This window comes from Alnus glutinosa, chromosome 4, assembly GCF_958979055.1.
Source record: "Alnus glutinosa chromosome 4, dhAlnGlut1.1, whole genome shotgun sequence".
Taxonomy (NCBI): domain Eukaryota; kingdom Viridiplantae; phylum Streptophyta; class Magnoliopsida; order Fagales; family Betulaceae; genus Alnus; species Alnus glutinosa.
In genome coordinates, this window is record NC_084889.1 from 14,017,018 (window position 1) to 14,089,106 (window position 72,089).

Below are 72,089 nucleotides of genomic sequence, written 5' to 3' on the forward strand. Positions count from 1 at the left end.
TGGGCCACCGGGTTAGGGTTTCGACCCATAAGGAAATGCGGGTCGGGATGGATAGGGTATCGGGTCGGGTTTAAAACCCACAAGCACAACCCGATATCTCAAGGAACTGACCCATTCGGGTCAGCCCAATCCAAGTGCTGACCCATTGGGTCAGCCCAAGAGACCCTATTCAATTAATGAAAAGAAAAAAGGGGGCCCATTTTCAATGGGTTTGACCCAGCCCTATAAAGAGATCCACTAGCACAATGCCACAACCCATCAAGTTCTTTTTAAAAGGGGAATTTAGGCCTTATGGTGTTTAGAACTTGGGTTCACCAAGTGTAAAGGGCCTTGGCCACCTACTAAACCATTGTGCCATGTTTTTTATTATGTCCTCATATTGCAGTTTTATTCCACTTATTATTTATAGTGTTGTATTTTAAGATTATTGTTTCTTTAATACATATATTGAGGAATATATTTTAATTGTTGAATTTATATTGTTATATATAAATTGTTTGATGCCTAGAGACCTAAGAATAATTAACAATACCATATACGCTGGTGTGTTTACAGTAATATCCAAGAATGCAATGTCTAGAAAAGTTCTGGCAATGAAAGTCTTGGGATTTAAGTGTGTGCAAGTGACCCCCCTCACTTTCCTGGGAACTCACCTGGTTGCACCTTGGAAAATGCTGTTTACCCCATTTAGGTATTGATTTGTTATATTCCTGGGGCTATTAAGGGGGCATCTATAAAGTTGTTAGATGTTAATGAAGTCGCAATTATCATATTGATTTTGGGGAGCCACAGCATCCCAAATTTGGATGATAATTGCATCAAGATTACACACACGTAATTATCATTATGATTTTGGGGAGCCACAGCATCCCGGTTTTTTAATGATAATTACATCAGGATTACACATAAGAACATCATAAAGAATTTTGTTAGATGTTCATAAACTGCAGAGTGATTATTATGATTTTGGGAGAGCCACAGCATCTCGATTTCATAATAATTGCATAAAGATCATACACGTGAACTTCATATAGAAAAATTAACATCGTCTTGTAATTAATTCATAAATTTAATTACTTATCCCCACAGGGAAGTTTTTATTTTTATGACTTAATTAGAATAAGATAACAAATTTAGTATTGAAAGTAAAATTTCTCTCGATTGCCCACAGGTACAGAGAATTTTATTTTTCAATATTTAAATTTATTAGTCTTATTGATAAAGAGTAAATTTCATGCATGATGCAACTTTTGCCCATAGGTAGGTTGAAATTTACTATTTAAATTGGCATTGGCTAATTTAAAATAAAGTTAACATTGTCTTGTAATTAATTCATAAATTTAATTACTTATCCCCGCAGGGAAGTTTTTATTTTTATGACTTAATTAGAATAAGATAACAAATTTAGTATTAAAAGTAAAATTTCTTTCGGTTGCCCACAGGTACGGAGAATTTTATTTTTTAGTATTTAAATTTGCTTTAGTCTTATTAATAAAGAGTAAATTTCATGCGCGGTGCAACCTTTGCCCACAGGTAGGTTGAAATTTACTATTTATTATTTAAATTGGCATTGGCCAATTTAAAATAAAGTTACTTCATAGCATTAAAGTATTTTTATTTTTGTGATTGCAGCTATTCCTGTTACTCTACCTTTTGTTGGTTTTATATTCCAATACATTATGATAATGTTTTTCTGACTGGAAAAGGATAAATATACTTTTTCATTTGGGTGTTTCTAATTCCATTATGGGAATGAAGGATATTGTAGTTTAGCTTAAATCCCTAAAGATTGAGATTTTTTGAGTCATTGTTGGTCATTTTATTTTTGAATTCTCTCTTCTAAGTGTAGAATTTTCATCTTGTAACACACGTAAGGATAAATGGTTAGTAAACAAACTTCTAACCATGTGTGTTCAAGGATATGAGAGAATCCATAAAAATGTTTACATGATTACTCATGTTGAGGGAAAGACCGATAAGTGCAATCATGCCCAACAATTAAAGCATGAGAATAAGGTGCCAATAAAGTATTATGGCAATCAAGATAATTATTTCTCATGAAATAAGGAAAATTAAGGGCATATAAAGAAAGATTGCATGAAGTAAAAGAAATGACTTAAAATAAAGATAATCTCATATATCCAGTATGCCGTGAATCTCTTTTAGTGACTCATTCAAATATGTTGTGGATTGATTATGGTTTAACAATCCACGTTGTCAACACAAATGCAGAGTCTTTTTAAAATTAACCTATAGATCCCAACAAGCTCAAATTATAAACACAACAAAACTCTTTCCCAAACAAACCCATATATTTATGATATTACATTGCACGATCATTCCAAAATGACAAACACCTGCAAAAGAGATAAGATTTAAGATTTGTCGAATTAGCCATAGAAAATGATTTCATACTTAAGTCAGTCAATATAATTTTTAAACAGATATGATACATTGATACTTTAAGACACAACTCTTGATCACCTTATCCATGTGGTAAGCTGGTTCCTTAGTTAACTTAAGTTTTTTTTTTTTTTTAAAAGTAAAAAAAAAAAAAGTTGTTACATAGACAAAGGTGTATTTTTTTTTTAAAAAAATTGCCACATAGGCAAATGTGTGATCAAACTGATGATGATATGGGTGATACTATGGGTCATGCGTGTGGACGTTATTCCAAATGTTTGAAATCTATGACAAGAAAAAGAGCTAGCATTATTTAGGTGGTGGTCCAGGGTCCAGGGTCCAGGGTCCAGGCTGTCCAGATTATACATTAAAGAAAGCGCGTGAGTCAAGCCTAAACTTTCTCGCTTTCACACTTTAGATTAATAAATGATCTTAGATATATGTCAATTGTCATGCATCTTTCAGTTTTTCTTTCGAGTAATGATTGAATACCACTTAAAGATATAACTTTTCACCACTTTGCCAATGTGGCAAGGTGGTCTCCTACTACTTTTTAAATTTTTTTTATTTTTTAAAAATAAATTAAGGTAGGGGACCACCTTGCCACATAGGCAAGGTAGTGAAAAATTATATCTTTGGGTGGTATTCAATCATTACTCAATTTTTTAATGTGCATACTTTTCCAAATGATTTGGGATGGAATCATGCGAGAATTGCGGTGCAGTCTTTCAATTGCAAGTGAGTTGGCGGTTGCGGCCGATAGCGATGTTGATAAAGCAATTGGGTTTGTAGGCACTGGCATTAGAGCAAGGGATCATAAAGGATAACTAGGAAAAAAAAAAAAAAAGATCATAAAGGATTTGTATAGGTGAATAGCTTAAATATGCATGTTTTTTTAGATTAAAAATAAGCATTGTTACACTGAAATTTCGTATTTTTTGTATTTTAAAATTAATTATAAAATAATGTGTAATTATTAATTTTGAGTTTAGAATGTTTATTAATATAAGAATATATATTTTTTAGGAACCGGGAGTATTGAAAACAATGAAAAAAAAAAGGACAGTTGTTTTTTCGAAGAGTCTAACGTGAAGATCAGGACCATTTGAAAATTCCTCACCCTTCTTTTCCCTTAGGAATTATTTTTGAATAATTGGAAAATAGGATTAATGTGATATAAAGTTGAACTAATTTACATAAAAAAGTGAAAAAAAAAATAAAAAAATTGTATTATAGTGAGTTTTTTATTTAAATAATAATAAAAAAGTATTGATTTGATATAAAAAATAAAAAAAGTTAAAGAATGTTTTGAAATTAACGTCTTTTTTTTTCTTTTTTTTTTTTTTTTTAAGTAAAAAAAAGAAAAGCATGAGAAAGAAAGGAAAACAATAAAGGTGGACCCATGACTTGGAGGACAATGCTATGTGCTAGCCTACTGCGTGAGACGTGAAGAGAGTTGTGGCCCACAACTTGTGGGTGAAGACCAATTGAAGCAGGCTTTAAAAGTTTAGTTAAAACAAAAGCATCTTTTGTGCCCTTTTTGTTAATTAGCTCCGATCCTATCCTTTTGTCATCTACAATTTGAAAGCAGGAAGGGTTATCGGTTATCATTTCTCTCCTCAATCTCATGCTCTCTGGAATCTACTGCCTTGGTTTGGATAAAAAGAAAAACAAAAGGTGGAACCAGATGTTCAACATTTTTCTCAACTGATCTTTGTTCTTATTTTTCTGGAGAGTTTATATTTATTTTGCTAGCTTGATGTTTAGGACTTTGGTGATGGAATATATTTTCATAGTCATGCGTAGCTAAATCTCTAGTTATGGTTAGGGATGAAACTTTTAATGAGATTATGGTATCTATTCTCAAACTCTTCTATGGTTTTTACTGTATAATCTTTTTAATTGATTGCATTATTTGTTTTAGAAAATAGTTTTTGTTCTGTAAAATTCATTGATTCATTGTACCTTACATATAGTCAAAAACGAGGGGGAGAGAGAGAGAGAGAAGAAACAAAACATTCACCTTATCGATACAATGTTCTAATACAGATACTACACAAACTTTTCTTGATCACATTTATGGCTGCCTTTGCCAAACCTAACCTTGTGCACGGCTCAAAAGAAAAGGGAAAAAGAGAAACAAGGGATATTTACAGGTCCTTGGATGGACTAACACATCTTTTAAGACTTCACATCCATATATCACATGCTAAAACTTACCCTATTAATTACCTAAAAATTTATCAACCCTAGCATTTGTCCCTCGTGACAAAAACTTCATGCAGATTGGTGGCTTAACCCCAGCCAGAGAAAGAATAGAAGCAGGCAAAGTCCATATCCCATCCCCACATATCAAACCAGAAGCCACTGCAGGCCCAAAAGCATCTGCCTTGGCCTTGTTTATCTTCTCCCACACGAACAATATCAAGCTCCCAAGACACATGTCAATGGCGAAATATGATCCTAAATAGAAAGGTATTGCCATCGCCATTGGAAGTGGAATGAACCGCCCCCATCTCTTATCCACTGAATCTTTAATCAAATTTATCAGAACGGCCGCAGCGAAAAACCCAAAACAAAGCTTAAGGCAATTATCTGGTAGACTTGAGAAGCCCTCCACCCCCAACAAAGCCATGTTCCGGTACACAACAGCATTAGGGGCAGGATATTGGCTTCCAGGCACCCCAAGCTCAAAGGCCTTGTAAAAGAGCCAAAAGACACAAGGGGAAATCACACAACCCATTGCTGTGCCAATTACTTGGCTCACAAACATGGACCGGGGTGAAGCTAGAGTTAAGTAGCCAGTCTTGAAATCCTGCATGAGATCAGAGGCTGTTGATACAATGTTCATCATAACCCCACAAGCTGCAAGGCCTGCAAGAACTCCACCATGAGAGGCACCGGCCCATGCTCCAATTGTAAAGATGGCAAGCTTTCCATACGTGGATGCCAGGGACCAATCAGTGAGCCCACAACCATATGCATTGCAGAAAGCTAATGTGGGGGCAAATATGTAGATCACCAATATGTAATACCATTTGAGCTGGTGAAAAATATGTGGAAGAATGGCTGTAGATATGGCAGCAATAGCAACATAGCCTCCAATGGCAAACCATGCTGGAATTTGATCTTTGAGAAAGAGTTGGGTCCGGCGCTTGTCGTCGTATGACACCTCAGAGCTCACTTGAGAGGAATGGTCTGCAGTGGGGAGATCAGAACTCACACCTTTGTACTTAAACTGATAATACAAACCTATGATTGTTCGACCTAGAACCTTGAGGAAGTTGTATAGACCGTCGCCTAGGATCATGGCTATGGCTATAAATACCTGAATAAAGGCTATAAATTAAGTTTTTGATAAACAGAAAAGCCCTCGTGGAGGATGAAAATAGAGACGTGTTATACTTCTTTCCCTGGTCCTTCTCTCATCCTTTTACTTTTCAAAATCTGTAGAGCTCAGGTAGATCCCACGCATAGACTTCACAGAACTAATGGTAATTTTGAAAAGTGAAAGGATGAGAGAATGACATCATGAAAATATAGGAGCGGTATGGCTGTCTCTGTTAGTGGGAACTTACCCTATATCCTTGAATACCATGTAGACTGGTATCTGACAGCTCTGCAGGATACCAGTCACCCTTTCTTTTTTCTATGAGAGGCCACATCAGACCCCAAGAAAGAATCCCTCCAAGCAGGACTGAAATATTTACGATATAGGGACAAATCATTCCAACTCCAACATATGTTGCTGAGAAATCAAAATAAAATCTGCACAACAATCAAGATTTCGCATTAGCCACAACATCACTAAATGAGAACAAGCTAGGCTTAGTTGAAGCAAAATTTTTATCAAATGCAAATTCTTCTTTGCATAAAGTAGCTAGATTGAGATTTTATTAAAAGGAAAGTGAAGGGTAATTATATATATTTACTTGTATTTATATGCTTTGAGCCCTAATGAAGGGAAGCTTACAAATCCACAATTGTCTGCAGCAGTATAGAACCATTGGAAGAAACCCCAAAAAAAGCTGAAGGTGAAAAACTTGCCCAACTCTCTCACCTGTTTCCTGAAAAAGTATAACAGAAAAGAACGATATTTTAAATTTTCATATGGTCACATTTATCTAGATACCATTTTTATTTTTTATTTTTCTTTCTAGGCACTAGAAACCGTTAAGTGTCAGATACGTTACTTTGCTAGTTTGGCTCCTTGAGGAGTGTGGAAGCTGTTGATAAGAAGAGCGGTTGCAGTACCACTTGGATATGTCAGTTTGAAGTCTATGACCATAATCTGACACCAAACACGAAACGCATCATTGGAAAAAAGAGAAATAATTCATTTCCTCTAATTCTTTTCTCATCCTTCTATTTTCAAAATCACTATTAGATCTATGGGGTCCATGTTGAGATATACATAGACCCCACAGATCCAATGATAATTTTAAAATGTAGGAGAATGAAATAAGGACAAGAGAAGGATGTATAACACATCTCTAGGAGAAAACGAGCACTATGACCAGGTTTTCTTAACTTATTCTTTTCTTTTAACTTTTATATGTGAATTTACGGAACATGAGAAATATGCTATTATACCTTTCGGAGGGGCACCACCGAGAAGAGTCCAAGAAAGCTGACAACAAAGAGAAAGCCGATTATCCATACCAATGACGGGTTTTTGAAATCATGAGTATTTGATGATTGTTTGGCAATTTCTTCACTCATTCCGAAGAGATAACTTCCAAAACCTCCTGTTAATAGAAATCAATTGAGAAAAACGTGTTATATATTTATAAATTACAAGAAAATAAATATTTTTCAGCTTGCATGTTGGCTTGGGCCAGATTTATCATAAAACATGGTTAGAAACATGACATTGCTCAACAAAAATTAAGTCTTTGTGCAACAGTACTTTTAAACTATCTCCTTCATCCAGCTGGTTTTCAGATTTTTTGACAAACTAACATATTTTTGAACGAGAAGAAAAATTGAAGCAATTATCACAGGGTGTTGCGGAAATGTAAAATGCAAAAGGTGTACTATAATGAATTATAATTTGGCTGATGACAAGAGAAATCGAGCAAGAATTTGTGAAAAAACTTCTGGGCAATAATTATCATGAAAGAGTGATATATGTTTGACACACAACTCTTCAACTATAGAAAGCAATATGTTTGTGCTTAGAGTATTGCTAAATACCATACAAATATCCCATAAAATTGATGTGGTAGGGTCTAGTAGTCTTTGGATCAACTATTTGTTTTTTTTTTTTCAAAAAAAGAAAAAGAAAAAGAAAATTCAATAACTATTAAACCTTGTCATATGAAATATTTATGAAATGTTTGTGGTAAGCAGCATTATGTCATGTGTGGAGAGAAAGCAAGCATGTTTTTCCATGTTCCATTATTATTATTATTATTATTATTATTTTGGTTTTTTGTTTTTTGTGTAAGGTGAGGAGGAGGGTTCTTTCTTGTTTGTTTTAAACTTTTATAGATCATTCAAATTTTTTGGGCTGGGTGGTGCAAGATTATGGGTGCACGTGCCCATACCACATGCATCATGATCATCATCCTATGAAAAAGCAATAAAGTAAGATAAAACCCGATAATCATGTAGAGCACATGATGATACACTTTCATGCCACTTGTTTTATGGCCTCTCGGCAACACATGAATATTATTCACCAAGATTTTTTTTCTTTTTCTTTTCTATTCAATGCGAGGAAAGGGGGATATTGTTCGCTAACAATTTTTGTTTTTTATTTATTTATTTATTTAGTAGACTATTATAACTACTCTTATACAATTTGATGACAGCTAAATAGATTTACAAGCCAAAAAGTTTGACTTTTTTTTTCCAATTACATCACAAATTGACTTGCACAGTCGGTTTAGTTGACTACAATTTAGCGGACGGTATCGACTCTTTGACACTTGCAAACTAAAAATTAGATTTACGCAAGCATATCTCTCAAAGAAGAGAAAGAAGAATATATATACATTTTTTTTTTTTTTTTTAAGTAATGCTATTTAGTATATGCTATACTTTCTTTATACAACCGAATCGATGTAGCAGTAAAAATTAATTTTTAATTTTATTTATTTATTTTTTTACCAGACTGAATTTTACTGTCATCAAGTGGTCAAGTTATTAAATGGTAATTGTATAATTATTCATATTTTAATTTAGTGGTCTGGCCAAGTCAACACATGTATCTATAAAAAATATATATATATATATAAAAAAAAATAGAGGTAATTAGTAATTTTTTTTTTTTTTTTTAGAAAAAAAGAAAAAAAAAAAAAAAAAAGGAACGAGGGAGAGAGATGAGCGAAGCGCAGGCATACCACTGAAGGCGATGCCGGAGGAGGCGACAACGCAGGTCTGGATGACAGTGTTTTCCTGCCTGGTGAAGGGCTGCTTCAACAAGCCGGACTTCCGAAGCAACTTGGTCCAAGTATTAACGAAGAAGAACCCTAAGAGACCGGCGGACACGTTGAGGGAAGGAATGATACCGGTCGTGAGGTTGAGCTTCATCACTATAAAGCAGAACAGTATGCTCAGCATAAAGCTCACCACGAAGGCTCTCACCGTCAGCTGCTTCCTCCACGACGGCACCTCCTGGTCCTCAAATAGCCTCTCCACCGACAACTCTCCCAAATCCTTGAGCTTCCCGTTGTCGTGGTTATGATTCCGATCATCTTCCGGATCGTAACCGTTCTCCACCTTGTCCTCCCCCCCATTTTGATTCATTTTTTTTTCTCTCCAAGAAAATGGATTATGGAGTTGGAATCTTTGGGGAGTATGATAGAATCTGTAGAATGAGAATAAATATATTGGGGGTGCTTTAATAAATAATGAGTTTTCCTGTTTGGAGTTTTATAGAAGGTACTTATTAACTCGATCATCAAAAAAAAAAAAAAAAAAAAAAAAAAGGAAAAAAAAGGTACTTATTACCTCTCACATCAATCGAGGCGTGAATGATCGTGTGATCGGAAAGTCGTAGTCGTGCATTTGTTTAAACTTTGCTAAGAAAATATATATAACTCCTTAATCTACTGCCGCCTCATTGATAATATTTATTTTAAATTATTAATTGTGTTAATCTATCTAAAAATGTCAGTATCTCTCTTAATAATGAAAATGCATTTCATAAAATTATTAAAATTTTTTAAAAAAAAAACTGAAAAAATTATTTAAAAAAAATCTAAAATAAAAATGTTATAAAAACAAAAAGAAATAAAAAATAAAAATAGGATTTTCTTTCTTTCTTTTTTTCAAAATTTTTTATATAATTTTCAGTTTTTTTTTGTTTTGGTTTTTTTTTTTAAAAAAAAAAATTCATTCTTTCTTCCTTTTTTTAAATTTATTTTTTAAAAGTTATTTATTTATTTATTTTTTTAGGATTTACAGAGACAATTTTGTCTTTTTGAAAAAAAAATATATGGTCATTTTTGTCTTTATATTAGTTTTAAGAGAAGACATTAACATGTTTTGATAGTTTGAAAAGTGACATTGACACAATTAATAGTTTGGGCATTTAGGGGATATTGACAATTAATTGGTAATTTGAAGGAAATATGTAAACTTTTTTTTTTAAGCGAAATCAAGCTTGTCAATATCGTTTTCCTTACATCTTTTATTGCATTTTATAAAAATCATTCAACCAAATTAATTGTCACATATTTGTCCTATCAAAGTTTATACAGAAACTACACAAACTTTTCTTGATCACATTTGTGGCTGCTTTTGCCAAACCTAACCTTGTGCACGGCTCAAAAGATAAGGGAAAAAGAGAAACAAGGGACACTTATAAGTCCTCGGATGGACTAACATGCCTTTTAAGACTTCACATCCATATATCACATGCTAAAACTTACCTTATTAATTACCTAAAAATTTATCAACCTTAGCATTTCTCCCTCGTGACAAAAACTTCATGCAGATTGGTGGCTTAACCCCAGCCAGAGCAAGAATAGAAGCAGGCAAAGTCCATATCCCATCCCCACATATCAAACCAGAAGCCACTGCAGGCCCAAAAGCATTTGCCTTGGCCTTGTTTATCTTCTCCCACACGAACAATATCAAGCTCCCAAGACACATATCAATGGCGAAATACGATCCTAAATAGAAAGGTATTGCCATTGCCATTGGAAATGGAATGAACCTCGCCCATCTCTTATCCACTAAATCTCTAATCAAATTTATCAGAATGGCCGCAGCAAAAACCCCATAACAAAGCTTAAGGCAATTATGTGGGAGACTTGAGAAGCCATCTACCCCCAACAAAGCCATGTTCCGGTACACAACAGCATAAGGGGCAGGATATTGGCTTCCAGGCACCCCAAGTTCAAAGGCCTTGTAAAAGAGCCAAAAGACACAAGGGGAAATCACACAACCCATTGCTGTGCCAATTACTTGGCTCACAAACATGGACCGGGGTGAAGCTAGAGTTAAGTAGCCAGTCTTGAAATCCTGCATGAGATCAGAGGCTGTTGAGACAATGTTCATCATAACCCCACAAGCTGCTAGGCCTGCAAGAACTCCACCATGAGAGGCACCGGCCCACGCTCCAATTGTAAAGATGGCAAGCTTTCCATACGTGGATGCCAGGGACCAATCAGTGAGCCCACAACCATATGCATTGCAGAAAGCTAATGTGGGGGCAAATATGTAGATCACCAATATGTAATACCATTTGAGCTGGTGAAAGATATGTGGAAGAATGGCTATAGATATGGCAGCAATAGCAACATAGCCTCCAATGGCAAACCATGCTGGAATTTGATCTTTGAGAAAGAGTTGGGTCCGGCGACTGTCGTCATATGACACCTCAGAGTTCACTTGAGAGGAATGGTCTGCAGTGGGGTGATCAGAGCTCACATCTTTGTGCTTAAACTGATAAGACAAACCTATGATGGTTCGACCTAGAACCTTGAGGAAGTTGTATAGACCATCGCCTAGGATCATGGCTATGGCTGTAAATACCTGAAGAAAGGCTATAAATTAAGTTTTCAATAAACAGAAAAGCCCTCGTGGAGGATGAAAATATAGATGTGTTATACTTCTTTCCCTGGTCCTTCTCCCATCCTTCTACTTTTCAAAATCACCATTGAATCTGTGGGGCTCAGGTAGATCCCACACATGGACTTCACAGAACTAATGGTAATTTTGAAAAGTGAAAGGATGAGAGAATGACCTCATGAAAATATAGGGGCGTTATGGCTGTCTCTGTTAGTGGGAACTTACCCTATATCCTTGAATACCATGTAGATTGGAATCTGACAGCTTTGCAGAATACCAGTCACCCTTTCGTTTTTCTATGAGAGGCCACATCAGACCCCAAGAAAGAATCCCTCCAAGCAGGACTGATATATTTATGATATAGGGACAAATCATTCCGACTCCAACATATGTTGCTGAGAAATCAAAATAAAATCTGCACGACAATCAAGATTTTGCATTAGCCACAACATCACTAAATGAGAACAAGCTAGGCTTAGTTGAAGCAAAATTTTTTTCAAATGCAAATTCTTCTTTGCATAAAGTAGCTAGATTGAAATTTTATTAAAAGGAAAGTCAAAGGGTAATTATATATATTTACTTGTATTTATATGCTTTGAGCCCTAATGAAGGGAAGCTTGCAAATCCACAATCGTCTCCAGCAGTATAGAACCATTGGAAGAAACCCCATAAAAAGCTGAAGGTGAAAAACTTGCCCAACTCTCTCCCCTGTTTCCTGAAAAAGTAGAACAGAAAAGAACGACATTTTAAATTTTCATATGGTCACATTTATCTAGATACCATTTATTTATTTATTTTTCTTTCTAGGCACTCCTAGAAACCATTAAGTGTCAGATACGTTACTTTGCTAGTTTGGCTCCTTTAGGAGTGTGGAAGCTGTTGATAAGAAGGGCAGTTGCAGTACCACTTGGATATGTTAGTTTGAAGTCTATGACCATAATCTGACACCAAACATGAAACGCATCATTGGAAAAAAGAGAAATGATTCATTTCCTTTTCTAAATATTCTTCTCTCATCCTTCTATTTTCAAAATCACTATTGGATCTGTGGGGTTCATGCTGAGATACACATGGACCCCACAAATTCAATGGTGATTTTGAAAAGTAGGAGAATGAAAGAAGGATTAGAGAAGAATGTATAACACATCTCTAGGAGAAAACGAGCACTATGACCAGGTTTTCTTAACTTATTCTTTCCTATAACTTTTATATGTGAATTTACTGAGCATGAGAAATATGCTATATATTATACCTTTCGGAGGGGCACCACCGAGAAGAGTCCAAGAAAGCTGACAACAAAGAGAAAGCCGATCATCCATACCAATGACGGGTTTTTGAAATCATGAGTATTTGATGATTGTTTGGCAATGTCTTCACTCATTCCAAAGAGATAACTTCCAAAACCTCCTGTTAATAGAAATCAATTGAGAAATCAATTGAAAAGGCAGTAAAGTAAGATAAAACCAGATAATCATGTAGAGCACATGATGATACACTTTCATGCCACTTGTTTTATGGCCTCTCGGCAACACATGAATATTATTCACTAAAGATTTTTTTCTTTTTCTTTTTCTTTTCTATTCAATGCGAGGAAAGGGGGATATTGTTCACCAAGAATTTTTTGTTTTTTATTTATTTAGTAGACTATTATAACTACTATTATACAATTTGATGACAACTAAATAGATTTACTCTTTCAATAAAATATTCCCTCAAATTTTTTAGTCAGCTAGGCAGTAGGCTCCACTGCCTCCGTTACTCCGTAGATTCCTGATAGAGCCTAACATGACAAGCAAAAAAGTTTGACTTTTTTTTTGCAATTACATCACAAATTGACTTACACAGTCGGTTTAGTTGACTACAATTTAGCGGACGGTATCGACTCTTTGACCCTTGCAAACTAAAAATTAGACTTACGCAAGCATATACTCTCTCAAGGGAGAGTATATTCTTCTTTCTCTACTTATCAAGAAGAATATAATTCTTTTTCTACTTATAAAATATATATATATATATATATATACTTCTTTTTCCGCTTATCAAGAAGAGAAAGAAGAATATAAGCTTAATGAGTGGGGTATCATTTAGTCACATATTCGGTGCAAAATAAATCTTTTTAAAAGTAATGCTATTTAGTATATACTATCCTACCTTTATATAATTGAAATGATGTAGTAGTAAAAATTAATTTTTAATTTTATTTATTTATTTTTTTACCAGACTGATTTTTACTGTCATCGTGTGGTCAAGTTATTAAATGGTAATTGTATAGTTACTCATATTTTAATTTAGTGGTCTGGCCAAGCCAACACATTCTCAAAGGCCTTGCGAGAATAACAAGGTAACACACCCTTAATCCAGATTTATAAATCAATACCTACGCAATCCATTAATTAATACTTCCAATATTACTTGTTCTAATGCTTTAAAATTTTGTAATAATTACATAATCATCATTATAAATAGGGGTGGGCGTCGGTTCGGTAGGCGGTTAAGTCGGTTAATTCGATCGGTTAACCGACTTTTGTTGAAATGTAGTTGGTGAATTTATTTCGGTTAAGTCAGTTAAACGATTAATAGGCGGTCGGTTAAGCGGTTAATAAGCGGTCGGTTTAGTCGGTTAACATTCGGTTAAAATGGGTAATGAAACGACGTCGTTTTGATTTTTTTTAAGGAAAAAAAAAAAAAAAAATTTGATCATACGTTTCGTTATTACTAAAACGACGTCGTTTCGTTTTATGTCGGTTCGATTAATCGGTCGGAATAGAATTCGGTTCAGTTTGGTTCGGTTACCACCTAAAAGGCGGTTCGGTTCAGTTGCCGCTTAAAAAGGCGATTCGGTTCAGTTCGGCTATCGATCCGACTTTCGGAATAAAATTTTATACCGACTACCGAACCGAAATTAATCGGTTAAAGTCGGTAGGCGGATAATTTGCCCACCCCTAATTATAAAAGCATGAAAAAGTACATTTAAATAGAGGTAATTAGTAATTTATTTAAAAAAAAAAACAAGGAACGAGAGAGAGAGAGAGATGAGTGAAGGGCAGGCATACCACTGAAGGCGATGCCGGAGGAGGCGACAACGCAGGTCTGGATGACAGTGTTTTCCTGCCTGGTGAAGGGCTGCTTCAACAAGCCGGACTTCCCAAGCAACTTGGTCCAAGTATTGACGAAGAAGAACCCTAAGAGACCAGCGGAGACGTTGAGGGAAGGAATGATACCGGTCGTGAGGTTGAGCTTCATCACTATGAAGCAGAACAGTATGCTCAGCACAAAGCTCACCACGAAGGCTCTCACCGTCAGCTGCTTCCTCCACGACGGCACCTCTTGGTCCTCAAATAGCCTCTCCACCGACAACTCTCCCACATCCTTGAGCTTCCCGTTGTCGTGGTTATGATTCCGATCTTCCGGATCGTAAACTTTCTCCGCCTTGTCCTCCCCCCAATTTTGATTCATTTTTTTTTCTCTCCAAGAAAATGGACTATGGAGTTGGAATCTTTGGGGAGTATGAAAATGTGGTTAGAACTTAGAATCTGTAGAATGAGAATAAATATATTGGGGTGGGGTGCTTTAATATATAATGGGAGTTCTCCTGTTTGGAGTTATCGAAGGTATTTATTACCTCTCACATCAATCGAGGCGTGATGATAGAGTGATCCGAAAGTCAGTAGTCGTGCATCTGTTAATACTTTGCTACGAACTATACATAATGCTTACTGATTCATAAGAAAAGAACAAAAAAAACACTATACCCAACTCCCTTAAACTATTATTTTATTATTAATATTCTTTCTCAATTATTAGTCGAGTAAGAATGATTATTACTCCGACTTTATTTTCACTATATGATTCTCCTTTGTATTATATTTTTGAATTATTTTATTAAATCATTACTTTAAATTATCTTTCATAATACTCATTATCTTCATTATTATACTGTCATATATCATTACTTCGGCAGCAATAATTTTGCGTCGGCTGATACAGTAAAACTGATAATGATTCATAAAGTTTTCTTGCATTAAAGTTTTCATTTTGTCTTTTGCGTCGGTTAGTAGTTGATAATTCATAAAGTCTTCATATCTACATAAATGCTTTCTTGTCATCATTAAGTCTGTCGTCTGTCATAATGCATCTTCACAAAGTCTTCATGTCATAATACGCTTCTTCAAAAAATCTTGTAATTATTAAATCTTGTAATTATTAAGTCTATCATAATGCATCTTCATATAATACCCCTTAATACCATTCTTTCTGTTAATCGTTATTATAATAATCATCATATAAATCATAATCATGATCAGTGAAAGTAGGTCGTCATTCATCTTCTGGATAATCACATATAAATGTATCATGCCCCCATTCATTACAGTATGAACAATATTCTAATCGTTCTGTACCATCTGATTCTAATGCAATGCTCTTATCTATTATATCTATAGGACTTATGTCTGACTGATTCCCCCATCTCTCATTCAGGTAAATATATTTGTTTTGATGAAGAAATTTTTCCCAAATTCCTAAATCAGAAATATCTTTTCCAAAAATAATAATCCTATCATTCTTAGCTAAGACTTTTCTAACTGGAGATAATTATTGGACAACATTTATCATAGCTTTTTTCTTGAAAATTCTCCATAAGTTCATAATTCCTAATGGATCATGTAATTTAAGAGGAATCATTCTCATTCTTAATTCAGCAACTTGATCACTACTAGAAGGGTTGATTAAGATGCAATGTTGGGCTGGTTTGACTTCCATATAATTCTCTGGATCAAATTCTGGAACTGTACTCCAAATTCGTAGGACAGTAGATTGATTAATACTCATGCCTGGATGCCGTTTCTATAAATTCTGTCGTATATTTTTTACAATATTACGGACTATGGGAGGAAAGTCACGTAATTCTTCATTATGCCTAACAGTATAATACGATAAAAATCCTTTTTCAAAAAGCTGTGCTCCTAATTCAGGATTTCCTGTTTCATAACGTTCTCAATCTCCATTCATACTTTGCTTGGATATACCATAATCTTTTTCAGGAATATAAATTAATCCAGGAAAGTTACAATGAGGTTCAAAGACCCTAAGAGACTTTTCACCATAGACTTTCTTATATTCTATATCTTCTTCATTGGCAATTATCATCATTCTCTGAATCCATCTATCAAAATATTCAGTATATGAAGGATTATGGATATTCTTTCTCAATTATTAATTGTGTCAATCTATTAAAAAATGTCAGTTTCTTCTCTAATAATAAAAATATTTTTCATAAAATTATTAAACTTTTTTTTAAAAAGAAAAAACTAAAAAAATTATTTAAAAAAAGTTATACGAAAAAATAAATAATAAATAAATAAAAACAGGTTTTTTATCGTTTGTTTTCTAAATTTTTTTATATAATTTCCAGTTATTTTTTGTTTTTCTTTTTTTAAAAAAAAATCCTTCTTTTTGTATTTTTTTTAATTTATTTTTTAAAAGTTATTTATTATTATTTTTGAATTTATAAGGACAATTTTGTCTTTTTGAAAAAAAATTATGGTTATTTTTGTCTTTATGTTAGTCTTAGGAGAAGATATTGACATGTTTTGATAGTTTGATGGGTAACATTGACGCAATTGGTAATTTGGACATTTAGGGGATATTGATAATTAAGTGGTAGTTTAAGGGAGATAATGTATACTTTTCTCTTAATTTTTTTTTAAGCGAAATCAAGCTTGTTTACTAGCTGATCAATGGCTCAATAAATTGTTCAAATTACCTGTAACTCATTCATTTCTAATATAAAGTAAAGAAAATAAAATTATGGTTTTATTTTTACTAATTTCATACTAATTATTAATTAATTAATTATCGTCAAGACTTTATCATTTAAAGTAATTAAATAAATTAACTTCGATCTTAAGTAATTCAATCTCTAGTTTACATGTATGCTTTAGAATGTGTATATAAATTTATGAAAAATGCTCCAGTTTCTAATTTTTTTTTTTTCCCAAAAGTGGTTTCCAAATGATGTATCACAATCTCATAAATAAAATAAATTTACTATGCACACATACATATATTTATACATACATACGGAACACACATATATCTATATCAAAAGACAAAAGCCACAGTAACAATAACTAAAGCTATATTTATTATATTAGGAAGAGAATTCCTCATTTTACTTCAAATGTTCTAATTACAAAATTAAAATAATACTATAAAAAAAATAAAATGAAGTTGTACGAGTCGAGCCGAGTTTATATAAATATAGCTCGTTTAATAATTGGGCATAATTTTGTGCTCATGATTTGCTTATTTTTATTAAATGAACCGAGTTTATAAGACCGGGTTGTCGAACAGACTTGTTCATTTATAGCCCTATATACGAAGGCGAAGTAGTGATCTAAATAATAGTGCGTTTGTATTGGGCCAAGTAATAAACTAATCGCGTAATGGAAGCTGTTGAAATATAAAATTAAATATAAGTGGAAATTGGGCGAATCGTCAATAGGGATTTGGGATCGCCAATCACCTATAACTGAGAATTTTTGTTATTATCCTTGCCTCTCTCCTCTTTCGTCCGGAATATCTAAGAGGAAGCTTCTCGTTTCGAATAGGGGCCCACTTGAACAAGAGTCTTCTCTCGACGCTTATAGTTTTCCTTGCCCCCCACTCTTTTTAGCATGGATTGAAAAGAATCCCTATTTGCTAGTAGGAGCCTAAATGCACTCTAGAAAGTGTTTAATAGGTCATATTTTGATGGTATTAATTCAATAATATTGTATTACAATAATTTTTTTAACGTAGATAAGGTATGCCTTAATAAGAAAACCATGGGTGTGTCCTCCCCTTTTTGTCATTTCTCTTTCTCTTAAAAAAAAAAAAAAAAAAAAAAAAAAAAAAAAAAAATCATAACAAAACTCTTTTCCAAACAAACCCATATATTTATGATATTACATTGCGCGATCGTTCCTAAATGACGAACACCTGCAAAAGAGATAAGATTTAAAATTTGTCGAACTAGCCATAGAAAATGATTCCATACTTAAGTCAGTCAATATAATTTTTAAAGAGATATGATACATTGATACTTTAAGACACAACTCTTGATCACCTTATCCAAGTGGTAAGCTGGTTCCCTAGTTAGCTTTAGTTTTTGTTTTTTTTGTTTTTTTTTTTTCAAAAAAAAAATTACCACATAGACGTAGTGTGATCAAACTGATGATGATATGGGTGATACTATGGGTCATGCGTGTGGACGTTATTCCAAGTGTTTGAAATCTATGACAAGAAAAAGAGGTAGCATTATTTAGGTGGTGGTCCAGACTCCAGGCTGTCCAACTGGAAGATTATACATTAAAGAAAACGCGGGAGTCCAGCCTAAACTTTCTCGCTTTCACACTTAAGAATAATAAATGATCTTAGATATATGTCCATTGTCATGCATCTTCCAGTCCTTTTCTTAATATCAAAACTTGTGAATATTAGGTGGGAAAGAAAACCAATAAATAAATTCCTTATGGTTTGGGAACTGAATTTTCAAAATAATAAATAAAAAGGAAAAAAATTAGATAGTTATAATTATAGATGAGTTCAGCCAAAATAGAAATGCTTGCAAGTTGACAAGTGGGTTCGAATTTTGTAATGGAAATTATATTTTCACACAAATTTTATATCCTTTTGTGAATATTTCTAATATATTTTGTCTTTAGGAGAGGTTATACATCTCCCCCAATTTTATAAATATTTACTTCTTTTTTTTTTTTTTTTTTTTTTCTTAAGATGCAACATTTGATTGGTCTATTTTCAAATTTCCTCTTTCGATATAAAAAAAATTAAAGATTGTGCACCACACCACACCAAAATCTGGATTATGATCCTCTCAAATTATTTGTCTGAATTTAAAAGAATTCGGACAGTTAATTGTTAGAGACCATTTATAAGACTTACTTGACCAAATAAAAATTGGGTTGTCCAACCACTTATCCAGTCAAGTGAATCTCATAATTGTTCTCTCATAATCACCTGTTAAAATTATCTTAAAATCAAACAAATAATTTAAGAGAATTTTAATTCTCAAAACTTGTGATTTTGACACAAACTTCGATCAACGAATAAGTAGAAATTAGAATTTAAGTGGCGCCCATCCTTTAATTTTAATAAATTATTTTATTCTTAATTATATATTAAAAAAACATTTTTAAAAAAGGTAAACTTTTTAGAACAGCAAATTCTTTAAAGTGCATACTTTTCCAAATGATTTGGGATGGAATCATGCGAGCATTGCGGTGCAGTCTTTCAATTGCAAGTGAGTTGGCGGTTGCGGCCGATAGCGATGTTGATAGAGCAATTGGGTTTGTAGACATTGACATTATAGCTAGGGATCATAAAGGATAATTAGGAACCTTAAAAAGAGGAAAAAAAAAAAAAAAAAAAAAAAAAAAAAAAAAAAAAAAGGGATCATAAAGGATTTGTATCGGTGAATAGCTTAAATATGCATGTTTTTTAAGATTTAAAATAAGCATTGTTACACCGAAATTTCGTATTTTTTGCATTTTAAAATTAATTATAAAATAATGTTTAATTATTAATTTTGAGTTTAGAATGTTTATTAATATAAGAATATATATTATTTAGGAATCGAGAGTATTGAAAACAATGAAAAAAAGGACAAAGTTGTTTTTTCGAAGAGTCTTACGTGAAGACAAAGACTGTTTAGAGCCTAAAGAAAATGCAAGGAAATATTTTTAGAGTCTAAAGAAAAAAGCAGAAAAAAACATGAATAGAGAATAGAGAATAAAAAAATAGAAAATAGAATAAAAGAATAAAAGAAATAAAAGAAAGAGAAAATAAATGCTATTTCATGTAAAAAGCTTCTTTTGAGAAAAATGTCCCTTACCCTCTGTTTATTTTGACGTAAAATAGTTTTTGTCGTAAAATATTTTCGACGAAATCATTTTCAGAAAAAATAATTTTCTCGAAAATATTTTTCAATGTTTGGTTAGCACGAAAAAATTACAAGAGGCGAAAAAGCAAATAATAGAAGATAGAGTAAATTTGAGCATGTTGTGAATGAGGTTATAGATGTTTTGAATGAGTTGCAACATTGACAAATTTTTCGAGTAAAAAGAGATGCAAATTGTGCTTCTCATGGATTAGGCAAAGTAGTAGTTATCCATGTCATATATTAAATTTGGGTAGAACTTATAAGAGATACCAAGCTGTATTTATGATATTGTAATAGGAGAGCAAATGGCTCTATGATATGATGCTGATTATTAATAAAAATAGAATGCTCGGCCAAAAAAACTCATTTCTCTTTGGATTCTTAAAAAGAGGATTAGGATTCTTTGTAATTCTTAAAGGTATGCTATTCTTAAACTATTAACCGTCCATTTAAAATGATTGGTCATGATTTTGCCATATACTTCTTGAAGCAGTGATCCATTGACAGTACTGAAGACCTGGACCAAAGTCCCCTTAAAGCTAGCCGTCTAGGATGATGGTGGTGGTGGTGGATGTCAGTGATGGCGGTTTTAAGGGGTTGAAAGTCAGATTCATTCCCCCTTCCTCAAGCCGCGTAAAAAAGAAACCCATAAGAAAATGTTTTTTAACCAAAATGACACAATTTAATTTAAAAGGATACCCAAAATAATTTGAACCCTTTATGTTTTTTAGCAACATATGTGTTGTAGTTGGCAGAAGCTGAATCCAATACATATATATATATAGATTTGGAGGTGGCACGTGAGTGCGTATTGTGGTTCTCTAGGCTAAAGCTTTTAGGTCGAGCATGGATAAGAGACCATCCAAGAGTTACACATGCTGAATTCAGCCTCTGGACATGTGTGAGAAGCTTAAAATTCATGACTATGGCATGTAGAATACAACTAAAAAGATTTACATAGCGTATTGTCTGCTTCTTGGTGGTGCCAGATCGTGGTATTCGGTCGATCGACAGTGTTGTGAGTTTTAAAGAGTACTCGCAAGTGCACAAATCGTTTGCAATATAGCGTGTTGCAAGTGCGATGTCGAATCCATAGGAAAATGGTCAAAAGTAAGTGTTTTGCTCAATCAACCTCATTCTAACCTAGTTCCAAAAGTTTGAGGGTTAAACATGCACAAAAAATGCTAAGTTAAAGAGGAAGAAATGAAATATGTAAAAAGGGACTAAGGCTAAGAAATTCACCAAACCAAATCTAACAACTCACGCTCTTGGTTTCCACTTGAACACCCAAAGAACATTAAATTTATGGTGTCATTCAAATTTTTCAACCATAAACCTTAGAACCATTAAATGAATCAAACTCAAAGATAAATCACAAAGAGTATTCATTTGAAATGAAAATCATCTATTGTATCCATTCAAAGAATAAATCACAATGGATATCGTCTTCCAAACCGATAAAACAATGTATTCATCGGTTGAAACACATCAAATGTCCTATTTCTACCACCAACCACATTCATTGCAAAAGATAAAGCACTAAATGAATGGAACTTGAACAACATAATGATATAACATTAAATGTGCAAGTAGTACTACAAGAGTGTGAGTGTCATCAATGGAGAGGTTTCATCCTCAACCTTAGTTGAGAACTCTAGCCTCCCATGACTAAGAACACCACAAAAACTTGAAGAACAAACATGAAAATAGAAGAAAAGCTTTACAAAGACAAAAATGTCTAAAGAAAAGAGCTACTGAAATAAACTACAAAATGCACGAAATTAAACCTAGCTACTGCTCTCAGAACTCCCCCAACAAGGAGGCATGTCTATAGCTTTATAGAAGGAAATTAGGGTTAGAAACCCATGTAAAATGACTCCTTTAACCCCCTCTAGGGTTCCTCTCTTGCTAGAGACAACCAAAGTTACGAAACCAGCGTGTTCTGCTATTAAATCAAAGGGAGAACTGCTTTTTGTCATGGAGAAGCTCCTGATTGGGTGTTCTGGCGCGCTTATGCAAAAGTAAGTTATGGGAAATTTCGATCGATCGACTTCGGGCAAAATTTCGATCGATCGACTTTTTAGGACTTCCGAATTTTCAAGCATTTCCACATGAAATTTTGTCATTCCTCTCTTATTGACCTATAAAACACAAAAACACAAAAACTAACAAAAACATCAGAAAATAGCAAGGCTAAATGTCTAACTAATGTAAATCAAGGGGTCCAAATATACAATATTTGGTACTTATCGAATACCCCTAAACTTACATTTTGCTAGTCCCTTAGCAAAACAAAATGAAAAACAAAGCATGAAACATAATTCCTCTTTCGTGGGAGAAATGATTGCATTTAACATATGCAACAAGCCTTTTAAACCCCTAGGACTCCCTACTGGACGAGTGAAGTCTCGTGAGGATTTGACAGAAATGATATCCACAAACATTAAAATGTTGTATTATCAATTGAGCAAAAATCCGCATTAAAACACCAGGTTCACACATCATGAGCATGTTTAACAAAATGAATATCACATTATCATGTTATCAAAAATCGATCGACTCATAGTTGAAAAATTGAGATAGCACATTTTCAAAAGTGTAAGGTGTTAATAACATAAAATCATGAGGTTTCAATTTTTCTCAAAGCATGTGTATCAAAAACTCACAGGAGTTCCATCATATGAATATAACCAAGGCTTAAATGTGTAATTACTTTTATTCATTATTTTTGTGTCAGCTGTGCAATGCTTGACTCCCTTAAGCTTTCTAATTGACCTATGTAACGAGTGTTGGGCCAGTGACTCCCAAACCAGGTGGTTTTAGAGCACTAGATGTAAAACATCCCTAGGGGCTTACTTACTCAAGTAAAAAAGGCTACGAAGTCAAACTAGTCAAACAAACAACCAATCCTGAAATTCTCATCTTTTTACGTGAACACTCAATGCTTAGTGAGGCAAGAGGCCCGGTTACTCAATGAGAACTCAAATTGGTGATACTATTCTAAGTCAATTTTTTTTTTTTGATAATAAGCCAAGATTTCATCAACAAGTCATCCTATAAGTCTCAAGACACACATTCTCAAATCAAATTTCATACCTCACAGATCCTATGCTACTGTGCTTGTGATAAATGATTTAAACATGTCAAGTCTCAATAATCCAACAGATGAGTCAAAAGATTTCAGATTTTAATGACATGCAAAATTCAACATGTTAGACAAACCAATGATATGCAAACCATAGTAAAATGTAACCATGCTCAACTAACAATAAAAGTTTTTAAAAGTTTTTTTTTTTTTTTTTTTGGGTGAATAAACACAACATATCAACAAAAACAATAAATGATAACAAATAGACATGTCTATCCCACCCCCAAACTAAAATGACACATTGTCCCCAATGTGGCAAGAGATACAATATCGAAGTGGGTGCTACAAGCTGGGCACACTGCAAGAGAACATTCACCCCAAACTTGAACGGCAGACATTGTCCTGAAAATCACAACTAAAACAAAAAGAAACAAGATCAAATGATAAGGAAAAATAATGAGGGTTGCCTCCCACAAGCTCTAAGTTTTCAGTCTTCAACCAGACTTTCCATCATGACGACAATCATTCCGAGTAACTCGGATCCTCCAAAAGGGTCGTCTCAATCTCCAAGCTCGGTAACTCCAAAAATGGCTTCAGTCTTTGCCCGTTCACCTTGAAAGTACTGTCATTCTTTGGATCCTCAATCTCAATGGTCCCATAAGAAAATACTGAACGAACAATAAATGGGCTTGTCCATCGAGATTGGAGCTTCCCTGGAAACAGATGCAGACGCGAATTGTAAAGGACTTTTTGACCAGGTTCAAAAGATCGTCTCAATATGTTCTGGTCATGAACCTTCTTCATTAGTGCTTTGTACAACCTAGCACAATCATAAGCATCGTTCCTCAACTCTTCCAATTCGTTGAGTTGAAGCTTCCTCAGTGAGCCAGCCTTTGTGAGATCGAAATTCAGCTGCTTAATGGCCCAGTAGGCTCTGTGCTCCAACTCCACTGGCAGATGACATACTTTTCCGTATACAATACGGTAGGGTGACATGCCAAAAGGCGTCTTGAATGTTGTCCGGTACGCCCATAATGCATCGTTCAAATGAAGAGACCAATTTTTTCTTGACGGGTTCACCGTCTTCTCCAAAATCCTCTTGATCTCTCTGTTTGAAACCTTCACTTGACCGCTCGTCTGAGGTTGATAGGGAGTGGCAACCTTGTGCGTGATGCAATACTTCTTCATCAGCTACTCGAAGACCCGGTTGCAGAAATGCTTTCCACCATCACTAATAATTGCTCGAGGAGTACCAAAACGAGTAAATTTAGTGTCTTTTAAAAACTGAACCACAATTCTGTGGTCATTGGTTTTGCAGGCAACCGCCTCCACCCATTTGTCACAATCTCATGAATAAAATAAATTTACTAGGCACACATACATATATTTATACATACATACAAACACACATATATCTATATCAAAAGACAAAAGCCACAGTAACAATATCTAAAGCTATATCTATTATATTAGGAAGAGAATTCCTCATTTTACTTCAAATGTTCTAATTAAAAAATTAAAATAATACTATAAGAATAATAAAATGAAGTTATACGAGTCGAGCCGAGTTTATACAAATATAGTTCGTTTATTAATTGGGCATAATTTTGTGCTCATGATTTGCTTATTTTTATTAAATGAACCGAGTTTATAAGAGTGGGTTGTCGAACGGACTTGCGTAATAAAAGCTCTTGAAATATAAAATTAAATATGAGTAGAAATTAGGTGGATTGTCAATAGGGATTTGGGATCGCCAATCACTTATAATTGAGAATTTTTGTTATTATCCTTGCCTCTCTCCTCTTTCGTCCGGAATATCTGTGAGGAAGCTTCTCGTTCTGAATAGGGGCCCCCTTGAACAATGGTCTTCTCTTGACTTCTACAGTTTTTCTTACCCCCCACTCTATTTAGCAGGGATTGAAAAGAATCCATATTTGCTAGTAGGAGCCTAAATGCACTTTAGAAAGTGTTTAATAGGCCATATTTTGATGGTATTAATTCAATAATGTTGTATTACAATAATTTTTTTTTAAGTAGATAAAGTATGCCTTAATAAGAAAAACATGGGTGTGTCCTCCCCTTTTTGTATTTCTCTTTCTCTTAAAAAAAAGAAAAAAGAAAAGAAGAGGTTAAATCACTTTTTTTCATATTAACAACCAACTTTTTTCAATTTTTTTTTCCACCGTATGTCACATCAATCATTTCTTATTACTACTAAAAAAAATCATAACAAAACTCTTTTCCAAACAAACCCATATATTTATGATATTACAATGCACGATCATTCCTAAATGACAAACACCTACAAAAGAGATAAGATTTAAGATTTGTCGAACTAGCCATAGAAAATGATTTCATACTTAAGTCAGTCAATATAATTTTTAAAGAGATATGATACATTGATACTTTAAGACATAACTCTTGATCACCTTACCCATGCGGTAAACTGGTTCCTTAGTTAGCTTTAGTTTTTTTTTTTTTTAAAAGTAAAAAAAAAAAAAAGTTATCACATAGACAAAGGTGTATTTTTTTTTTTTTAAGTCAAACGTGTGATCAAACTGACGATGATATGGGTGATACAATGGGTCATGCGTGTGAACGTTATTCCAAATGTTTGAAATCTATGACAAGAAAAAGAGGTAGCATTATTTAGGTGGTGGTCCAGGTTCCAGGCTGTCCAGATTATACATTAAAGAAAGCGCGTGAGTCAAGCCTAAACTTTCTCGCTTTCACACTTCAGATTAAATATCAAAACTTGTGAATATTAGGTGGGAACGAAAACCAATAAATAAATTCCGCACGGTTTGGGAACTGAATTTTCAAAATAATAAATAAAAAGGAAAAAAATTAGATAGGAATAATGATAGATGACTTCAGCCAACAAGTTGACAAGTGGGTTGGAATTTTGTAATGAGAATTTTATTTTCACACAAATTTTATATCCTTTTGTTAATATTTCTAATATATTTTATCTTTAGGAGAGGTTATACATCTCCCCCAATTTTATAAATATTTACTTTTTTTTTTTTTTTCTTCTTAAGATGCAACATTTGATTGGTCTATTTTCAAATTTCCTCTTTCGATATAAAAAAAATTAAAGATTGTACACCACACCACACCAAAAGTTGGATTATGATCCTCTCAAATTATTTGTCCGAATTTAAAAGAATTCGGACAGTTAATTGTGAGAGACCATTTATAAGACTTATTTGACCAAATAAAAATTGGGTTGTCCAACCACTTATCCAGTCAAGTGAATTTCATAATTGTTCTCTCATAATCACCTGTTAAAATTATCTCAAAATTGAACAAATAATTTAAGAAAATTTTAATTCTCAAAACTTATGATTTTGACACAAATTTCGATCAACGAATAAGTAAAAGTTAGAATTTAAGTGGCGCCTAGCTTGTAATTTTAATAAATTATTTTATTCTTAATTATATATTAAAAAAATATTTTTAAAAAATGAAAACTTTTTAGAACAGCAAATTCTTTAAAGTGCCTACTTTTCCAAATGATTTGGGATGAAATCATGCGAGAATTGCGGTGCAGTCTTTCAATTGCAAGTGAGTTTGGCGGTTGCGGCCGATAGCGATGTTGATAAAGCAATTGGGTTTGTAGGCATTGAGGATCATAAAGGATAATTAGGAACCTTTAAAAAAAAAAAAAAAAAAAAAAAAAAAAGGATCATAAAGGATTTGTATCGGTGAATAGCTTAAATATGCATGTTTTTTTAGATTAAAAATAAGCATTGTTACACCGAAATTTTGTATTTTTTGTATTTTAAAATTAATTATAAAATAATGTTTAATTATTAATTTTGAGTTTAGAATGTTTATTAATATAAGAATATATATTATTTAGGAATCGAGAGTATTGAAAACAATGAAAAAAAGGACAAAGTTGTTTTTTCGAAGAGTCTTACGTGAAGACAAGGACTGTTTGAAAATTCCTCACCCTTCTTCTACCTTAAGAATTATTTTTGAATGATTGAAAAATAAAATTAATGTGATATAAAGTTGAAATAATTTACATGAAAAAGTGAAAATTTTTTGTATTATAGTGAGTTTTTTATTTAAAAAATAAAAAAAAAAATATTGATGTGATATAAAAAATAAAAAAAATTAAGAATGTTTTAAAATTGACTTTTTTTTTTTTTTTTTTTTTTTATGAAGTAAAAATAAGAAAAGAGAAGGGAAAAGAAAAGCATGAGAAAGAAGGAAAACAATAAAGGTAGGACCCATGACTTGGAGGACAATGCTATGTGCTAGCCTACTGCGTGAGACGTGAACAAAGTTGTGGCCCACAACTTGTGGGTGAAGACCAATTGAAGCAGGCTTTAAAAGTTTAGTTAAAAACAAAAGCATCTTTTGTGCCCTTTTTGTTAATTAGCTCCGATCCTATCCTTTTGTCATCTACAATTTGAAAGCAGGAAGGGTTATCGGTTATCATTTCTCTCCTCAATCTCATGCTCTCTGGAATCTACTGCCTTGGTTTGGATAAAAAGAAAAACAAAAGGTGGAACCAGATGTTCAACATTTTTCTCAACTGACCTTTGTTCTTATTTTTCTGGAGAGTTTATTTTTATTTTGCTAGCTAGATGTTTAGGACTTTGATGATGGAATATATTTTCATAGTCATGTGTAACTAAATCTCTAGCTAAGGTTAGGGATGAAACTTTTAACGAGATTATAATTTTTATTCTCCAACTTTTTTTTTTATGGTTTTTAATGTATAATCTTTTTATTTGATTGCATTATTTATTTTAGAAAATAGTTTTTGTTCTGTAAAATTCGTTGATTCATTGTTAACTACGGATACAGTGAATACTTGAAATTTCCTGTGAATCAAATAACCATTTTGAGTAGCGAAATCAATCAATTTTAAGATTAATTTTTTAATGATATTTTCTTTACGATCACTGCTCTATTTTTCAATTGGGTGCACTCCTTAACTGCCTCTCAATTGAGTTATAAAGTGAGTCAAGGAATAAATATTATGGTTTTGTTAAAAGTAAACCCCAATGTCTTAGCATTGGGACATTATTTAATAATTAATCTATAATGTTTGGAGCCCCGACCTGTTAACATAAACGAGTTGTGTAATGTCTAGGATATTATTTAATAATTAAAGTATAAATTTAAGTAAATAATTGGTTAAGTTAATTTAGTGTATTTAAATTACAAGAGAATATTTTTAAAAGACCAAAGTTTATAAAATGGGTTTATCAGGATTAAATAAAAACAAGTCTATTTAGTGTGATAAAATAAAATAAAGTGTTTTATTTTTATCCTATAGACTCGTAAATGGTAGCCAAGAAAAGAAAATGCAAGGAAATATTTTTAAAGTCTAAAGAAAAAAATAGAAAAAAAACAGAAAAGAATAGAGAATAGATAATAAAAAATTAGAAAATAGAATAAAAGAAATAGAAAATAAAATAAAAGAAAGATCAAGAGAATCAAGAAGGGGCGTGTCTTCTTAAGGGAATGAAAAAAAAAAAAAAAAAAAAAAAAAAAAAGGAAAAAAAAAAAAAAACAAATAAGAAGAAAAGAGAAGCAAGAGTCACGTGAGAAAAGTCGAATAAACAAAAAAAATATGGGACATGTCTGGCCTTTTAATAAAAGAGGTGGACAGCCTTTAAACAAAAAAATAAAAATAAAGGTGTGAGCGGATTCCTACGCCCCACGCGTGGAACAAAATGAAGGGCCAAATGGCCCTTCACAAAAATGAAGGGGGCCATTCGCCCTTCACAATTAAAAGAGGTAGAATGCTTCTTTTGAGAAAAATGTTCTTCACGTTCCGTTTGTTTTGCCGTAAAATAATTTTTGTCGTAAAATATTTTTGACGAAATCATTTTCAGAAAAAATGATTTTCTCAAAAATATTTTCTAGCGTCTGGTTAGCACGAAAAAATTACAAAAGGCGAAAATACAACTGTTGTCGGAATCTGGTAACGTTCGGTCGCCATTGCCGGATTCTGACGAGCATGTTTGGTCGGATCCAGCCGGACTCCTCCGGATCCGGTCAGATCCAGCTGTATCCCGGCCAATTTGGCCAAATCCAGCAAAATCAGTGACCGGATTTGATTGTATTAGATCTTCAAAAAATTATATTAAAGAGAGACGTAGTGCAGATTGCGAATGCGGTAAAGGCAAATAATAGAAGATAGAGTAAATTTGAGCATGTTGTAAATGAGGTTATAGATGTTTTGAATGAGTTGCAACATTGACAAATTTTTCGAGTAAAAAGAGTTGCAAATTGTGCTTCTCATGGATTAGGCAAAGTAGTAGTTCCATGTCATAGATTAAATTTGGCTAGAACTTAGAAGAGATACCCAACTGTATTTTATGATACTGTAATTGGAGAGCAAATTATGATGACCCTTTTTTTTTTTTTTTTTTAAACATACATAAATAAATGAGCCATCACTGTCGTACGACTACATGTCGCTCAACCAATATATGGTATACATCCCATAATATGTACCTGATGTACAGAGTTAACATCTATGCAGCGGAACATATAAACATTATCAGGATATATAGTGGGAATGCACTTCCATAAACATAACTATTTTACATCATGCATCAAACTAAAGAGTCATACATGAGTCTATCTGTTTAAGGCTTATCAACATATACGTACATTACATCACAAAAGAATGGCTTTACAAAATAATAAGTAACATATATGTCACAAGCCATATACAAAAGTAGACAAAAGAATAGACAATCCGCGGTCCTTAATTTACATTACAACTGTCGCGTCGAGCTTCAGTTGTAGCATGATGCTTGTGCATTGCACAAGAAAAGGCATTAAAATTGACCTTCAAGAGGTTGGAGGGCCATATATACTTTCTAAAGCGTTTATAGAGGAGGGTATACCTTATACGTCCTTCCGGCGATGAGGTGTTCAACCAACGTGCATGCTTTATTCTGAAGGTTGGTTGATTGTGCCTAATTGTCTCACTTTAGTTATAACAGACTACAAAATGTGCCTAATCCCCACAAGCATAATTTATATTGATACCTTTCAGGTGACATAAATGTATCCAAGCATAATGACCTTGAAATCATTAATAAGTTTATGTATGAGCTTTTACCATTAGCGTCTTTGAAATTGTAAAAATTTCAAATGTAGAAGAATTTGTAGTTAGCATTGTTTAATACATATTGTATTTGGATGATGACCATGTAGCATTGTATCTGAAGACTCTGGACATTGTGACTAGCTATGACTCGCAGCTTTTGGTTTGGGTTTGCTTGCTATGGTTGCAGGGGCTCTAAAATATTTCAGTCCCTGTCTTCGTGTTTTTGTGATCTTTTGTTTTGTTTTTATGAATGGCTTGTTTTTAGTTTTTATGTTTATTACAAAAAACAAAAAAATCTTAAATAATTCTTGGTCGTAGAAGCTACAGAACTCACATTTTTTGTTAGAATTGCTACTGGATGGATAACGTGGAGTAAGAAGCAGGGTAGGGATATTTTTTATTTTATTTTTTGGACTTTGCATCCAATAACTGACGCAGTAATTTTCTTTTTAATATATATATATATATATATATATATATATATAAATGATGTGACACACTTATTAATGTGACACACGCGTAAATCGTTAATTTTAACAGTAAAGTAATAGTGAAAGTGAGAGACCTATTTAAATCATAAGCGAAACCTAAAAATTTTATTCTTGAAATTAGAAATTTAAAGATTAAATTTAAATCATATAAAAATTTAAGGACTAGATATAATTTTTCCCTTAAAAAAATTATCAACCCTAGCATTAGTCCCTCGTGACAAAAACTTGATGCAGATTGGTGGCTTAACCCCAGCCAGTGCAAGGATAGAAGCAGGCAAAGTCGATATCCCATCCCCACATATCAAACCAGAAGCTATTGCAGGCCCAAAAGCATCTGCCTTGGCCTTGTTTATCTTCTCCCACACGAACAATATCAAGCTCCCAATACACATATCAATGGCGAAATACGATCCTAAATAGAAAGGTATTGCCATCGCCATTGGAAGTGGAATGAACCTCGCCCATCTCTTATCCACTGAATCTCTAATCAAATTTATCAGAACGGCCGCAGCGAAAAACCCATAACAAAGCCGAAGGCAATTCTCTGGTAGACTCGAGAAGCCCTCTACCCCCAACAAAGCCATGTTCCGGTACATAAGAGCATAAGGGGCAGGATATTGGCTTCCAGGCACCCCAAGGTCAAAGGCCTTGTAAAAGAGCAAAAAGACAAAGGGGGAAATCACACAACCCATTGCTGTGCCAATTACTTGGCTCACAAACATGGACCGGGGTGAAGCTAGAGTTAAGTAGCCAGTCTTGAAATCCTGCATGAGATCAGAGGCTGTTGAGACAATGTTCATCATAACCCCACAAGCTGCTAGGCCTACAAGAACTCCGCCATGAGAGGCACCGGCCCATGCTCCAATTGTAAAGATGGCAAGCTTTCCATACATGGATTGCAGGGACCAATCAGTGAGCCCACAACCATATGCATTGCAGAAAGCCAATGCGGGGGCAAATATGTAGATCACCAATATGTAATACAATTTGAGCTGGTGAAAGATATGTGGAAGAATGGCTGTAGATATGGCAGCAATAGCAACATAGCCTCCAATGGCAAACCATGATGGAATTTGATCCTTGAGAAAGAGTTGGGTCCGGCGCTTGTCGTCATATGACACCTTAGAGCTCACTTGAGAGGAATGGTCTTCAGTGGGGAGATCAGAGCTCACATCTTTGTACTTAAACTGATGAGACAAACCTATGATGGTTCGACCTAGAACCTTGAGGAAGTTGTATAGACCGTCGCCTAGGATCATGGCTATGGCTGTAAATACCTGAATAAAGGCTATATATTAAGTTTTCGATAAACAGAAAAGCCTTAGCGTAGGATGAAAATAGAGACGTGTTATACTTCTTTTCGTTGTCCTTTTGCCATGCATTCTACTTTTCAAAATAACTATCGAATCTGTGGGGCTCAGATAGATCCCACACATAAACCTCACAAGACTACTGGTAATTTTGATAAGTACGTAGAAGGTTGAGAGAAGGATCTCATGAAAATATAGGGGCGGTATGGCTGTCTCTTTAGTGGGAACTTACCTTATATCCTAGAAGACCGCGTAGATCGGTATCTAACAGGTTTGCAGGATACCAGTCACCCTCTCTTTTTTCTATGAGAGGCCACATCAGACCACAAGAAAGAATCCATCCAACCAAGAGTGATATATTTATGATACGGGGACAAATCATTCCAACTCCAACATATGTTGCTGAGAAATTAAAATCAAAACTGCACAACAATTAATAATGGTTTCGCATTAGCCACAACATCACTAAATGAGAACAAGCTAGGCTCAGTTGAAGCAAATTTTTTATCAAATGCAAATTCTTCTTTGCATAAAGTAGATGGATTGAAATTTTATTAAAAGGAAAGTGAAGGGTAATTATATATATTACTTGCATTTATATGCTTTGAGCCCTAATGAAGGGAAGCTTGCAAACTGGGCCGGTTCGAGCCTCAGGCGGATTAAGCGGCCGCTTAAGGCCTCCAATTTAATAAGGCCCGCAATTAAGAAATATTAATAGAAATTTATTTAAAAAAAAAATGAAAGGCCTTAATAACCATCAATATTCTTTAATTAAGACCACAAATTATTGTAAAAGTATAATTAAGAAATGCATTAATATCATGCAGGCGATCTCAATTTAATAAGGTCAGCAATTATGAAATATTAATGAAGATTTATTTCCAAAAAAAAAAAATTAAGGCCTTAATTACCATCAATAATTTCAATTAAAGCCATAAATTATGGTAAAAATATATTAAGAATGAATTAATATCATTGCATGAGATATGAGGTTTTTCTCTCTCTCTCTTACATGTGTTGCTTAAGTACACACAACATTAAAAAATAGGGTATTTATGATTGAGTCCAAGGTTCAAAATAGAATGGAAAAAAAAAAAATATGCTAAGAAGATGAAAAGTCTCTAAATATCTTATTTAATTCCCCAAATTATGGTAAAAAGTAATTAAGAAATACATTAATATCATTGCATGAGATATATATAGTTTTTTTTTTTTTTTTTTTTTTTTTTTTTTTTTTTTTTTCTATCTCTCTCTTACATGTGCTGCTTCAGTACACACACAACGTTCAAAAATATTGTATTTACGATTGAGTCTAACGTTCAAAATAGAATGGAAAAAAAAAATTAAATGTTAAGAAGATGAAAAATCTTTAAATATTTTATTCAATTACAAATCCTACTCTACACAAGTTTCCATTTTTTTTTTTTTTTTTTTTATCTCAATTTCCCTATTCAAGTCTTATATATTCAAAGAGAGCCCCTTCTATAAGGATGGACTATAAGAGTGATGTTTTACAGCATCTAATAAAGAGTCGACACATCATTAAAAGACTAAAATACATTAAGCATGAGAAGCACCCAATATTTTCCCATTCAAAGAACCCATCTGGTTTTAAACCCACCACCTGTTCAGCCCCACCCGCCGCCGGATTCCGTCGACGGCCACCGCCAAATTCGACCGGAAACTACCAATGTCGACAAAGATCCGGCCATAGAGAGCCAGATCTCTTTTTGTCTGGAAACCCACGCACACCAGCGTGAGTTTCCAGCCGGACCCACCAAATCCACGCCAGTGTGCATGGGTTTCGGACGTCGACATAGATCCGGCCACAGAGAGCCGGATCTCTCTTTATTCGGAAACCCACGCACACCGGCATGGGTTTCCGGCCGGACCCATCCAAACCCACGCCGGTGTGCGTGGGTTTTAGTCGGATCTCTGTGGCTGGCCGGATCTCGCTTCCGAGTGATCTCAAATCTGGACGAATCCCGATGGTGGCTGACTCCATGGATTCTGGCGAAAGCTTCGGCTGGAGAGGTGGGTCCGGCGGAGGCAAGGGTCCAGCGAAGATTAGAGAGAACAGTGATGAGTAGGGGATTTGGTGTTTTCAGGTTTATAGTATTTTTGTTGTAATTTTTGGTTTTTTATGAGTTGTTAACTTATAATTGGATGCTGGAAAATGGGAGTTTTACAGCTCATCCTTATTGAAAGTAAACTCATTGAAATTTGAATTTTTCTCTTCTTCTCCAATTTCATTATTTTCTAATAACTTAAAATCATTTCATATCTGATCAGTGATTTAAAAAAAGAAAAAAAAAAAGAAAAAAAAGAAAAAAAAGAGAAGAAGAAGAAGAAAGGTTAGTTACTAAAAACTCAATCAATTAATCAATTGCATTAATTTTTTTTATTCTATTTTAGGAAATGTTTTTACACTAATTTGTCTTTCCTTGTGCAGGTTAAAAGTGTTAGATAATCATATCATAAAGATTAAAATCTTACCTAAGAATCTAAGATCAACAATATCACAAGAAATATTAAATGGATTAGCCATATTATCAATTGAAAAAAAAAAAAAAAGTTAAAAAAACTTAATAAGTAATTTTGCATCTCAAAAAGCAAGAAGAATGAATTTTAAATTAAATAATATTTAAATAAAAAGCCTCACTTAAACTTTTCTCCTAAAACCCTAAAATGTATGGAGTTGGCCTTGCTTGCAAATCCACAATCGTGTCCAGCAGTATAAAACCATTGGAAGAAACCCCATAAAAAGCTGAAGGTGAAAAACTTGCCCAACTCTCTCACCTGTTTCCTGAATAAGTAGAACAGAAAAGAACGATATTTTAAATTTTCATTTGGTCACATTTATCTTGATACCATTTATGCTTCGTTTGTTTTGACGTAAAATGGTTTTAGGAAAGTCATTTTTTGAAAAATATTTTTTGCCGAAAGCATTTTTGGGTGTTTGGCACGTACGGAAAATCATAAATATTTTTGTATTTTTATTCAATCATATTAACCTATAAAAATCAATTTTTATTCAAAACATATAAATATTAATGTAAAATAATATAAAAATTATCGGTGACAAGATTTGTCACTGACCGATAGAATTCCGGCCACTTTTATCGAATTTCAATTATTATAGCAAGAATCCGAGATAAAGGCCAGAATCAGGACAGTTTCGTCGGAATCTGGGTTGGCCGGTTTCAGGCGAAAGTGGACGGATTCCAGCCAAAACTGTCGAAATCCGGCATAGAACGGCCGAACTTCGGCCCACTGGCCGAATCCTGTTAGAACCGCTGGAATCCAGCCAGTAGGTTGGAATCTGCCCAGATCCCGGCTAGTCGGCAGGGATCCGGTCATTCTAGCCTGCATTTTTTGGCTAGATCCATCTGGCCAGCTGGAACTCGGCCGTTCTAGGTGGGATATTTTGGGCAGATCTGTTTGACCAGTAGGCCGTTCTGGCCTGATCAGGCCAGATGGCTGGAATACGACCAGTTTGGTCGCCATAATTTGAGCTGACCGAATTCTTGCGAAGATGGCCGGATTTCGTCACCGGATTCTTGCGAGATTGACCGGATGTTATCCGATTTCAGTATTGACAAGATTTCGGTGATGGTCAACTGCTTGAATGTGAAGGTCGACTGTGTCGTTTAAAATGGGTCAAATGCATATGACGTCTTCGAAAAATGATCTACGCTTTTAAAAAGCGTAAATTATTTTTCGAAATTTACTAAGCATTTTTTGTTAAACAGAAATTGTTTTTTGGTTGAATATTGTTTTCGTCCCTACCAAACATCCAAAAATGCCAACGTTAAAACAAACTGAACATTAATTTAACTTTTTTTTTTTTTTTTTTTTTTTTTTAAGGTTCTAGAAACCATGAAGCATTAAGTGTCAGGTACGTTACTTTACTAGTTTGGCTCCACGACGAGTCTCGAAGCTGTTGATAAGAAGAGCGGTTGCAGTACCACTTGGATATGTTAGTTTGAAGTCTAGGACCATAATCTGACACCAAACATGAAACGCATCATTAAAAAAAAATAAAAATAAAAATAAAAATAAAAATAAAAATAATGATTCTTGCATAACAGTTGTATAACTGTTATGCAAGGTTTTAGAGACATGAGATGAGTCCCATGTGGTATGTTTCACTATATAGGTCCCACGTGAGACCCATCCCGTGTCTTTAGAGTGGTGCATAACAGTTGCACAACTATTGTGCACCAATAACTTTTTAAAAATAATTTTTTTTTTCTAATTATTTTCTCATTCTTTATTTTTAAAATTACTATTAAATTTATAGGGTGTATCTCAATATAGACTATACAAATTTAATAATAATTTTTTTAAAAAAAAAATAAGAAAAAGAAAAAAAAAGAGAGAAGGACTGAAAAAGAAATATGTATAACACATCTCAAGAAGAAAACGAGCACTATGACCAGGTTTTCTTAACTTATTCTTTTCTTTAACTTTTATATGTGAATTTACTGAACATGAGAAATATGCTATATATTATACCTTTCGGAGGGGCACCACCGAGAAGAGTCCAAGAAAGCTGACAACAAAGAGAAAGCCGATCATCCATACCAATGACGGGTTTTTGAAATCATGAGTATTTGATGATTGTTTGGCAATGTCTTCACTCATTCCAAAGAGATAACTTCCAAAACCTCCTGTTAATAGAAATCAATTGAGAAAAACGTGTTATATATTTATAAATTACAAGAAAATAAATATTTCTCAGCATTCATATAAGTGGCTTGGGCCAGATTTATCACAAAACATGGTTAGAAACATGACACTGCTCAACAAAAATTGAGTCTTTGTGCAACAGTACTTTTAAACTATCTCCTTCATCCAGCTGGTTTTCAGATTTTTCGACAAAGTAACATATTTTTGAACGAGAAGAAAAATTGAGGAATTATCACAGGGTGCTGCAGAGATTTAGAATGCAAAAGGTGTACTATAATGAATTATAATTTGGCTGATGACAAGAGAAATCAACTATAACAAAAATAAAAAAACAAATCCAATAATTATTAGACCTTGTCATATGAAATATTTATGAAATGTTTATGTGTGGTATATATGTAGTATGATTTGTTAAATACGTGTCGAACTACAAAACACAAAATGGGTAACCAAGATGGGACCAAAAACGACTGTGGATAACACAGCCTGAAAGGATATGTCATGTGTGGAGAGAAAGGAAGCTTGTTTTTCCATGTTCCATTATTTATTTTTTTGGTTTTTTGTTCTTTGTGTAAGGTGAGGACGAGGGTACGGTTCTTTCTTGTTTGTTACAGATCATTCAAATTTTTTGGGCTGGGTGGTGGTGGACTGGTGGTATATATGGTGCTAATTAAGATTATGGGCGCACGTGCACATTCCACATGCCTCATCCTATGAAAAAGCAGATGAGAGAAGGGCAGGCATACCATTGAAGGCGATGCCGGAGGAGGCGACAACACAGGTCTGGATGACAGTGTTTTCCTGCCTGGTGAAGGGCTGCTTCAACAAGCCGGACTTCCCAAGCAACTTGGTCCAAGTATTGACGAAGAAGAACCCTAAGAGACCGGCAGGGACGCTGAGGGAAGGAAGGAAACCGGTCGTGAGGCTGAGCTTCATCACTATGAAGCAGAACAGTATGCTCAGCACAAAGCTCACCAGGAAGGCTCTCACCGTCAGCTGCTTCCTCCACGACGGCACCTCTTGGTCCTCAAATAGCCTCTCCACCGACAACTCTCCCAAATCCTTGAGCTTCCGGTTGTCGTGGTTATGATTCCGATCTTCTTCCGGATCGTAACCGTTCTCCACCTTGTCCTCCCTCCCATTTTTATTCATATTTTTTTTTTTTTCTCTCCAAGAAAATGGATTATGGAGTTGGAATCTTTGGGGAGTACGTAAATGTTGTTAGAATCTGTAGAATATATTCCTGGGGGTGCTTTAATACATAATGGGAGTTTTCCTGTTTTCACACAAGCGGTGACAAGGATGTCTCTAGTATGTTTCAACTGAACCGAAGACGAGCCATTTGGTATAAAAATAAAGGTAAAATTGTCTTTTTATAATTTTTATTTTGGATAATTTTACCTTTTCACTTAAACTAACCGGTATGGCTGTACAAGCGATTGCGGCTAGTGGTTATTGGCTATAACCACTAATCGCAACCGCCTAAGGCGATTATTGAATTTTAACAATTGCAACCGTTTTGCTTAGGCGGTTAGCAGTAATTTTATTACTAGTGCTTAGCGGTTATTAAATCTTATAACTGGCAGTTGAAAACTGCTTTTTTATGTGGACTTTTAGGTCGGTTTTTGAGCTTTTTTTAATTTTTAATTTTTTTAAAAAATAAGGGCTTATCAAATAAGTAATCGAAAGAATCAATTTCGTATCCATTGACAAAGGTATTGTAATCCTCAATTCCCTGTAAAATTAAATAATATATAGCAAGAAAAGCGTAAAGAATTATATATCCATATACATAAATGAACTTGAAAAAAAAAGGGTATAAGTTGCATAACAAGCTTACCAATTTAAATACCTATTTGGCCGATGGGATTTCTATCAAACCCCCTTAATTTGTTACCTTAAAGATGAATTGTACGTAGGACCTTGGAAAAAATTGAATATGGCATCGGAATCTTAGATTTAAAGGCTTAAAGGTAGTGATTTGAACTTTTTGCAGATTTTAAGATATTGATAATAAATTGTGATCCCAAGTATAATCTTTGCTTGTTATCAAAGAGAACAAAAATTTTAGTGCGAATGAAAGATTTTTTTTTTTTTTTTAATAAAATTAAATACATCACTTTGTGTATCGAAGTTATTTATTTATTTTTATTTTTATAATAAATATATAATATAAATATTTTTATTATTTATATATAAGGGTAGGCGGTAGCGGTTATTAACCGCCTACCCCTAAAATCTTTAACTGCTTCGCTCTAGGCGATTAGCGGTTATTTATAACTGCGTTCAAAAGCGGTTATGTGGTTAGCGGTTACGGAGTGGCTATAATCGCCCCATTTGTGCAGCCCTACTAACCGGCTCATTTAAAATTCATTTAAACTTGAGAGGATCCAAATGTGTAATGCCCAAAGGTAGAGTTATTACCTCTCACATCAATTGAGGCGTGAATGAGAGAGTGATAGGAAAGTCATGCATTTGTTTAAACTTTGCTCTTTCAAATTTTTTTTATTATTATTTTTTTAGCGAAATCAAAAGCTTGTTTACTAGTTGCTCAATACATTGTTCAAATTACCCATAACTTATTCATTCGTAGTATAAAGTAAATAAAATATAATGATGGTTTTTTTTTTTTAGTAATTTCATACTAATTATTAGTTAATTAATTATTGTTAATATTTTATCATTTGAATTAATTAAATAAATTAACTTGAATCTTAAGTAATTAAATCTCGAGTTTACATGTATGTTTTGGAATATGTATATAAATTTATGAAAAATGCTATAGTTCTCAATTTTTTTGCCCCAAAAGTAGTTTTCAAATGATGTATCATAATCCCATAAAGAAAATAAATTTACTATGCACACATACATATATTTATACATACACAAACATATATCTATATCAAAAGCCATAGTAACAATAATTAAAGCTATGTCTATTATATATTAGGAAGAATTACGAAATTAAAATAATATTATAAAAATAATAAAAATGAAGTTATACGAGGCGAGGCGAGTTTATACGAGTATAACTCGTTTCATAATTGGGCATAATTTTGTGTTCATGATTTGCTCATTTTTATTAAATGAACCGAATTCGAATCGAGTTTATAAGAGCGGGTTGTCGAACGGACTTGTTCCATTACAACCCTATACACAGAGGCAAAGCAATGATCTAAATAACAGTGCATTTGAGTTTGGCCAAGTAATAAACTAATCGCGTAATGGAAGCTGTTGAAATATAAAATGAAATATCAACGGAAATTAGATGGATCGTTAGTAGGGGTTTGGGATCACCGATCACCTATAATTGAGAATTTTTGTTATTATCCTTGCCTCTCCTCTTTTGTTCGAGATATGTGAAAAACACAAACAAAATTACAGAAAACACCCACAAAAGTGTGGGAAAACAACAGAAATACAATAAACAAATAACAAAAAACCATAAAACACTAGCAGCATCTACGGAAGAGGAGCTCGCACGGTGGTTGACGACCATCTACGCGTCGGCTTGTGAGACCCAGAAGCCAGTAAGATCTACCCATGGGCGCGTGTGGGCCACGCGCTGGCGCGTGCTGGCCGGATGGAGGCGGGATCGGTGGCGGATGGAAGCGGTGAAGCTGAGGAGCACGATGGAATGGCGCATTTGAGGGTGGGGCTTCCAGAAATTGACAGATCTGAGTTTGAGAAACCCAAATCTAAAAACTTCAAGAAAATGACGGATCCGCCAAAGGGAACGGTTGGGGGAAGCAGATTCTGACAACATGGTGGAGGAAGAGCTAACGTTGCTGTTATTGAAAGATAAAACCTGAAAAGAGGCGGATAGGGCCTTCAAGAAGGCGGTTGGAGCCTTAGAAGAGGCTAGAAAGGGAGGGGGAGGTAGGAAGAGGGAAGAAAGGGGGAAGAGGGAGGATTTCACTACCTCCTCCTCAGTATTCATGACTAACAGAAAAGCTTTCTTCAGGACCAAGAGAGAGAACGAAGAAAATAAGGCTTTTTTTTTTTTTTTTTTTGGAGAATTATGAATAAAGATAGTTAATTACATATGAGTTCAACGAAAATAGAAATGCTTGCAAGTTGACAAGTGAGTTCGAATTTTGTAATGGGAATTTTCACACAAATTTTATATCCTTTTGTTCACTTGATGTTAATATTTCTAATATATTTTATCTTTAGGAGAGGTTGTCCATCTCCCCCACTTCTATAAATATTTACTCCTTTTTTTTCTTCTTCTTCTTCTTCTTTTTTTTTTTTTAAAGATGCAAAATTTGATCTTTCATCTTCAAATTTCCTCCTTTGGTATAAAAAAATTAATGATTGTACACCACGCCACACCAAAAGCTGGATTAGGATTCTCTCTAATTATTTGTCCGAACTTAAGAGAATTCGGGCAACTAATTGTGAGAGACCACTTATAGGACCCACTTGACCAAATAAAAATTAGGCTGTCCAACCACTTATCTAGTCAAGCGGGTCCCATAATTGTTCTCTCACAATCACCTGCCAAAATTCTCTCAAATTCAGACAAATAATTTAAGAGGATTATAATTCTCAAAAGCTTGTGGTTTTGACACAAACTTCAATCAATGAACAAGTAGAAATTAGAATTTAACCTGCGCCCATCCTGTAATTTCAATAAATTATTTTATTCTTAATTATATATTAAAAAACGTAAACTTTTTACCGAGCAGCTAGTAAAGTTTCCTTGACAGAAAGATGTAGCGCCATTAGACGGGCAGTTTAAAGGAAGTTAGAATTTAAAGTTTGTGTATTTAATGATGTAAATTGTTGGAAAAAAATCTGCTCAAACCGGCCCAAGGAGAATTGGCGACCATAAAGTCAAAGATTGCAGGACTCCTAGGTAGGCATATCTTGGGAGATAGATACTCAAACTAGACATCTCGGGATAGGAGGTACATCCATTGCAGACATCTCGGGATCGAGAGTCAACTCATCCTGCCGAGGCTCGGGACAAATCATACTGCAAAACGAATTGGGAAAAAAATCACAATCTAGGTTTGGTAAGGAATCCAAGTCCAATTCAGACTTTGACGGCGCTCCTAAGTGGTCAAGTAAGACCAGGAAACCTAATTCAGGTTAATCTCTACCTATTTCCCTATAAATATGTTCATACTCCTGGTATAAATGACAGACTTAATATTTAACGCGTAAAGCATACTTTTATCTCATAGACTGACTTAATCATCAGATCAAGACCCCACTTCAAAATTCCCATTACAAAATTTGAACCCACTTGTCAACTTGCAAGCATTTCTATTTTGGCTAAACTCATCCATAACTATAACTATCTAATTTTTTCCTTTTTATTTATTATTTTGAAAATTCAGTTCCCAAACCATACGGAATTTATTTGTTGGTCTTCTTTCCCACCTAATATTCACAATTTTTGATATTAAGAAAAAGACTGGAAGATGCATGACAATGGACATGTATCTAAGATCATTTATTATTCTTATCAAAAAAAAAAAAAAAAACAAAGATCATTTATTATTCTTAAGTGTGAAAACGAGAAAGTTTAGGCTGGACTCCCGCGTTTTCTTTAATGTATAATCTTCCTGCTGGACAGCCTGGAGTCTGGACCACCACCTAAATAATGCTACCTCTTTTTCTTGTCATAGATTTCACACACTTGGAATAACGTCCACACGCATGACCCATAGTATCACCCATATCATCATCAGTTTGATCACACGTTTGTCTATGTGGCAAATTTTTTTTAAAAAAAAAAAAAACAAAAAAAACAAAAACTAAAGCTAACTAGGGAACCAGCTTACCACTTGTATAAGGTGATCAAGAGTTGTGTCTTAAAGTATCAATGTATCATATCTCTTTAAAAATTATATTGACTGACTTAAGTATGGAATCATTTTCTATGGCTAGTTCGACAAATTTTAAATCTTATCTCTTTTGCAGGTGTTCGTCATTTAGGAACGATCGTGCAATGTAATATCATAAATATATGGGTTTGTTTCGGAAAGAGTTTTGTTATGATTATTATTTTATTTTTTATTTTTATTTTTTATTTTTATTTTTAAGAGAAAGAGAAATGACAGAAAGGGGAGGACACACCCATGGTTTTCTTATTAAGGCATACCTTATCTACGTTAAAAAAATTATTGTAATACAATATTATTGAATTAATACCATCAAAATATGACCTATTAAACACTTTCTAGAGTGCATTTAGGCTCCTACTAGCAAATAGGGATTCTTTTCAATCCATGCTAAAAAGAGTGGGGGGCAAGGAAAACTATAAGCGTCAAGAGAAGACCCTTGTTCAAGTGGGCCCCTATTCGAAACGAGAAGCTTCCTCTTAGATATTCCGGACGAAAGAGGAGAGAGGCAAGGATAATAACAAAAATTCTCAGTTATCGGTGATTGGCGATCCCAAATCCCTATTGACGATTCGCCCAATTTCCATTTATATTTAATTTTATATTTCAACAGCTTCCATTACGCGATTAGTTTATTACTTGGCCCAACACAAACGCACTATTATTTAGATCACTACTTCGCCTTCATATATAGGGCTATAAATGAACAAGTCTGTTCGACAACCCGGTCTTATAAACTCGGTTCATTTAATAAAAATAAGCAAATCATGAGCACAAAATTATGCCCAATTATTAAACGAGCTATACTTGTATAAACTCGGTTCGACTCGTACAACATTTTATTATTTTTATAGTATTATTTTAATTTTGTAATTAGAACATTTGAAGGAAAATGAGGAATTCTCTTCCTAATATAATAGATATAACTGTAGTTATTGTTACTGTGGCTTTTGATATAGATATATGTGTGTTTGTGTGTATGTATAAATATATGTATGTGTGCATAGTAAATTTATTTTATTTATGGGATTCTAATACATCATTTGGAAACCACTTTTGGGAAAAAAAAAAAAAAAAAATGGAAACTAGAGTATTTTTCATAAATTTATATACATATTCTAAAGCATACATGTAAACTAGAGATTGAATTACTTATGATTCAAGTTAATTTACTTAATTAATTTAAATGATAAAATCTTGACAATAATTAATTAACTAATAATTAGTAAAAATAAAACCATCATTATATTTTCTTTACCTTATATTAGAAATGAATGAGTTAGGGGTAATTTGAACAATTTATTGAGCCATTGATCAACTCGAAAACAAGCTTGATTTTGCTAAAACAAAAGAAAATAAAAAAATTAAGAGAAAAGTACACATATCTCCCTCAAACTACTATTTAATTGTCAATATCCCCTAAATGCCTCAAACTACCAATTGTGTCAATGTCACTCCTCAAACTACCAAAACATATAAATCTCTTTCCCTAAGACTATCATAAAGACAAAAATAACCATAATTTTTTTTTTTAAAAAAAGACAAAATTGTCCTTATAAATTCGAAAATAATAATAATAAATAACTTTTAAAAATTAAATGTAAAAAAACTAAAAAAGAACGATTATTTTTTTACAAAAAAAAAAAAACTGAAAATTATATAAAAAAAATTTAGAAAACAAATGAAAAAGAAAAGAAAGAAAAACCTGTTTTTTTTTTTTTTTTTTTGGTATAACTTTTTAATTTTAGATTTTTTTTAGTTTTTTTTTTTAAAAAATGAATAATTTTATGAAGATTATTTTTATTATTAGAGAAGAAATCGACATTTTTCAATAGATTGACACAATTAATAATTGAGAAAGAATATTATTAATAAAGTAGTAGTTTAAGGGAATTATGTATAATTTTTTTTTTTTGATGAATTGGAATTATTTATAGTTCGTAGCAAAGTTTAAACAAATGCACGACTACAGACTTTCCGATCACTCTATCATTCACACCTCGATTGATGTGACGGTGTTATATATGTAGCGGAGTTCAGTCAAGAATTAGATCTTCAAAAAATCATATTAGAGGGAGACGTAGTGAGATTGTGAATGTGGTAAAGGCAAATGATAGAAATTAGAGTAAATTTGAGCATATTGTAAATGAGGTTATAGATGTTTTGAATGAGTTGCAACATTGGCAAATTTTTCGAGTAAAAAGAGACGCAAATTGTGCTTCTCATGGATTAGGCAAAGTAGTAGTTATCCATGTCATAAATTAAATTTGGGTAGAACATAGAAGAGATATCAAACTGTATTTATGATATTGTAATAGGAGAGCAAATGGCTCTATGATGCTAATTATTAATAAACACAGAATGCTCTGCTAAAAAAAATACTCATTTTTCTTTGGATTCTTAGAAAGAGGATTAGGATTCTTAGAAATTCTTAAGGGTATGCTATTCTTAAACTATTAACCGTTCATTTAAAATGAATGGTCATGATTTTGCCATATGCTTCTTGAAGCAGTAATCCATTGACAGTATTGAAGACCCGGACCAAAGTCCCCTTAAAGTTGGCCGTCTAGGGTGATGGTGGTGGTGGTGGTGGTGGGTGTCAATGATGGCTGTTTTAAAGGTTTGAAAGTCAGATCCATTCCCCCTTCCTCCTTCCTCAGACGGTCTAAAAAAAGAAACCCACAAGAAAATGTTGCTTCAATTCATAAGTTTCTCAGTTAACCAAAACGACACAGTTTAATTTAAAAGGATACCCAAAATAATTTGAACCCTTCATTTTTTTTTTAACAACATATGTGTTGTAGTTGGCAGAAGCCGAATCTACAGGACTCTAGATTTGGAGGTGGCACGTGAGTGCGTATTGTGCTTCTCTAGGCTGATCGGACTGAGTTGTGGACCGGATTAGAAGCTTTTAGGTCGAGCATGGATAAGAGACCATCCAAGAGTTACACATGCTGAATTCAGCCTCTGGACATGTATGAGAAGCTCAAAACTCATGACTATGGCATGGAGAGTACAACTAAAAAGATTTACATAGCGTATGACTGCTTCTTGTTGGTGGGATTAGTCAAAATTGTGTTCATGAAAGTAATAAAATAAAAAATAAAAATAAAAAAACCACAAAAATAATGCTTTTTGTTGTACTATTTATGTCCAAAAATTATAATATAACTCAAAGCACACATAAAGATACATATTAGTCAACTTTAACTTCATATGCCAAAAAAAATAAAAATAAAAAAGAGAAGAGAATAACATTAATTATACTAATCGATCCCGACAGTCCTTTAATCACATGCTCTAAGAACAGATATCACACTGTTAATCCTAGTAAAAAACATGTAATCACATGCACAAATGTCAGTTTAATAGTTGAAAGTGCATCTTTGATCTCTAAGTAAACAATATTGAGTTAAAGTGCAATGCAACAGAAATCGATTGTAGAACTACTCTCTTTTGTATGTATGGAGTAATGAAAAGAGTGGGGAAGGTGGAAGAAGCAGAAGAAAAGAAAACAGAAATTAACACTGTTTGATCATGATGATACATGCACAGCGTTGAATGTTTCTCAATGAAAAACCCTATACTAAAACCAAGAACGCATATTTACAGCATGAAGAAGCTGCAAAATCAGAATCAGTACTACACATTGTTTTGTCCAAATATCTTGTGATTTGCATTTCCTTCAGAGGAAGGGCAGTAAACAGAAAAGAGGGCCACATGAGCTATATACATCTAGAACAAGTTCCACTGGGAAAGCAGAAAAAGATCAAGAATACAAACAGAACAGGATCAACCTTTTTCACTCCCTTCTTGGGGTTAGATCACATCTAAATGTAGCCTCCGTTATTATAGAAACAGAAGAAATTACTGGATGAAAAATCGGAAAGGGTCACTAGCTTCGCCTAGAGAGGAAGAACTCATAATCAGGATGCCTATTTACAGATGTCAGATTACCTTTGTTAACAACAGCTCTTGCCATGAGAGACGCTGTCTCCTCTAGTGTTCTCAACCGCTCCTTCAGGATTACAGAGGGGTTTAAGCCAGGGGCTTCTGCTGTCTGGCTCAGCACAGACTGCCTCGGCTGGAACCAGCATTCACCCTGTTTATGATACAGAAAGTGCGCTACTTAGCTTAACAGATTTGACATACAGCACAAACCAAATGCAATTCAAGTATGTATATACAGTTTACATGCACCATGAGCACAATAGAAATTGAAAGCTAAAAGAAACACGCAATGGTAACAACTTGAGGAAAAAAGATGCATTGAAACAGAGAAAAAGAAACTGATATTTTGATAGAATTAATAATTGCTTCCTCAAATCCAACATATATTTGCATCTTCTTTTTTCCTTTTTTTCTTTTTTTACGTTTAGAAGACATTGTTTCTCTTTCTCAGATAAATGCTAATACTTTCACAAGGTAACCTATTGAAATTTCTTGTCGTTGATCCATTACGCCATAAAAATGTATATCATTTTAAAAGGAATTTGTTAATCACTTATCTATTCTATCACAGTAAAAGTAACTTCTATAAGCATTTTTTTAAGCAATTAATGACACAGCTAAATGTAAAGACAAGTCCTCTTAGGTAGGAAAGATACTTGGAGATGGGGAACCGATTTGGGAAGGGGGGGGGGGGGGGGGGGGGGGGGTGTTGCTAATTGTAATTCTTCGTCATGGCATTGGCATTAGTCATACAGAGAGTATGACTACTCTAACAATCTTAGTACGCCTCAAATCAGAAGATCACCATCCAAAATTTAAAAAGCAAAAACAAACAGAGTCTCATAACCACAATCGTCCAAAATTACAAATTTGCAAGTGGATTGGCGGTCACCATGTTGCACAATTCCTTGGGACTTTTTCATGGAACCTTTGTTCATCTTCATCTGCCTCCAAGTCGTAACTGAAAAAGCTTTCACAAGGTTGTACCCATTAGAGATACAATTCTTCATTGTTTTCATTGTCCTACCAAAATTAAGTTCTTTTGTGCTGGCTAGCATATTAGAACATTAATGAGTTGATTAATTCCACATGATGAATAGTTCAACCACAACAACCCCTTTTTTTTTTTTCTTTTTTTTTTCAAAGTTTTGTGGCAAATTGGAGTTTCATGAAATTTTGATTTAGCACAGGTTGTGTTCAGACATAATAAGATGGTTAAGGAATAACAGGTTATGATACTGTAGATGGGCCCTATCTCAATAGTTTAGAAGTTGGCTACATGAATCTTCTTCTGCTTATCTGCTATAGATAGGCCCTCATTTTTTATCCTATCGTTTAGGCCTTTCCAGTCTTCTTCCATCTCCTGAACTTTATCCACATCATGTTTTTATGCAATCTTTGGATCTTCATGAACAAAACTAGAGCATCTCAACTGCTGTCTCTTATTATGTGCCTAATTGAAGCAATCTTTGGTGCCTTATGAAAGCATTTCTACATTCTTTTGCCTCGGCTAGCCACCAATCATTTCAACATACCCTATGTAGTTTACGGACTTTTACCTTCTCATTGTTTGAAAGCCAGAATACAGTAATATCAAGTGAAGTTGGTCTAATAGTCATCTTCCCAGTTTCTCCCTTCAATTTGATAGGTACACATTGACTGGATTGATTGAGTTATCTTCTGACTTCAGCAATAGGAGCACTGCCTCCATAGTAATTCCTTCCACATGAACAATCATGTAATAGTGACAAAAGAGTTCAAGTCTTAGCTATCTTATGACCACCACACAAGTCCATCTTCACTAAATTTATTAAAGTAATATTCAATTGACAATAAGCCTCCTATTATATGCAATAATTTAGTAATTCTAACTTAGCTCATCTACCCAAAACCTAGTCCCATTTGATTTAATGATGTAATAAATGAAGATAACAAAGAATGGACCTCTTCAACATAATCCTATCAATAAATTTCTAATATTTTTAAAATAACCTGTATAGCCTCCAATTCTGCTCACCCTAGCAAGATCTCCGTCACAACTACCCTCGATCATGCCATTATAGCAATTTGATATCCCTTCATCCTCAAATCTTTCAGTGAAATGCACTAAGCCACACTCTTAAGGTCGTTAAAAATGATTTAGAACTTAAGTTTCTTTTACATTATTACTGATTAAATATTTGTTCACCCTCTTGGCCTATTTATGATCAGTCTAGTTAACTGGATTCAAATGCCTTAATATAAACTTGCTTACTTCTTTCTCAACTTCCAACGTGGAACATTTATATCTCTAGAAGATATTTTCATCCCTACTCTTATGCTATACTTTTAATTATAGGACTTGGAATACCTACCATTTGAAATTTTGAACTTCATCATCCCACCATGATCACAATTCTTCAGAATCCCTGTATTCTGTAACAACCTCTTTCAAGCACACCATCAATTGCTTCTTTTCTAATACAACAAGCTATGTAAAGATCTAAGATGGTTCAAGCTTTCACATAGATAGCCCTGTAGTTCTAAAATGTTGGTTAATCCACCGCCCCCATAAAAATGCTTATCTAACTCTTGTGTGTTACTTTAAAGTATACTTATTTTCTAATACAAGCAGCAATGAACACTACAAAGTCCAAAGATATTGACTACTCCACTGTCCACCTTATGAAAGGTTGCCAGGTGGTCATTGCTCCTAAAAATGTCCTATTATCAAAAGATGTAAAGTACCTTATTGAGATCAGAATGCCTTGCCTTTTCTGATTTGGTGAATTATTTTTGTTAGTTTTATTTTTATTTTTTTGGAAAAAATCCATCCCAAGTATAGGAATAAACATTAAACATAAACTTGAGACACATAAAGCACGCGTAAATTATAAATATGCTTCCAAGTGAAGAAGCCACTACTTAAGGCTCTGTTTTGATATAAAATGCTTTTTGTAAAATCATTCAGTATTTAGTCAACCGTAAAAAAAATTTCGGTCAACTATAAAACACAACCTTGTTTTCTGTAAAATTATAACACATTTTTTTAAGGCGTAAAATATTTTGACCACAGTTCCTCTCTTTTTAAACCCTCACCAGTGGAAAATGTTTCCTGAAAGTATTTTCAAGGTGACAGCCAAATACCGAAAAATCAGTAGGATTCCAGGAAAATATTTTCAGCTGAAAAATGTTTTACGTCAAAAAATGTTTTCCATCAAAACATCAAAACAAACAGGAACTAAAATGTAATGTAAATTACTTTAATGGCAGATTACACTTTTAGAGGGATAGGCGGATAGCCTTAGAGATATAAAGAAGGTGAAGACAGATATTTTGCTCAAATCTCTGAAAAAAAATACTTGACAGATGTGTACGGAGGTATTGCACTATAAACTAATCAGTAAGTGTGCTGAAATTAAAGAAAAACCAAATTGATGATTCATAAACCACAAAAATGTTGGCGGCTTGATGGTGGCTACATGGATAGGAAGCACCCTTACTACAAGTGGTACACAAATTTTTTTGACAAGCAATCGAAATAACATTAAAAGCGTAAGGCGCCCCCAGGTACGCATAAAGTATATATGAAAAAACATCTAACTAAAAGGAGAAAAGAACAAGGAAATCATGAAAACTCATCACCAAAGGAGAAACAAAAGCAGCTGTCCAAAGATACAGATTATAAAAAAAATAGAAACTTAATCTCCTCCAAAGTCCTCCCACGGTCATCAAAACTTTAGTTGTTCTGGTACACAAATAGTCGTGGGTAACCTTCTAGGCTTACGCAATGCTCTAATAAAGCCCCTACTTAGCGCAATATATGTGGGTTTATGGAGACTGCCTATTTCACTTAGTGCATGAATGATTACTCCTAGTCCTACAAACCACCTTGGAATTGCATTTTAACATGCACTGACCATGCATCAATGGTCATGGTGCAGAGGACAAGGAGCAGATGGAGCAGGATCATTAATGATCAAATCAGTGCTAAAAATCTCAATACAATTGTTCTGCCATGAGTGCTTATTTAACTTCATTGATTGCCATTGGGGAGGGATCAAAAGTTGACCACAAAAATAGCAAAATTGTATATAAGAAGAAATAAATAAAATCAAGCTACTTATGAGTATGTCCAGAAGGAGTAGGAGAGTTCTCCTTAGAAGTTAGAAGAAACGGACTGACTTTTGCAAAATATCTTAATATCACTCACAGAAACAGCGTAATGAAGTTCATTCCTCATAGTTAGCAACATCATCGTGAATACCTGAGCATTGTAACTCTGAAGACCCACAACAGGAGATACAATACAAGCATCTGGATTTGAGATGTCAAATTTGGCACTTCTACGAACTAGATGGCCAAGTGAGTGGTAAGTCAAAAATGCCGCGCGAAAGTTGCCATCCGGAATCCTATAGATTGGATACCATGCAACTGAGTACCTGAAGATCAGATGGCATGCAAAATTAATATTCAAATATTAACTCAGTTATTTAATGTACCTTCTTCTGAATGAAGGCTTTGTAACAAATTTAGAATTTGGACTTCTGTTTCATTAAATCAAACAAGTTACTGTAAATGCTCTGAATCATATTCTATCACTAACCAGGAACATGGGTGCAGATCATGTAGATTTATGGACTCTAGTTTAGTTGAATCCCCATAAGCTTTGCAATGGGAAGGTCCTTCATCTCTAACCAGCTCCCTAATCCTGAACAAAGAGAAATAGAATTAAGATCAATCTGAACACAAGCACCTAACACTCTCGATTTGCTAAGTAATTGTATTCCTTATGATCACTCTAAGAGTGCCCATTCCTTAAAGAACCTTACCGGTAAAGTTACCTGAAAAATATTAGTTCAACTGGGAGAGGGAGAGGGAGATAGAGAGGGAGAGAGAGAGAGAGAGAGAGAGAGATTCGTCCACACAAAGGAAGCACTTTTTAACATAGTTTATAAATTATTGGAGAAAATGATGCAAGGGCTGAGGCACAAATTTTACTCTAATTTAGTCTTATTTAATTTTAGAGATCAATTCTATTTCTTTAAATTCCTGGTAACAATGGCCCATGTAGTTTTATTTAGGTCCAATTAGTTAATTGGGTTATAAGTATTTAGTTTTAAGTTTTACTTAATTTTCAAGAGTAAAGGGTGTTTTTGTAAAATTCAATAAATGGGCTTTGCCCCAAGTCAATTATGTGAGGGTTAAGTCGTTAATCAATTAAAGTGTGTTTTGTACTCCAATGGAGAAAGACTTTGATGGAAATAAAAAATATGTGGCATTGATTCTCGTTCTCTCTCTTTCTCTGCTTTCTTTTTCCTCCTTTTAGCTTCATTCTCCTCTCTTTTCCCTATTTTTACCGTGTGATTTTTGTGATTATTGTTGGTTCTACATCAGAAAAATAGTAAACAATTATTGATTGATTATCAAGTATGTGTGGAGTCATGTCAACTAGCAGAACAATAATCAAGTACATAACTAATTTTCTTGAAATTAAATCAAACAAACTATAACTTCATGATTGTGTGAAGTTTACCTAAGGTACAAATGTGTATGATAATTAAACTAACAGAACAATAATCAAGTACCAAGTATATTGATATTAATAAGCCCTATGTCTCATTTACACATGCATCTAGTGGGTTAAGAATCCACAATCTCACCTTCTGTCCTATTCTTATAATGGGGAGGAAGTGCAATATGAGTTAGAGCTCATTGGCATTATGTTTAGACAACTGCTTATGTTTCTCTTTTAGATTAGTTATCATGATTTTCTTGATCTTTTGCCCCTACTACCTAGGTGGTTTCTCTTGTATACTCCATGTATGCACGGGGTGCCTTACCCTTTTAATGATATTCCGATTAATTATAAAAAAAAAAGAAAAAAAAAAAAAAGAAAAGAAAAAAAAGAAGAAGCCCTGGCGTGAAAGCGCGTCTTCGTAGGGATTTCCTTCGTCCAGCTTTCTTCGTTCGGGTTTGGTGCGGGACCTTGTCCGGTGGTTTTTCTCGAGGGTTTCTCTCTGTCGGCGTCTTTCTTGGCTAGGTTGTCGTGTTGGGTTTTGGGGTTGCTCAGAGATGGAGAAAAGTTTCATTATGGAGTCTAAAAGCTTCGTCTTCTCGGCGCTGGAAGGGGCGACGAGGCTGAAAGCGGGGGAGAAAAGAAACAATTTCTTCGGCGAAATCGTCATCAGCGTTCAGTGCTCGGAGTGGCTCGTTTCGTCAATGGAGTCTCTACTGGGATACCCGGAAGACATAGTTTTCATCAAGTCTTTCCCGGAAGGGTCGAAACTAACGATTGCTCGGAGAGACAGCAACCAAGCTGGCCGGTTTCTTGAGGTTGCAGTCTTTGGTTTGGGTGGCCGGAAAGGCCTTATTTTGATCCCTGAGGGCCGGGGTGGTTGGGGCTGGCTCAAATTTTCAGAGGAGTTGAGAAAGGCAGCAGTATTCCTCTCTACCAAAGTGGGGTGCGAACATGGGTCTTCGCCTGCGTCGTTCAAAACTAGGGGGAAGGAAGAAGAGGCTAAGATAGGGTTGGCACCTCACTGGAAGGGACCTTCCTTTGTGGAGGTGTTGAGGTCGGGCTCGGTTTCTGTCGCCGGTAAGCTGGGTTCTGGGTCTGACTTGCCGGTGACGTCGTGTTTGCTGGATCTTCTTCCGTCGGTGAAGAGTGCAGGGGAAGAGATCAGAACGGCAGTGGACTGCTCCTCCCTGGAATCAGCAGCGCCCGGTCTGTTGGACAAAGACCGGTCCTTTTACACGCTGGGTAAGAAGACTCTAGTTCCCTCGATTTTGAATTTTGAACGTTCAAAGAGAAACACGTGGACCAAGCTGAGAATTGGGTCTGACTTGGCGTTGGGCCGGGTTGTGAAAAAAGTCTTGGATCGTTTGATTAGAACTGGACCGGGTCGAGGACGCAAGGGACTCCGCTTAGCCCGTCGCGTCCCGAGTTCTCTAACATTCCGTCCATCGAAAACTCTGCCGGAGAGGTCGCCGGAGGTTTGTTCTGGGTTTTCGTCGAACCGTTCCAGCTCTGATGGTTCAAAGGATTCTCCGCTGGACTTTTTAGAGGGTTCTCCTAGGTCTGGGTTGGACATTTTTTCGTTCTCCACTCTGAAAGAGCCGATTCTTCTCCTTCCAGTGGCTCCGGCAGCTTCTTTGGCGCATTCTCCGGCAGCGCCGCTGGGATCTGTCCCTTTTCCGGTAGGAGATGGGGTGGACTCCACTGTGCAAGATTCTGCAGTCTCTCCGTTACCATCTGGTTCGTCTTCATCTCTGGTAGACGAACCAGTGGCTTGCTCTCAACACTCTACCTTACGGGATGTTAGATTAGATGCTGTGTGGGAGGCTGATGTTCGGAAGAAGGGTATTGAGTTTTGGGAAAGGCTGTCCTTGGATTGGGCGTTGGATGAGGGTAACCGTCAGGAGTTCTTGGGCATCCTGGACGAGATGATAGCTCGCAAAAAGAAAGGCACTTGTGGGTGTTGTTGAGGTGTTTTGTCTTCGGGTTTTGGGTGTTTTCCTTCTGGTTTAGTTGGGTTTGTTTTGTGGGTTGCTTTTGAGTCTTAGGGTTTTGCTCTTTTGAGCTTGTTGCTTTTCTTTGTGGGTCGGCTTTGGTTGCTCATTTATATATACTGTATGTACTTAGGGCGCCTTACGATTTTTTAATAAAATCTCTTATTTATCAAAAAATAAAATATAGATTGATAAATAAGTAAAAAACAACAGCAAAAATACTTACTTCTCATACAAGGGCCGTCTCTGCTGGGGTTGTTCAGACTCAAAATATTCAAAAAGCAGCTCAAAATCACTGGAACATGTCATGTCAACTGATTGAACAGATGCATCATTTTTTCCTGAAGCCGGAGATTGTTCTGAACCACACACCTGATTTCCAAGCTGTGGACCACTTGCATCTTTTGAGCGAGGCTGCGGAAAAAGTACCGAAAAAATTGGAAGGCGGTCCACATCAGAAGATTTTTCTGATGTCTCACTGGTCTCACATGCCTCTGGAACCTCAAAACTAGGAATATCTTTGCTAGTATCCACAGGACAACTTCTACAGTTTCTGAACAGCTGAACTGCTGACAAAAATGGGACAAAATAAGCACAAAAGGCAAAACGATCAACACCCAATCTCTTGGAATTTTCAAAATCCTTTGCCCTTATTTCTAATCCGTAGCTCCCATGTTTCTCATACCACTTCCACAGGCATCCCAAAGGGACATTAGGTATCTCGTGTCTGCAAAGCAACACACCCCCACCCTGGTCCCTCAAGCATGTTTGACAGCTTGTCAAACTGGAAGATTCACTAACAACTGGAGAAGAAAGATCAAGAAGTCTTTCAAATTCAGCAATTGGACCACCGGTGGCCATTTGAATAGCTTCAGATGCCAATTTTACCCTACAGGCATCATTTGCTGCTCGTCCTATCTTGTATGATATGGTTTCCAATGGATGTTGATCTGTTGATTTGACAGTGAAGAAGTTAGCCGCAACATGCTTGTTATCATGCTCATTAAGCATGCCTGCACCCTGATTCCCCAATTTCTGAGTATGACCCTCATCCTCAAGAGCAGAACTTACATCTAATGAATTCTGACCCATGCACATTACTCCTGCAGTTGATGAAGAAAAAATATTTTGAGGATTGGAAGACATTTTCCCTTCAACAGTGTTTTGCACTTCAGCAGCTGCCACATCAGAGTGTTCCAATGATGAGCAGTCTGATCCAGCAGCACTTGTGAACCCATGGTCCTTCACCCCAATTGGTATCCATCTCTGCAAAATAGATCCATTACCATGGTTTTGTTTTCTGCATTCTGCAACAGAAGTTTCTTTCTGTACTGGGCAAACTTCGTTCACTAAAAGATGAGGAAGGTGCACTGGAGACTGCACCTCAAGCAGATTTGATTGATCCAAGGAGTCGCATGATTTTGGTAATGAGAATTCATGATTTCCTATATGATGATTGTTGATACTAGAAACTGTACTGCAGACACTTCCAAGTGGCTCCAACTCATCTGGATAAACATGTGTGCTGTGAACTGATTCAGAGGTCATATATCCCACACGATTGCTCAGGCATGTAGCCTCATGCAAATTGATCTGAGAATGAGATCTTGAAACACTGATCAATCCTCTTTGATTACTTAACTGAGGTGATATCTTTGCAAAACCATTTGAGCTGGCCTTATCAGCATCAGAACCCTTCCTGGAATATCCATAATCTTGTTTCAAAGCTGGACTATTTTTTCTTTTCAACTTCCTAGAAACTTTATCTTTTAAGTGTTTCTTATCCTCACTTTTTGATAACAAAACCTCATCAACATCACAAGTTCTTTTAAGCAAAGGAGGCTCTTTCAATGTCACATCAAACTGAGAGCAAATTGGACTAGCTTTCTTCACCTCACCAATGCATCCATTGGCATCATTCTTCTGAACCTTTTGCCAAACAGAATGATTGTTTTCTTTCCCTGTACGGTCATGAAAACGCCCAACACTTCCAAATTTGTAGACACTTGAACTCCTTGAGACTCTCTTGTTTTGCTTGCCTCTCTTGCCAGGGACAACCACTTGAATGTCACTACAGCTACTACCCTGACTACCACGCTTTGTTCTCTCAATGGGATCATATGTATCCTCAACACCATTTAATGAGCTTAGACGATAGAGAGATCCCTTACTGGAGTTGAAAGCTTGTGGCTCAGAAGTACTGATTCTGCAACTTTCTTTTTCAGATTGTTGTACATCATGACTAGGATGAATGCCATCATCACTGTTTGAAGAAATGGAAACTGAATCCAACACTAAGGAGTTGTGTGTATCAGACAAACCTTTGGAATACGTATCATCATAACAGCTGATCTGTAGGCAATGTGTATTCTCCACTCCTCCATCAAAGACGGAGAAGTCTTTGGCTTGACACAGATAGTCAGAACCACATACAGGATGTCTCCCAGTATAATTCTGAACTGCCGAAGGTACAATAGTTTCTGATACATCCACCTCATCAGCATAAGAGCTGCATGTCTTCGGTGTTTCACTAATAATGCCATTGCTACTGCCTTCTAGACTGTTACTGTCAACCATAACATCAGGCAACGAAACTTTTGATGCAACCGAAGATACTGGTCCATTACCATGATCCATATCATTATTACCACAGGTTTCAGAAGTTAAACTTCCATGGGCATATTCCTCAGAGAGAATTTCAAGTTCGGTAGAGCCAGAGTCACATGAAAGCTTCCTACTTTGTTTCCCCTTCTTTCTAGCCTTCTTTCTTGAATTCCTTTTAACAGCCTTGTCTAGTCGAGAACTATCAACAAAAATATCAGATGCACCATTGGCCTTTGAGCCATTTGGGTTCAATCCAGGGGAATTACTGCAGATGAACGAACTGCGATGAGAAGAATTGCTGGAGAGTTCATTCAACTTAGTTGCTTTATTTGCCAAGGCCTTGTTTCGAGATTGACCTCGCACGTTTGAACCAGGAAAGTTTCTGGCTGTAAATGATGTCACAGAACAAGTACCAACAGCTGGAGGTCCTTTCTGCACATTTTGTTGATCAGCCTTGTATGAACTAATGGATGGTGGGCAAACCAGATGGAGACCATCCATATTTACGTGAGCTGCAGATCCCAAGTGGCTAATGTGATCAGGACGTTGCAGGGGTAACGCAAAAATTCTCCAATATCCATCAGATTCAACGGTAAGAACAGCACACCTGGTAAATTAAGAGATAAGAAGTGAAAAAAATGTATAAACACATGATCATAGTGATGACATCAGAAAATGTGAAAAAGCTGGTTTAATACTTTCAGTCAGTCTACAATTTCAAAAGCTCAAAAACATTTTGCAGCGATCAGGAACTGCAGTATGTGTTTAAAAAAGATTATTTCCACAGTTCTCCTCTACTTGGAATAATCTAAGCCTAAGTCCATTACGTAGGCTCCCAGTTCAATTTATCTTTAAGCTGAAAATGCTCAATCCTAAGAGCTCCTAATGCTGATACCACCTGACCACAAAGCTAACATCCTTCTCTTAAGTGTCTGAGACTTTAAGAAAAACAAAGGGAGAAAGTGCTACGAACTCTTGAACTTCTAAACCGGACATAGAGGATATCTACTAAAATCCAACTTGTTTACACGACCATCAGAACATTAAAATTCCTCTTCTAATATTTCAACCTGAAGTCCTCTCCCCAAAATGACAAGAAAGTGAAAAACGAATAATGAATGGGAGAAAAAAAAAAAAAAAAAAAAAAAAAAAAAAAAAAAAGTGAGAAAACTACAAGTTATCAGATTATTCACAAACAGTTGATTTAGTCATTAGTTTCTCTAAAGAGAGATACTTCAACTGGTAAACCTAACATACGAGGAGGCTCCTTGAGGCAGGCTCAATATGGCATCATACTTGCTTTCACAAACCAAACAAAGCAAGAACTCTCATAGAATTTTCTGTTACAGCAAACCCAAATGGCTCCATGACAACAAGAAACAGGATAAAGTGCCGGCACAGAGAGATCAAATCTAAATCATAATATCTGATGAGCGAGATATTTTAAAGAAATACTAGCGGAAGGCAAAAAACGAACTACTACCAACAGCTTTAGAATAATTGGAACGGATACATCCATATATAAATATACAGTTTGTTTTCACTGTGCATCCGTCAGACAAAAGAAAACAAGTATAATAACAAAAACGACTTTACCTATGATCAGAGTTCCTCCACGCATGGGAAGACACTCCACAATCCTGAAGAAAGGGTGGACATCCATGAAAAACAAGTCAGGGAGCATTACTCAACAAAACTTAAAGCACCAAGGTGTACACCCAAATCAGTTAATGTAAAAAAAAAAATTTGACCTCCAAAGATGAGCTGAAATTAAATTGTTCTTGAAATTTTCTTGATAAGGATTCTTTTCCTTCCTCTGAAACTTTCTGGGTATCACTCTTGGTTCTTTGAAGGGCGCAATACATCTTGTTCTGTGCCTGTTCACATCAGTAGCATAAAGATAAGCCGATATTTAAAAGAAGATATACTTTATTCAAGAAATTATATTCAGAATTTTAACATTCACACAGTTGACTACACTAACAATTAACAAAGTACAGTTTTTTTTTTTTAAAGAAGTGCACCCTAATTTTAAGTAGAAGCAGTAGTTCATTCTAAGCTGCAACAGGTGTTATAGGCACTATGTACAGGAGTTAAAGGCGAAATGATATCAATTATTGCCAACTTTGGGATCTATATCTTTATGATTTAAGAAAGTATATGAGGCTCATTGGTATGATCCAGTAATGCGTATACTACAAAAAACATCCTCTACATAGGGCTGCCAGACACAAGGCCTAATAGGAGAGCCATAAACCTTAGCATGGCAGCTTGCACAAGCTATGATGATGAAGATGTGTACATTTTCTCACGCAAATAGAATCGTAATAATACTAAAAGAAGATACCGCTATTCCAGGGAAATGAATAAAAGCATCATTTATTGCAATATTTATAAATGTACCCAGCTCATATCATTGAGAAATAATGAAATTAAGGAAAAAAATATATATAATCCAACGAGCGGTATGGTCAAATAAATTACAAGCAGGGGACAGGAAATGCATGTGAATAGACTGAACTTTGACGTGTTAAAAACCATGATCTTGATGGCTGAGAATAACTGTATAAGATCCTTTGACATTGATACTCTGAAAGGAATTCTAATAATAAAAATAAATTCAATTACGTACATTTACTGGGGTACATAAACTAAAAAGGGAGTAAAAAGAAAATCACAGTTGTTAAGATAATGATACATGTGAGCAAAGAGGCAAAAATTGATAGAGAATTGTGTAAAAGATACAGCTAATGAATAGCAGAAGAAACATTAGCTAAGCCTTATCTTTAAGCTGCAGGGATTTCATATGAGAAGAAAGGAGATAAGGTATAAGAAACAAGTGAAGATGGTAAGAGCATGGGTTAGAGTGGTAGGCGGCAGAAAAAGTGGACATCTCAATTCTAAGTAATCTGAAGCAATTGAACCCTTCCTAAGTAATCTAGCTGCATCCCTCACCAGCAATAACTGGGAAACTATAAATTGGACTATTGAGTCTAGGCTTAAATAGTGATACAATACTGTCAAACTGGTGTAGGCGTTAGGCTCAAATCATGCTTAGCAAAAAGAGAGGGAATAAATTAAATAAAGTACAATAACTGGAAAGCTGCACGTACTAACAGTTTAGACTCTAGGATATTCTCAAACAAGCACATCAGCTGGATTGTATCTGATTAAACTTACATACAAAACCACTGAAACCATTTGACATGTGACAATTAGATAGCATAGCAACTGGAAGATATAAGGAGACCGAGGAAAATAATTGAATAGATTGGGTACACCACTTACTGCAAAAAGAAGAAATACTTTTATGGAAATGACAACCATTTCTCAAACTAACAAAAATAGTTTTAAATGGTTTACAACAAAAGTATGAACATAATACATCAAATATATCAAAATAATTCAAACAAGTCTATACAACAAAACACAATTTTGTGACAAAAACGAGAACATTAACTTAATCCATCCAGAACAAGCCAATAAACTCCTAAAGACAAATAAGAAATATCAACCACAAATACGACGATAATACCAAAATCCAATCATATAGAAACAGTACCTCAATCTACTCAAATCGATCAAAAGTTCAAATGTCAATATATTGATCGCAAAAATGGAAACCAATATGTTGATCCAATTATACCCAACTTACTTAGGTGAAAAACAGGGCAATAAACCAATGCATGGAATTAGTCAAAAGTCTTGGAAAAACAAATGGCAACAGAAACAGAATAAGAGTTACCTCTAGCTGCTCAAAGAAGGTCCAGACATAACAATACTAATAACTGTCAGAGATGCTTACTTTCTCCCCCCATATAATACAGAGCCACCGACCAAAACCGTCTATCATACAAAACTACATTAACATGCTTTTCAATAAAAGAAACCCAAAGAACAAACAGAAAATCGAGCACAAATGGAGCACACCCAGAACAGATAGAACTCTTAATTTGGGTTTCTTCAAATCCAAAAGAGTGAATAAATGAATCCAATAGTAAAAAGAAATTCAACCCATCCAGCTACTATATTTGACTAGACCCACAAAAAAATAAAAATAAATAAATAATCAACACCTTAAACGTCTCAAACAATAACTCACCCCACCAGATATAGGCGTGGGGTTCGGAAAACAGAAAGCACAGCTAAATTTGCCATAGCGTTTTCCAAACTTAGAGTTTGGTATTTGGAATTCTTTATGCACCGTACAAAATATTAATTACACACAAGCTTCACAAAGATTCACTTGGAATTTTTTTAAGACTTCAACATTAATCAAACAACAACAGATGAAAAGCCTGCGGCCACCACAAATTACCATAAATAAATAAATATTAAAAAATAAAGGGGCCAAAGAAAAAGATTATAGGCAGAGAGAGAGAGAGAACCATGAGATTATTGAGATGGGGTCGGAGGAGTAAGAGGTGCTTTGATTTGGGTATGGCCTCGCCAGCTCTCTTTTCTCTCCCTCTCTGAGACTCTGTCACTCTGATTCGCTGTGTGTGACTGTGCCTGTTTAGTGTTTGATGCCTCCGCTTTTTCAATCCCAGTTGAAATTCGATTGCTCAGAATATGAAGTTGGGCTTCGGTTTGGTTCTCTTTAAAGCTTCAACTTTTCTTTTTAGATTTTAGTCTCTCTCTCTCTCTCTCTCTCTGTTGCAGCGTTGAGTTGTGTTCTCTCTTGCTGCATTTTATGTACAGACGAGAGGCTTCTGTAGATATGTCCCAAAAGATGAGAAATGCCACCTACAACGTACACCTTCCTCTTATTTTCATAAAACATTTTTGAGAAAATTTTATTTACCATTTTCCATCTTTCACCTCTTTTTTAATTATATTTATAAACTTTAAAAAATGTTAATTTAGTATATTCATATTTTAATTTTTTTCAATCTCACTCATCTGTTAAAATTTTCAGTTAAATCCTATCAAAATTCTCAAAATATTCATTTTTTTTTAGAAAAAAAAAATCAAATTTTTTTTTCAAAAATTCAAGCATAGGTTTTTTGTAAATTCCGTTAAATCCTTACCAATACCTAGATCCTTACAATTTTTTTCTTAACAAAATAAGAGGTATTTTAGAAATTTTTATAAGATTTAACAAAAAATTCTAACAATGTGAAATTGAAAAAAAATTGAAAGATAAATACATTAAATTGACACTTTTTAAAGTTTATAAGTATGATTGTAAAAGTGATAAAAGATTAAGAGTAATAAATGAAGTCTTTTGAAGTCCTTCCAATATTTTATAGAGCTAATGTCTATCTTTTTTTATTTTTTATTTTATTTTTAATCCAAGAACTTATAGACAGTATCACGTAATAGTGAGATAATATAGCATTACTTCCCAAAAGATTTAAATATATATATATATATATATAATATAGCATTACTTCCCAAAAGATTTAAATATATATATATATATATTTCAAATACCACACAAACATCTGGTAATCTGTTATCCCCACAATATCATGGTAACAATGTTAATTTACCCATAAATCAACTCTTATTAAAAAAAAAAAAAAGTTAAGAGTAAATTGGCATGGTCACACATACATTTGGAAGATATTGGTGTGGTATATAAAATTATTCATTTTTTAAAAGTTGTATTTTCATTAATTCCATTTTAATTTTTTCTTTTCTTTTCTTTTGCCAACCCATACATTTAAGAACCACTCAACCAAACCGACATTTAGAATATATTGTTATTGGCATATTGACGATAGATAAAAGATTGGTAGGAAAGTTTGGCTTACCTTTTATTTTTTCTCTTTTTTTTTTTTTTTTTATTTTTTATTTTTATTCTTATTTTTTTTTAATTTTTTGTAGGAACTTATCTTATACTTATCCTCTTTTCTTTTAAAGATGCTAAAGGGTGGATAAAGTAGCTAACCGTACACTTTATAAGAGACTTTGGAAATGGGGTAAAAAAAAAAAAAAAAAAAAAAAGAAGTTAAATACAATTCACCCTTTAAAGTTGTCACCTATTTTTAATTTGACTATCAAAGTTTAAAAATTTACAATGTGCTCCCCAAAAGTTTCCAAAATTGTCAATGTCATTATTCTGTCACCCTCACTTGTTAAGCTAGACGGAAATGTGAACACGTGTGTCACGTGACTTTTTTTTTTTTTATGCAATTTTGTCCATTTTAACCTCACTCAAAACGACATCGTTTTCCTTTCCCTCTTATTCTCAATTTTACCCTTCACAAACGTCGTTGTTTTCCATGTCTTCCTCGCCGGATCTTCACGCGTAGCCCATCTTCTTGTTTTCAACTATGAATTTCGCACAATTAAAGCCCGAACTACAGAAATCATATTCACGCATAACCCATATTCAAATTGATAATTAAAATAGAATAATGCGCTCAAATTTAACCAAGATCGCAAAAAGAAAAAGTGGGAATTGGAATTTCTATGGTTTGAGAGCTGACCTAGCAGCATGAGAATGCTCAATGTTGTAGTAGCCATCGTGGTGGCCCAAGTCCTCCATGAACGCCTCCAGGGACGGAGCCAGAAGTTCTTATGGGTAGGGGCCAATGGCCAAAAAAAAAAATTTGGTAGGGGCAAAATAAGCTAAATTTTTATTTTTACCTTATATTTTTTTAATTTTTTAGAAAAAAAAATCTACCTAATAAATTTTATTTTTTTTAGGAAATTGTGGGGAGGGGGGGGGGGGGGGGCATGGCCCCTGCCAGTCCCCCCCTCCCTCCGTCCCTGAACGCCCCCAACCTGACGAAGTTGTGAAAGACGAGCCGCTTCTCAACGATCTTGTTTTTCGTGGGGGCGAGGAATATCGGCCATCGATGACGTTGAGGTCATTCTTGGGGAATAAGTTCAGCTCTCTAATCAGCTTTTCGGCCTGAACCAACAACAGATTGGAGCGCACAAATCGCTGCATGACGATGCGATTCGGATCTAGGCGATTCGCTATATGACCTTCACAACCAGGATGTGATTCATCTTTTGCTCTAGACGATTTTTCCATTTAAGTTCAGAAATTTGGCTCTCGGTTTTTAGATTTTTTTTTCTTTGAGGTTTTTTGCATGAAATTTGGCTTTGGGCTCCCTCTTAGTTGCAGATGCCCATGCTTTGATTCGAAAGCCCTAGCCAGTAATGAATCCCCAGTAAGACCGAAGTATTGAATTCCTTCTCCCTTTAGTCCAATTTGAACCCGTCCTAGCAACGAACACCTAGATCATGATCTTGATGTGAAGAAAGCCGATTGGGTCCTTATAAGATCTAGGAGCTTCGATTTTCTAGAACAAGTGGTTGAGGTTTTGGATTTGGTGTGGTTTGGTTTGCCGGCGTTGTCTGGTTGTCGTCAGCCTGGCTGGTGTCTCCGACATGCTCTGGTTTGTCGTGATGCACATGAGGAAAACGATGACGTTTTGGGGAAGATGGGTATACCAATGGGGAAGGGTAAATGACATCGTTTTGGAGCGAGGGTAAAATGGATAAAATTGCATTAAAAAAAAAAAAAAAAAAAAAAAAAAAAAAAAAAAAGTCACGTGACTTACATGTATTCACATTTCCGTCTGGTTTAACGGGTGAGGGTGACAAAATGGCAACATTGACAATTTTAAAAACTTTGGGAGGGTACATTGCAAATTTTTAAACTTTGGTAGCTAAATTGAAAATGGGTGGAAACTTTGGAGGGTGAATTGTATTTAACTCGATAAAAAATTATGAGTATATCCTTTCACAAATGAACCAATTTAATAGTATTCCCTTTCTCTCTTCAATAAGAGAGATTTCCCCCCTCCACCTTCTCCTATTCGACAAAATCTCTCTGGCCATTTTATAGTCAAGATTTTATTTTATTATACTTAACGTAATGCTACATCATTTAAAAATTCTAAATAGTGTGGCAATATATTTATTGCGTATAATTATATATACCGTTAGATCTGTAAATTAAAATACTGATCATAAAACAACTCATTTCCATTTGCATGAAGAAGAGAGAACCCTCCAAACCTTTTTTTTTTTCCTGTGCAAATTAAACCAATCGAAAAAGTATATGACTGAATTGATAGAAGTGAATGTTCGATGCTGAATATGAAATATATCATAAATTTAGGCTTTATTTGTTTCGGCATAAAATGTTTTCAGGAAAATCATTTTTCAAGAAAATGTTTTTCGCTAAAAACATTTTTCGACGTTTGGCCTGTAAGGAAAATCACAAATATTTTTTTATATTTTCATTCAAGCATATTAACCTATAAAATCAATTTTCATTCACAACATAAAAATATTAATATCAAACTTTTTTTTTTCTTAAAAAAATGAACTTAAAAAATTGAGTTCCAACGGTGGTATGGCGATTTAAGAATGAGAAGTTCAAACTCAAAAAATAGTTTATGGTTTTAAAAAATGGAAACTATTTTACGAAAAAATTAAAGAAGCTATTTTAGTCAAACTGAAAACATTTTCAGTTAGGGATTTAACACAAGTGAGTCACAGTTGCCGCTCCAAACAGCTCGCTAACCAAACTAAACTTCCACCTTTTAGTTTCCCAATCAATAAGCTCTGTTACCTTGGCTCCTTATTTGCCCTCCATTTCCCATGCGCCAATGTAATCCCTCCTTGAGGAGCTTGCGAGTAGACCATATACTCCTTCATACTGAAAATCAAAATTGACTTCTAAAAGTAAAGTGTGTGCACAAGTGTCAACAAAAATTAAGCACAGCGGAAAATAAAAGACACATAGATTTTTGTTGACGAAGTGGAAACTCAATCAAGAGAAAAACCACTTCGGGGCAGCCAAACTCAGAAATTCCACTATTCAGAAGACAAAGCTAGATACAAAATAGTAACACTCACATTAACCCGATGCAGTGGTCGTACCTTGCTCTCTGACGTGTAACCCAACACGAATGCTTCTCAACCAGGTCTCCTACCTAAAGGGGTCTTCAATGGAATCCTTTACCTTAGGGCCAACCCCAAAGATAGACTTCAGATGTAGCGCAACACACTTGTAACGGCTTCAGAGGAATCTTGAACTTCTCTAAGCTCTTGTGGAATTCAATACCGAATTCTTACAGTTCTCAATGCTCAGGGGCCTCTATTTATAGGCTGAGGTGCAAAATGGGTGACTGCTATAATATGTACGGACGCTGTCCGGACGGTTAACATAAGCCGTCCGGACGGACAACTGTACGACTGGATTTTTTGAAAATTTCGCTAAAAATCTTTCCTGTTTAAGATCGGCGTCCGGACGGTGAGACACTAATGTTCGGACGGTCGCACGTCTGTTGCAAGTAATTTCCATATAAGGCTTCGCGCGTCCGGACCAAGGGGGATGAACGTCCGGACGGCAATTCTTCAACACGCAATTTCCATATCTGCTATGCGTGCGTTCGGACCATGAGAGGCAGACGTCCGGACGGTTGAAGTCGAATCGGTAATTTCCTTAACTGATGAGCGCGTCCGGACCAATGCTGACTGACGTCCGCACGATGATATTTGAATTGCGATTCTTTCCTTATTTATGAGCGCGTCCGGACGGGAAACTACATCGTCCGGACGGTGTATCAATCTTCCCATATTCTGAACTTGGAAAGAATCTGAAGCTGATCAATCACTGATGGACGTCCGGACGGGCTGCTAAGATGTCCGGACGGATGCAAGCTAGAACAGAAGCTTCTCGATACAGTGGAGGGTCCAGACGGAAAGATACGTCGTCCGGACGGATGATGCTTGTCTGTCTGGCGTCCGGTCGGGATGAACACGTCGTCCGGACGGATGGAACAGTGGACAGATGGACGTCCGGACGGGATGACACGTCGTCCAGACGGCTGACAGGGAATCTGAAATCTTCTATCTTTTTCGCAGTGCAGAGTCTTCTGAAAATGCTCTAACAAGTGGAATCCCTGTTTACAGCATCTTTACACATAAGTGATTTTGTCCAAACACAGAATGAGGCCAAAATACTAACACATACATAAGACGGTCGACAACCCAACTGAGCTTCAAGGATCAAACCATATTGGAAATACTTAGCTTTTAAAATTTTTGCAAGTAGTGAATCGGAATTCTGAAGGATTCGCGAAACTTGCTTTGCTAATAATGGTTTGTTAAAACATCCCAGATTACGTAAGCCCATACCACCTTTACTTTTAGACTTGCCCATGTTCGCCCATTTAATCCAGTGGATCTTTGCGACCTATTCTTGGTGCCCTCGCCAAAAACTCTACATCATGGTATCTATCTCATTCAATAACATATTTGGGAGTAGAAAAATTCTTATAGTGTAAGTAGGAATGGGTCGAGCCACTACTTTCAAGAAAACTTCCTTTCTAGCTTGTGACAAGAATTTGTTCTTCCAATTTGTTATCTGGCTCTATGTTTGGTCTTTAACAAAAATAAATGCCATCCTCCTAGATCTTCCCACCATTGTAGGCACACCCAAATATTTTTCAAAACAGTTAGTTGCCTCGACTTCTGAATCTAGCAAAATCTACCTTATGACTGGGCCCTTCGTGTTTCGACTGAAAAATATGGATGCTTTTTCTTTATCCAGTCGCTGCCTTGATGCATTTTTGTACATTTGTAGATTTAACCATTCCTTAGTGCATTCCTAGTAGCCTCACCAAAATAGCTAAAATCAAAATAGCTTTTTAGCTATTTTGGTGAGGCAATTTGGTGAAAACACACAAAAATCACTCCCAGCAGCTTCACTACTATAATCAAAAAAATTTGGTGAGTGAACAGTACTCATCAACAATAATGAGTACTGTTCACTCACAAAATCATTAAAAAACTATAAAAATTTGATTATTTATCTCTTTGTTTTCTTTTTTCTTTCTTTCTCACGCATAGCTCTGTTTTGGTCTATAATGTTTTAGGCTAAAAGTATTTTTTTTTTTTTTTCTCTTAAACTACAATATTTCCACACTTTAGACATCCAGTTCCATTCAAATTTCTTGTTCACATATTCCAATAGGTTTTGTGGAATTGAAGGGGTGTGTTTGGGTAGCATTTTATTTTTGATTATTTTTTGAAAACATGTTTGTGTAGGTTTTTTAAAATTCAAATTCTACTCAAGTTTTATCAAATTTTTTTCAATTTTGTCTTTGGTTCTCTAAACCATCCAAAAATAATTTTAAAAAACAATTTTTTTTTGGGTATTCGCAATTTTAAATATAGTAAATAATAATAGAATATAATACAAAATTTTAAAAATATGACCATTAGAATAAGACAAATATAAAAAAAATATGACCATTAGGAAAATACAAACATTCAAAAAGATTAAATAGAGAAAGAATAAAGAAATCTGCAAAGATATTATTTAAATATGTTAGTTTGTAATTGGCCACATTCTGTTGGACAAAATCACTTCTATGTAATGATTCTTTCTAACAAGGATTCCGCTATTCAGAAGTGCTTCTAGAAGATTCTGCACAGTTTGCAAGTTAGAAAATTCGGTTCCCTGTCAACCGTCCGGACTACGTGTCATACCGTTCGGACGCCCATCTGTCTAAAGCATCATCCATCCGGACGATGAGAACTTTCCGTCCGGACCTTCCCCTGTGTCGAGAAGTTTCGAACTACTCCAGCTTGCATCCTTCTGAACGTTTCAGCAGCCCGTTCGGACAACTCTCAGTGTTCGACAAGCTTCAGTATTTCGTTCCAAAACACAGTTATGGGAAGATCGCTGCAACCGTCCGGACGACGTGGATTCCCGTCCGAACGCGCTTATCCATAAAGCAAGTATCGCAATTCAAATCCAGACATCTGGATGCCAGTCAGCATGGTCCGGAAGCGCGTACATCAGATATGGAAATTGCGTGCATCAAATCAACCGTCCAGACGACCATCCTCCTGGTCCGGACGAGCGAAGCCTTTCTATGGAAATTATTTGCAGCAGATGTGCGACCGTCCGGACGACAGGACACCACCGTCCGGACGCGGCTCAGAAACAGGAAAGAATTTCAGCGAAATTCTCGGACAATTGATCACACAGTTGTCCATCCAGACAGCCCTTGACCACCGTTCGGACGGTGCCTAGTTTTTATCAAGCCAGATGCTCATTTGAACCGTCAGCCTATAAATAGAGGTCCCTAGGCTTGAGAACAACAAGAATTCAGTATTGAATTCCCTTAGTGCTTAAAAAGCTATATGGCTGAGTTGATCTCTCTGAAGTCGTTGTTGTGTATGCTGTTGTTGCGCTTAATCTAAAGTCTATCTTAGGGGTTGGCCCTAAGGTAAAAGATTCCATTGAAGACCCCTTCAGGTAGGAGACCTAGTTGGGAGGCGTTCGTGTTTGGTTACACGTTAGAGTGCAAGGTACGACCACTGCATCAGGGGTATGTGAGTGCTACTACTTTGTAACTAGTCTTGTCTTCTGAATAGTGGATATCCTGGGTTTGGCTGCCCCGGAGTGGTTTTTCTTGAGTTTTCCAATTCGTTAACAAAAATTCTTGTGTTATTTAAATTCCACACTGTTATTATTTTGTTAACACTTTGTGCACACACACACACTTAGAAGTCAATTTCAATTTTTCAATTGGTATCAGAGCTTGGTACACTCTGTTGAGATTAATTTCTTAAGTGTTATTTTTTTACTTCTATTTAAAAATGTCTCAAACTTTTAATATTGTTCCTGCCTTTGATGGTACGAACTATGGCTATTGGAAGGCTCGTATGCGTTTCTTTTTAAAATCTATTGATTGTTGGAGTATTGTTGAAACTGGTTGGACTAAACCAGCGGATGCAGCACTCGAACTAGTCCTACAGAAAAATGCACGACTTTCAAATGATAAAGCCCTACATGCTCTATGTCAAGCACTTTCACCTTCTGAATTTGCAAAAATTTCAAACTGTGAATCTGCTCAAAGAAGCATGGCAAATCTTGGAAACATCATATAAAGGCACCAAACTTGTAAAATCTGTCAAACTTCAAATGTTGATTTCCAGATTTGAGGAAATTAAGATGTTGGAAGAAGAGACATTTGGAGAGTTTTATTTCAAAATGAGTGACCTAAGAAACTCCATGGTGAGTCTTGGGAAGCCCGTTTCGGATGTAAAACTCATCCAAAAAATTCTAAGACCTTTGCCTGAGCGTTTCAGGATCAAGGTGACTACAATTGAAGAGAGCAAAGATCTGGAAGAAATGAAGATTGAAGAGTTGGTGGGATCTCTTCAAACTTATGAGCTGTCTTTGCCCACGGTCAAAAAGCTAAAGACCATTGCCCTGAAGGCTTCCAAGAAAAAGATAGAAGCCTCATCTGAAGATGACTCTGAGGAGGAAGAAAAAGCTGTGGCTATGCTGGCCAAAAATTTCAGAAGACTAATGAGAGATGACCGATTCAAGAAGAAGTTTTCTGAAAAAATGAAGAATGCTCCCAGAGAAGCTGAACCTGAGGAAGCAGAGAAGAAAGATCCCAGAGGTCTGAGATGCTTTGAGTGCTCAGGATTTGGGCATATACGAGCTGATTGTGGGAACCTCAAGAAGGGCAAAGGGAAGGCAAACAATGTGACTCTTAGTGATGAGTCAGAAGAAGAAGAATCTCTTAAGTTAGAAAAAATTTCTAGCCTTTGTGGCTCCACTTGTAGAAGAGGAGGACTCTTATTACTCAGAGCACAGCGACAATGGGGATGAACTCAAGGAGGCATACAAAACTCTCTATGTAGAGTATGAAAAGCTGAGGGAAGGACGTAAGCAGCATCTTCATGATCTGAACAGTTTGCAGATTGAGAAAAGTTCCTTGCTGCGGAAAATACAAGAGCTAGAGAAGAAGTTACTAGAGACACAACTCCAATTAGAGATAGTCACTGATGAAAAGCTAACTCACATGCTATCAATTTAGAAGAGCCCAACCAACAAGATTGGTCTCAGGTATGTAGCTCCTCCCACTGACACTCCTTCTACCTCCAAGACTGTCTTTGTTAAGCCTGCAGTCCCAGATCCTTCCCCCATTGTTGAAGATAAAGGAAAGGACAAGCTTAATGGAGATGTTCCGGGCACTCTGAAGCCCCCTTCCATCCGAAAGTCTCCTATATGTCACCACTACGATTTAAGTGGGCATGTCCGACCTCAGTGCTCCCTTCTGAAATCACAGAAAGCAAGGGTCAAGAAAGAAGTGCCCAGACAAGCTAATCATGGTACTAGACCTCTGACCCAGCATCAGACTCCATGATATCAGGCTCTTTACCAAGCTCCATGGAGGCAAGCACCAAGGCATCAAGCTCCTCAATATCAAGCCCTTTGGTCTCATGCATCTTGGCACCAGGCATCTCAGCAACGGTGACCTCAGTAGCAATTTGTACCTACCAATCACAGTGGCAAATCCAAGCACTCTAAAAGGTCGTAGAAGGTGGAAGATGATCAATACTACAGAGAGCCACCTATTTGGATGCAAATCATGATGGAGTGGATGGATCAGCAGATGAAGTCCTGCCAGCAACCACCCTCTGGAAGGTAGGCTTATCTCAAGAAGAAGAATAACATTCACCCCATGAAGGGGAATAGACGCACCTAGCAGGAGAAGGTGGTCATGCCTAGGATTTGGTTCCTAATCCTAAGGCATTAGGTTTGATTGCTTGACTTTTACTTGTTATATTTTGTATGCAATCTAGGAACCAGTTTTTGTTTTGCCCCCTATTTCTCTTGAGAGAGCATTGTAGGTACTTGTTGGGGAAGACAGAAAAAGCAGGTTGAGCAACTGTTTTTCTGTATTGGCATCATCGAGCTTACACAGGTTTGAGCATGCCTTGCATATGATGTCATTTCCACATAGCATTTTTTAATTAAAAAAAAAAAAGGGCAGAAATTGTAGGATTTTTTCCTTATCTTGGCATATCAGATATTGCATGTGTTTTCACCTGATATCTCAATTATTTATGCATTAATCTACTTTGCTTAGATATGATTGAGAGTTTATGACTATATCTGTCAAGTGTTTTTCCTGTCTATGCAATAGTTGGATAGCTTCTTTCCTCATTGGATGAAAATGTACACTATCCAAGACTCCCCTAAAGGTACATCTTTCCTTCTCTGACTTTTTGTTTCTAGAAATTATGGATAAGAGAAAAGGTTTGTGATAAGATGGCCAAATCGACCAAATGCTAGTTGAACCTAGAACCTAAAAACTCTGGCATTTTCTCTAAGTTGCAGCATCAAAAGAATTAAGCAGTTA

General features: G+C 35.2%; 4 protein-coding genes across 7 annotated transcripts; all 4 read right to left on the reverse strand.

The window, feature by feature from the left end:
• Window positions 1-4,405: 4,405 nt before the first annotated feature.
• On the reverse strand, window positions 4,406-9,255 carry LOC133865756 (probable metal-nicotianamine transporter YSL7). 2 transcript variants are annotated; one of them, XM_062302223.1, is made up of 6 exons: window positions 8,751-9,255; window positions 6,997-7,151; window positions 6,597-6,694; window positions 6,336-6,470; window positions 5,982-6,171; window positions 4,406-5,731 (listed from the first exon to the last, which is right to left on the reverse strand). In XM_062302223.1, the coding sequence occupies exons 1-6, from the start codon at window positions 9,154-9,156 to the stop codon at window positions 4,628-4,630; spliced, it is 2,088 nt and encodes a 695-aa protein (XP_062158207.1). In that variant the 5' UTR covers window positions 9,157-9,255; the 3' UTR covers window positions 4,406-4,627. The 2 variants fall into 2 exon arrangements, with proteins under 2 accessions (XP_062158207.1, XP_062158208.1); XM_062302224.1 differs by lacking the exons at window positions 6,597-6,694; window positions 6,997-7,151; window positions 8,751-9,255 and having other exon boundaries at window positions 6,377-6,451.
• Window positions 9,256-10,012: 757 nt separating this feature from the next.
• On the reverse strand, window positions 10,013-38,216 carry LOC133867379 (probable metal-nicotianamine transporter YSL7). 3 transcript variants are annotated; one of them, XM_062304118.1, is made up of 7 exons: window positions 38,196-38,216; window positions 14,481-14,882; window positions 12,680-12,834; window positions 12,271-12,368; window positions 12,008-12,142; window positions 11,653-11,842; window positions 10,013-11,391 (listed from the first exon to the last, which is right to left on the reverse strand). In XM_062304118.1, coding segments are annotated over exons 1-7 (2,085 nt in total). In that variant the 5' UTR covers window positions 38,197-38,216; the 3' UTR covers window positions 10,013-10,287. The 3 variants fall into 3 exon arrangements, with proteins under 3 accessions (XP_062160102.1, XP_062160101.1, XP_062160103.1); XM_062304117.1 differs by lacking the exon at window positions 38,196-38,216 and having other exon boundaries at window positions 14,481-15,074; XM_062304119.1 differs by lacking the exons at window positions 12,271-12,368; window positions 14,481-14,882; window positions 38,196-38,216 and having other exon boundaries at window positions 12,680-12,803.
• LOC133865557 (probable metal-nicotianamine transporter YSL7) lies at window positions 16,423-38,260 on the reverse strand. Its single transcript, XM_062301977.1, has 9 exons — window positions 37,786-38,260; window positions 36,866-37,020; window positions 36,255-36,352; window positions 35,060-35,153; window positions 35,010-35,014; window positions 32,937-32,972; window positions 32,580-32,769; window positions 31,203-32,314; window positions 16,423-16,591 (listed from the first exon to the last, which is right to left on the reverse strand). Exons 1-9 carry the CDS (start codon window positions 38,189-38,191, stop codon window positions 16,423-16,425), a joined length of 2,265 nt encoding a protein of 754 aa, XP_062157961.1. The 5' UTR covers window positions 38,192-38,260.
• An 8,138-nt stretch (window positions 38,261-46,398) lies between these two features.
• LOC133865503 (uncharacterized) lies at window positions 46,399-61,659 on the reverse strand. The gene is made up of 7 exons (XM_062301929.1): window positions 61,329-61,659; window positions 58,692-58,817; window positions 58,537-58,580; window positions 54,563-57,547; window positions 51,431-51,535; window positions 51,092-51,266; window positions 46,399-46,996 (listed from the first exon to the last, which is right to left on the reverse strand). Exons 1-7 carry the CDS (start codon window positions 61,329-61,331, stop codon window positions 46,790-46,792), a joined length of 3,645 nt encoding a protein of 1,214 aa, XP_062157913.1. The 5' UTR covers window positions 61,332-61,659; the 3' UTR covers window positions 46,399-46,789.
• Window positions 61,660-72,089: the final 10,430 nt, after the last annotated feature.

What these genes read in the sequence shown, in the direction of transcription:
- LOC133865557 (XM_062301977.1), bottom strand. Translation starts at nt 38,191, where the DNA reads ATGAATAAAAATGGGAGGGAGGACAAGGTGGAGAACGGTTACGATCCG. An exon ending in CGTGGAGCCAAACTAGTAAA is followed by an intron (nt 35,154 to 36,254) that starts GTAACGTACCTG and finishes CTACTTATTCAG; the next exon opens with GAAACAGGTGAGAGAGTTGG. An exon ending in CTCAAAGCATATAAATGCAA is followed by an intron (nt 32,770 to 32,936) that starts GTAATATATATA and finishes ATTGTTGTGCAG; the next exon opens with TTTTGATTTTAATTTCTCAG.
- LOC133867379 (XM_062304118.1), bottom strand. An exon ending in CGGTGGTGCCCCTCCGAAAG is followed by an intron (nt 12,369 to 12,679) that starts GTATAATATATA and finishes GTTTGGTGTCAG; the next exon opens with ATTATGGTCATAGACTTCAA. An exon ending in ATGGTATTCAAGGATATAGG is followed by an intron (nt 11,392 to 11,652) that starts GTAAGTTCCCAC and finishes GCCTTTCTTCAG; the next exon opens with GTATTTACAGCCATAGCCAT.
- LOC133865503 (XM_062301929.1), bottom strand. An exon ending in AGACGGCCCTTGTATGAGAA is followed by an intron (nt 51,536 to 54,562) that starts GTAAGTATTTTT and finishes CTCTTTGTTCAG; the next exon opens with GATTAGGGAGCTGGTTAGAG. An exon ending in TTCAGAGTTACAATGCTCAG is followed by an intron (nt 46,997 to 51,091) that starts GTATTCACGATG and finishes TATCATAAACAG; the next exon opens with GGTGAATGCTGGTTCCAGCC.
- LOC133865756 (XM_062302223.1), bottom strand. Translation starts at nt 9,156, where the DNA reads ATGAATCAAAATGGGGGGGAGGACAAGGTGGAGAACGGTTACGATCCG. An exon ending in CTCCGGCATCGCCTTCAGTG is followed by an intron (nt 7,152 to 8,750) that starts GTATGCCTGCGC and finishes TTCTATTAACAG; the next exon opens with GAGGTTTTGGAAGTTATCTC. An exon ending in CGGTGGTGCCCCTCCGAAAG is followed by an intron (nt 6,695 to 6,996) that starts GTATAATAGCAT and finishes GTTTGGTGTCAG; the next exon opens with ATTATGGTCATAGACTTCAA.